The following is a 72,089-nucleotide window of genomic DNA, read 5'->3' as shown; positions in this document are numbered from 1 at the left end:
GGACACACACCCCTCACAAACCGGAGCAACTCACTAGAAGGCTCGTGGTTCCGAGAGGGAACAATGCATGTTTGATGACGAACGGGAGATAGCTTCCTCTTACGGCCTTCAAATTTTTTTCTATGTCTAACGTGCACTACTACAACTGTAATGTGAATTTTTTTTAAAATTCTAGGGGTCATTTGACCTTTTAAAGACATTTAAGTGATTTTCTAGCCATTTAATGACCGTAATTCAAATTTGAACTACATCTACATGCAACGCGTAACCGAAACGGTTTGAAAAATCATATTTGTATACTTGTGTGCGAGTTTGTAGCGATCCGACCTCAAACGGTCAAATCTCTGTGTATAAGTGTCATCCCTGGATCGGTAATGCTGACACACACAGTACTTGAAGGATTTATAACAGAGTGCAATCACACACTAATTACATCGAATGTCTCAAAAGAGAACTTATTACAATAATATGGCTGAAGGCCATCTAAATAAGATAACTGCGGAAGCATCGAAGGTAAATGAGTCCATCAACTCCAGCGGCATAGCTGAGTGCACGACAATGACCTAGCGCACCTTACTCTTCGTCTGAAAAGTCTGCAACATAATACGTTGCAGCCCGAAACGGGTCAGCACATGGAATATGCTGGCATAATAACACTGTAGAGCAATGAACAAGATAACAGCTATATCTACATGCATATATGGCTGGTGGAGGCTCTATGGTTATTATTTTTGCGTAAAGCCAATTTTTTCCTACTGCAAAGGAATATATTTTATTTAACTACAAAGTTTGTTGAAAACATTGAGAATGGAAACCCCATCTCAATCCGAAAATTAATAATCAATAACCCAAAAAATTAATTAAGAGTGATGAGATCATCATAATAATTCAAGCACCAGATACTCAAGATGTCCATAACCAGGGACACGGCTAACCATGATTAGTTCGTACACTCTGTAGAGGTTTGCGCACTTTTCCCCACAAGACTCGATCTCCTCCGTTGGATTTCTCGCACTACATGGTGTTTGAGAAACGGATGACCGAGACACAGTCTTTCAGAAGCATTTACTCTTTCGACGGGTAAACCGTACCACCTACATCCCCTACATCTGCTAGTTTACCACTGAAAGAGGTCACACAACATATTCAACTATGCCAGAGCCCATAATGGCTTGTGGCTGCAGACGGAAGTTTCTAGCATGAGTAATCTTATGATCCCTTTGAGCCTGGGTGGCGAACCATAGGATGATCACACGGATTCCCCGGGATCTCCTTGGACAACACTCGATTCCCCAGGTGCCCACAAACAATCCAACCAGATGTGTATTAAAGTAGCCACCTTAAGTAAACCCTTAGTTCAAATCAATCTCTCACATCTGTCATGAATCACTCAAACCAAACCACGTCTACGAGCATAGCATAGCAGTATAGGCATAACGTAGAAGTAACTCCCAGGGTTTGAATAAGGACAATAGGTTCTACCTCATCATCCACATGTTAAACAGTTCCTACTCATGCAATGTTTGAGGGTTGAAACTAATGCATAAAAACTGGGTAATAAGGGATATGATCAAAGTGTTACTTGCCTTGCTGACGTTCTGAAAACCCTAGTGACTCGTAGTAGCACGCTTCACACTCCAGAAATTCTATCGCAAACAAACAATACCATACATAAGCAATCAGGCATAGATGCAAGGGTAAAACTCAAATAAAAAGATCCAAACTGAAAGTTCAACTGAAGAGCTTCAATTTGCAAAAAGAATCAATCAAATCGGAGCTACGAAACTCAAACTACGATCAAAAGAAGTTCAAATTCAATTCTGCTTGCAACCAAATTTTAATTTGTCAAAACCATGTTCAAGTTGATTACTCCCTCCATTTTTGTATACAAGGCCACTATGAAAAATATATTCTGCATCTATACAAGGCCACCAACAGTAATCGAGGCAAATATTAATGATGTTTCCTCGTACTAGTAACCCATGGCTTAATTGCTAGCATGCATGTAGTGGATGATAATGACACACTCACCTACTTCCTCTCTCACGGCCACTCAGTTTTCTCTAATGTGCATGCAGCCTATTAATTAACCCGGTAAACAAGAAAACAAATTGGCTTGTAAAGCACACGTTAATTTTTATCTTGGTACCTGTAATTTGAGTTCCAGGCCTTGTATATAAAAATGGAGGGAGTAACTGGAAAGAGGGGTTCGAGACGAAGATTTTGGCGTTGGTTTCACTGGATTTGGACGAATGGTTAAAAAGTTGCGAGGGTTTGAAGATCAGGGCTAATCTGCGATAAAAATAATCGCGGATAGGTCCCTAGCCAAAAAATAAAATAAAAAGAAAAACTCTATCGAACGAACGTTCGCTAACAGAGACAAACGAACGAAAACGTTCGCGAACAGAGATATTCGCGTGAACGTTCGCTAAATAGATCCGATCGGAAAAACCCGAGAAAACCCTAACCCTAAAATAAAACCGATCTAGATCGAAAACCGAAAGAAAACCGGCGGCGGTTTTTACCGGTTCACGACGAAAACCGGCGGTCGGCGGCGGCGGAATTCGGCGAACGGCGCGGTGGGGCGGTGGCGTCGGCGGCACGCGGCGGCGGTGGCGCGCAGCAGCGGCGGCGCTGGCTGCAGTGAGCGGCGGCTGCGGCGGAGGTGGCGGGGTGGAGGCGGCGGTGGGGCGCGCTATTTAAGGGCCCGGGGGGCGGCTTGCGCGAGGAGCCGGCGCGGGGGCGGAGTCCGGCTCGGACTCCCCCTCGGTGTCCGTACGGCGCACGGCGGCGGGGAAGGAAGGCGCGGCGCTGCGGGCTTCGGCTCGGCTCGGCTGGGCCTTTGGCCCAGTCGGGCAGAAACTTTTTTTTAAATAAGATTCCGCCGAAGAAAAATCCTAGTAAAATATAAAAAAAATCTAAAAATGCAAAAAACAATTTTCACTGTCTAAATAAAATATTTAGAACAAAGTGAACATTTTTCTGGCCTAAGATGCAATTTTCAAAAATGCAAAAAAAATTCTAATTCAAATAAAATAGCAATAAAATCCAAATAAAACATATATTTGATTTTAAAAAAATTCCTCCAATATTCCTCTCTTTTTTAAGAAGTCATATTATCTTCTCTCTTTTATTTTTTTTAATATTAGAAATATTCGGAGAGAAAAATATTAAAACCAAATTGATCCTCTTTTCAAATTTGAGAAAATTCAAATATGAAAATAAATGAAATCCCCAACTCTCTCCTTGGGTCCTTGAGTTGCTTAAGATTTCTAGGATCACAACCAAAATGCAGATAAAATATGATATGCATATGATGACCTATGTATAACATCCAAATTGAAAATTGGGATGTTACAGAGTTAATTCCATGTGCAGTAAACTAGAAGGAATTTTCAAACATATTTGTATCACGACATGGACACATATTATCTTCTCTCTTTCATTTACATGGCATTTTAATTCCAAAAAAATCAGAAACACATGAAACCTTGGTTGATGTAATGTCATGCCACCAAGATGACGTGGTAAAGAAATTGGCATGTTTGACGAAAGTTTGGACACACACCCCTCACAAACCGGAGCAACTCGCTAGAAGGTTCGTGGTTCCAAGAGGGAACAATCCATGTTTGATGACGAACGGGAGATAGCTTCCTCTTACGGCCTTGAAGTTTTTTTCTACGTCTAACGTGCACTACCACAATTGTAATGTGAAATTTCGGAAAATTCTAGGGGTCATTTGACCTTTCAAAGACATTTAAGTGATTTTCTAACCATTTAATGACTGTAATTCAAATTTGAACTACATCTACATGCAACGCCTAACCAAAATGGTTTGAAAAATCATATCTGTATACTTGTGTGCGAGTTAATTCCATGTGCAGTAAATTAGAAGGAATTTCCAAACATATTGGTCTCACGACATGGACACATGCATACGTATGCATGGAGTGACATGGCATTTTAATTCAAAAAATAGAAAAATAATCAGAAACACATGAAACCTTGGTTGATGTAATGTCATGCCACCAAGATGATGTGGTAAAGAAATTGGCATATTTGACGAACGTTTGGACACACACACCTCACAAACTGGAGCAACTCGCTAGAAGGTTCGTGGTTCCGAGAGGGAACAATGCATGTTTGATGACGAACGGGAGATAGCTTCCTCTTACGGCCTTCAAATTTTTTCCAACATTTAACGTGCACTAATACAACTTTCTTGTATATTTCGTCCAAGGCTTCATGCACTCATTATGGTGGCTTCAAAGTCCTGAAATCATCACTTGAAACTCTGTTCTTGTCTCCCTTGCGCATGCCATCAACTCCATGCTTGTTCTTGCTCCAATGCTCATCCTTCTCCAAGCTAGGCCCTTCATTTGTAAGCAAAACAAATATATCCAATTTAGGCAGCATCATATTCTCATGAACATTAGAATCATTACAGACAAACGAAAGTACCTGGTAATTTAATTGGCGTGCGCGAGCTCTAGTAATCGGTTCAGTATGTGTAGTAGCAGGGGTTGTGGGTGTAACAATGGTATTGATGTCCTCATCATCCTCCCCTTCTTGAAATGAAGTCGTCCTCGACGGAAGCTCATCTTCCTCACCCAAATAAGGCTTCAAATCTGCAATGTTAAAAGTGGGACTAACCCCAAAATCTGCAGGCAGCTCAAGTTTATATGCATTATCATTTATTTTCTCTAACACCTTGAAAGGACCATCAGCATGTGGCATTAGCTTTGATTTGCGCAAATTAGGAAACCTATCCTTACGCAAATGTAACCAAACAAGATCTCCAGGTGCAAAGACAACATGTTTTCTACCCTTATCTCCAGCAAGTTTATATTTAGCATTCATACGCTCAATGTTTTCCTTAGTTAACTCATGCATTTTTAAGATCAATTCAGCACGTTGTTTAGCATCAAAATTAACCTTCTCCAAAGATGGAAGAGGCAACAAATCACTGGGTGCATGAGGTAGGAAACCATACACAATTTCAAAAGGGCACATCTTAGTAGTAGAATGCAACGAACGATTATAAGCAAATTCAATATGAGGCAAGCATTGTTCCCACATTTTCTTATTATTCTTCAAAACAGCCCTAAGCATAGTAGACAATGTTCTATTGACTACTTTAGTTTGACCATCAGTTTGGGGGTGACAAGTAGTACTAAAAAGTTGTTTAGTCCCCAACTTAGCCCATAAACATCTCCAAAAGTGACCAAGAAATTTAGTATCACGATCTGAAACAATAGTATTTGGCACACCATGCAAGCGAATAATTTCACGAAAGAACAAATCAGCAACATTAACAGCATCATCGCTTTTATGACATGGTATAAAGTGTGCCATTTTCGAGAACCTATCCACGACAACAAATATGCTATCCCTCCCCTTCTTTGTTCGAGGTAAACCTAAAACAAAGTCCATAGATATATCCTCCCAAGGAACACTAGGTACAGGCAAAGGCATATATAAACCATGAGGATTGAGTCGTGACTTAGCTTTTTGACATGTAGTGCAGCGAGCAACAAAACGCTCAACATCCCGTCTCATCTTTGGCCAAAAGAAATGTGTAGCAAGTATATCCTCCGTCTTCTTCACGCCAAATTGTCCCATTAGTCCTCCTCCATGCGCCTCCTGCAACAACAAAAGACGAACGGAGCTAGCTGGAATGCATAGCTTGTTAGCACGAAACACAAATCCATCGTTAACGACGAACTTGTTCCATGTTCTACCTTCTTTACAATTCTGCAATATATCTTTAAATTCAGCATCATGCACATATTGATCTTTGATGGTCTCCAAACCAAATATTTTAAAGTCAAGTTGTGAAAGCATAGTATAACGACGAGACAATGCATCAGCAATAACATTTTCTTTACCCTTCTTGTGTTTAATGACATAAGGGAAAGTCTCAATGAATTCAACCCATTTAGCATGTCTACGGTTCAGTTTAGCTTGACTTTTAATGTGTTTCAAAGATTCATGATCAGAATGTATAACAAATTCTTTGGGCCACAAATAATGTTGCCATGTTTCTAAGGTCCGAACAAGAGCATATAATTCTTTATCATAAGTAGAATAGTTCAGACTAGGCCCACTCAATTTTTCAGAAAAGTATGCAACAGGTTTGCCATCTTGTAATGACACACCTCCTAATCCAATTCCACTAGCATCACATTCAAGCTCAAAAGTCTTATTAAAATCAAAAAGTTGGAGTAAAGGAGCATGTGTCAACTTATCTTTCAATATCATGAAGGCTTCTTCCTATGCGGTACCCCAAACAAAAGGCACATCCTTCTTTGTAAGCTCATTGAGAGATGCAGCAATGGTGCTAAAATCTCGCACAAAACGCCTATAGAAACCAGCGAGTCTAAGAAAACTCCTCACTTGTGTGACCGTTTTGGGCTGCGGCCAACTCTCAATAGCTTCAATCTTGGATTTATCAACTTCAATTCCCCGTGGAGTAACAACATAGCCAAGAAAAGATACTCGGTCGGTGCAAAAGGTGCACTTCCCAAGGTTACCAAACAAACGTGCATCACGTAGAGCAATAAAAACAGCACGTAAATGTTCCAAATGTTCTTCCAAAGATTTGCTATAAATCAGTATATCATCAAAATAGACTACCACAAATCGTCCAATGAAAGCACGTAAAACTTCGTTCATTAGTCTCATGAAAGTACTAGGTGCAATAGTTAACCCAAAAGGCATGACTAACCACTCATATAAACCAAACTTAGTTTTAAAAGCTGTTTTCCATTCATCTCCCAATTTCATACGAATTTGGTGGTATCCACTACGCAAATCAACTTTGGAGAATATTGTAGAGCCACTCAATTCATCAAGCATATCATCTAGCCTAGGAATAGGATGACGATAACGAATAGTAATATTATTAATGCCTCTACAATCAACACACATACGCGACGTACCATCCTTTTTTGGCACTAGAATAATAGGAACGGCACAAGGACTAAGGGATTCGCGAATATAACCTTTGTCGAGTAGCTCCTGTACTTGACGCATAATCTCCTTCGTCTCCTCTGGATTGGTACGGTATGGTGCACGGTTGGGTAGCGATGCACCGGGAATTAAGTCAATTTGATGCTCAATCCCTCGAATAGGTGGTAATCCCGGTGGCACGTCTTGTGGGAAGACGTCAGCGAACTCCTGCAAAATGTTAGTGACTGCAGGGGGCAAAGAGAAAGGCACGTCCTCGAATGAAAATAATGCCTCTTTGCACACTAAAGCATAGCAAACAGATTTGCTAAAAACTAGCTCATCAATATCAGATTTTGTGGCAAGTAAACATGCACTTTTCAATTTAATTTCAGAAGCAACACTAGATGGTTTATTATTAGGCTTCATTTGTTGCTCAAATTCTTTTGCCACAATCTAATTTTCACTCTTATTTTTCTCCTGTTTTGCTTTATTAGCTCTATGAATATCATCTTTCAAAATGGAATCAGGAGTCATAGGAAGCAAAGTAATATTTGTATCCTTATGAACAAGAGTATACTGATTGTTTCTACCATGGTGTACAGAATTTTTATCAAATTGCCATGGTCTACCAAGTAATAAGGAACATGCTTGCATAGGTACCACATCACAATCAGCATAATCAGCATATGTAGAGATACTAAAATGCACCCGAACAGTACGTGTTACCTTAACCTTGCCGTTGTTGTTGAACCATTGGATGTAGTAAGGATGTAGATGTGGTCTTGTGGTGAGAGATAGCTTCTCCACCATCTCCATGCTAGCCAAGTTGTTGCAGCTCCCTCCATCTATGATGACGCGAATATAACGTTCCTTCACAACTCCCTTTGTATGGAACAAATTATGCCTCTGATTTTGCTCAGCTTGTGTAACCTGCACACTCAAAACACGTTGAGCAACTAAACATTCATACCTGTCAGCATCTTCAGCAGCCATGTATTGCGTCTCATGATCAGAATCATCTCCACCGTGTTCTTCATGTATAATAAGAGCCAAAGTCTCCTCATCATAGTCACTAGCGGACTCATACCCACCATCCTCAGTAGCAATCATCACATGCTGAGATTTGCATTCTCTCGCAAAATGTCCTCTTCCCTTACAACGACGACAAATAATATCACTTGTGTGCCCTGTTGACGCCATGGAAGAAGAAGAGCTCTGTGCAGGCCCGGCAGGTGTGCTCTTGGCAGATAGTGAAGGTTGTGCCTGCTTTCTTGTATCACGGTTGGAGGTGGCACCTGAAGGAGGTGATGGTGCAGTGGAAGTAGATGATGCACGTGGTGTCCATGATGAAGGTCGACCTGCAGAAAAGTTAGTTCGCGCCAATGCATGTCGATCCTGCACTTCACGTTCAGCTTTACAAGCAAGATGGAATAAACGAGTGATATTAATCCTTATACTCTAGAATGGTCTGAATCTCTCTATTTAATCCACCCATAAAACGTGCAAGCATAGCTTCATTCTCCTCAACAATACCACATCTAATCAAGCCAGTTTGTAATTCCTGATAATATTCTTCTACAGAATTTTTTTCCTTGTCTTAAGCGCTGCAATTTTTGAAGTAATTCACGTTGATAATATGGTGGAACCCAACGAGTACGCATAGCAGTTTTCAAAGCAGCCCAAGTAGCTGGAACAGGATATAATCTACAATGTTCAGACCACCAAACACATGCAAAGCTAGTGAAAGCACAAACAGCAGCAGGAACACGTCTCTCCTCAGGATATTGTAAACATGTAAATCGTTGTTTAGTTTCTAACTCCCAAGTAAGATATATATCAGGAACATATCTACCCTCAAATGGTGGAATATTCAATTTCAGTTTAGGGAGATGGTCATGATCTCGTACCTGAGGGGGAGCCCTAACATTGCCATTATTTGCATGTGGACGGCCTGGTGGTTGTGGTGCTGGTGGTTGCACGTAGTTCTGATTTTGATCAACCTCATCCTCGTAATCTCCCGCATAATCATCCTCCTCCACATCAGCAGCAGGAGCCACAAAAGTATCAACAGCAACACCAGCAGTTTGGCCAGGCTGAAGAGGGACACGACTCGCTCGGCGGAGGGCTGTTTCCCGACATGGAGGTAGTCGTTGTTGCTGCTGTTGTTGTTGTTGCTGCAGAGGTGCGGCAGGTGCAGCCGGTGGTGGAAGACGCGCAAGCAGTTCATTAAATTTGTTATCGAGCTTTGTTTCGAACATCTTCTCAAGGCCAGTGATCTTCTCCATGGCCTCTTCAAAATTGTTCAGCACACCTTGCACCTGTTCAGTCATCATTTGCTGAAACTTATCATGAAGCTCCTTGTTCGTTAAGTTCTCCCAGTCAATCTCGTCGGCTTGTGATCCTGGCATGGTTAGCAGCAATAGAAACACACAAGAATATGATCCTATAGACTACTAACAAGTGGTGGTGGTGGGTGTCACAAATCCGTCAAGCAAATCTCAAATTCTTACCAGTTCTTACCCAGCAGCAGGCGGTGATCGGCAACCGATGTAGTCAAAACTCTCAAAGCTTGGATAGAGAAATTACCAGGGAGAGTCAAACGCACGATGTAGATGTATGTGGAGCTGGGAAGGCTTATAATATGGTAGCAAAAAGGGTCAGCAATAATCAATTCAGAGATGCAAAGTTGAATAAACGCTCAACGACGGTACTATGCTAGTCCTAGGCTAGACTGTACTAGAGACGCGAGCCTAGAACACTAACAAAATCACGGCGCTGCACGTAAACAAGGGAGGAGCACACTCTGAATTTTTTTTTCTTTTTTTCACTTTTTTTTTCACTTTTTTTCCTCTCTTTTTTTCCTCCGCAACAAATTTTTTTCGAAAAAGTCTACAAATGTCCTAAAAACTGCCTAGCCAGAATTTTCCAGACTTAGCTTTTTTTTAAACTGGAACTATTTTTCTTCTGCGAATGGCTCGGAAGTTGGGGAGTCCTACTCTGTCACGACTTGGAGTATCGCATGATCTGGAAATCGAGAACAAAGCAATAATTACTGGACTCGGACTAGGACTGGTGGCGGAGATGAATATGGTGGAAACTCGGACTGGTGGCGGATATTTGCAGGGCGATGGAACACGGACTGGTGGCGAATCTGTGATGGAGGTGGACTCGGATTAGCATGATGGCGGTGGATATGTGGTATATGGTTGCGGTGATGACGATGGTGGTATATGGCAGCGGTGATGACGATGGTGGTATATGGCAGCGGTGATGATGATGGTGGTATATGGCAACGGTGATGACAATGGTGGTATATGGCAACGGTGATGACGATGGTGCGGCGGCGGCATGACAACTTGTGAACAGAACTCGAAACTCTAAAGTACTGGATGCTAGGACCAGCAACTTGACACGACGATGCAACCGCAAATTCAACAAAGCAAATACAGAAAAGATTATGCAAAGGCTCAGATTGGTTCGGATAAGATGAACTAACCCTAATATTTTTTTGGCTTTTTCGTGGACTATAGGTATGAAGAACAGACTCGATCTAAACTACGAAAAACTGTAAAATCTCACTGAGCAACCTGGAAATCTGATACCACTTGATAGAGGCAAAGGTGTCCCGATGTTTCGATGAGATAGCAATCGTTTTCTGTGGGAGTTGACTTTGACGATCCGACTACGAACGTGTGAAGACGTCGCGCCTTAGCAATCGCTACACCAACTTCCGAGGGGTTATTGACCACGCCGGAGCACGATCAACCTGACCACGAGGGTCTATTTCCTGCGAGCAAACGAAGAACAAGCAAGAAACTAAGATTGCAATCTGGATATTGCGAATAAAAGAGGAAAGCTTTATTAATGAAGGTGGGGTTCTGTGACGCCTTTGTCTGGTCGTTGAACACAAACGAAGTACGCGAAGTTGCAGCTATGGCAAACTTTTAATCTAAACAAAACCCCCAAAAGTCTAAACGATGCCCTAGGGGCTGTATATATGGAGGAAGAGGGGGGGATTTCGTGGCCCTTGGAGGAGGGGTCCGAAACCCACCCTAACTCTTGTTTCCCCACACATACGGACTCTAAAAACAGCCTATATTGAAGTATTTCGAACTTACATGGGCCTGGCCCAAAAATAAGGTGACGCAGCACCTAGAATAGCCTCTGGACGAAAATTATGAAGTGGCATCTTGTATATTTCGTCCAAGGCTTCATGCACTCATTATGGTGGCTTCAAAGTCCTGAAATCATCACTTGAAACTCTGTTCTTGTCTCCCTTGCGCATGCCATCAACTCCATGCTTGTTCTTGCTCCAATGTTCATCCTTCTCCAAGCTAGGCCCTTCATTTGTAAGCAAAACAAATGTATCCAATTTAGGCAGCATCATATTCTCATGAACATTAGAATCATTACAGAGAAACGAAAGTACCTGGTAATTTAATTGGCGTGCGCGAGCTCTAGTAATCGGTCCAGTATGTATAGTAGTAGGGGTTGTGGGTGTAACAATGGTATTGATGTCCTCATCAAAACGTTTTATACATTTCTGACGGTTTTCATACACCACCGTTTGCGATTATGGCATCGCACACAGTTTCTCGAAGGGTCTCTGATTGTAGTGTCGCGTTAGCAGCATCCTACAGTAGTGTTGTATGGAGCTACTCTAGCTAATTGCTCCCACTTTCAATATGTATCCAGATTGAGACTCAGAGTCTTCCGAATCGGCATCAAAGCTTGCATCGACGTAACCCTTTACGACGAACTCTTTATTACCTTCATAATCGAGAAATATCTCCTTAGTCCTCTTAGGTAACAAAGGATAATTTTGACCGCTATCCAGTGATCTACTCCTGGATCACTATTGTACCCCCTTGCCAAACTCATGGCAAGGTACACAACAGGTTTGGTACACAGCATGGCATACTTTATAGAACCTATGGCTGAGGCATAGGGAATGACTTTCATTCTCTCTCTATCTTCTGCCACGGTCGGGTCTTGAATCTTACTCAACTTCACACCTTGCAACACAGGCAAGAACCCTTTTTTGACTGATCCATTTTGAACTTCTTCAAAATCTTGTCAAGGTATGTGCTTTGTGAAAGTCCTATTAAGCGTCTCGATCTATCACTATAGATCTTGATGCCCAATATATAAGTAGCTTCACCGAGGTATTTTATTGAAAAATTCTTATTCAAGTATCCTTTTTATGCTATTCAGAAATTCTATATCATTTCCAATCAATAATATGTCATCCAGATATAATATCAGAAATGCTACAGAGATCCCACTCACTTTCTTGTAAATACAGGCTTCACCATAAGTCTGTATAAAACCATATGCTTTGATCACCTCATCAAAGCGTATATTCCAACTCCAAGATGCTGTACCAGTCCATAGATGGATCGCTGGAGCTTGCACACTTTGTTAGCACCTTTAGGATCGACAAAAACTTCTGATTGCATCATATACAACTCTTCTTTAATATCCATTAAGGAATGCAGTTTTTGACATCCATTTGCTATATTTCATAATTATAAAATGCGGCAATTGCTAACATGATTCGGACGGACTTAAGCATCGCTACGGGTGAGAAAGTCTCATTGTAGTCAACCCCTTGAACTTGTCGAAAACACTTTTGTGACAAGTCGAGCTTTGGAGATAGTGATATTACCATCAGCGTCTGTCTTCCTCTTGAAAATACATTTATTCTCAATGGCTTGCCGATCATTGGGCAATCCACCAAAGTCCACACTTTGTTCTCATACATGGATCATATCTCAGATTTCATGGCCACAAGCCACTTATCGGAATCTGAGCTCATCATAGCTGCTTCATAGTTCGTAGGTTCGCCATGGTCTAATAACATGACTTCCAGGACAGGATTACCATACCACTCTGGTGCGGAACGTGCTCTGTTCGACCTACGAAGTCCAGTAGTAACTTAATCCGAAGTTTCATGATCATCATCACTAGCTTCCTCTTTAGTTGGTGTAGGCATCATGGGAATGGATTTCTCTGATGTGCTACTCTCCAATTTGAGAGAAGGTACAATTACCTCATCAAGTTCTACTTTCCTCCTACTCACTACTTTCGAGAGAAACTCCTCTAGAAATGTTCCATTCTTGGCAACAAAGATCTTGCCTTCGGATTTGTGGTAGAAGGTGTACCCAATTGTTTCCTTAGGGTATCCTATGAAGACGCACTTCTTCGATTTGGGTTTGAGCTTATAGGCTGAAGCCTTTTGACATAAGTGTCGCAACCCCAAACTTTAAGAAACGACAGCTTAGGTTTCTTGCCAAACCACAGTTCATACGATGTCATCTCAACGGATTTAGATGGTGCCCTATTTAGCGTGAATGCGGCTGTCTCTAATGCATAACCCCAAAACGATATTGGTAAATAGGTAAGAGACATCATAGATCACACCATACCTAATAAAGTACGGTTAGGACGCTCGGACACACTATTACACTGTGGTGTTCCAGGTGGCGTGAGTTGTGAAACAATTCCACATTGTTTTAAATGAAGGCCAAACTCGTAACTCAAATATTCGTCTCCGCGATCAGATCGTAGAAACTTTATTTTCTTCTTACGATGATTCTCCACTTCACTCTGAAATTCTTTGAACTTTTCAAATGTTTCAGACTTGTGTTTCATCAAGTAGATATATCCATACCTTCTCAAATCATCTGTGAAGGTCAGAAAATAACGATACCCGCCGCGTGCCTCAACACTCGTCAGACCGCATACATCGGTATGTATTATTTTCAATAAGTCATTAGCTCGCTCCATTGTTCCGGAGAACGGAGTTTTAGTCATCTTGCCCATTAGGCATGGTTCGCAAGTATCAAATGATTCATAATCAAGTGATTCCAAAAGTCCATCCGCATGGAGTTTCTTCATGCGCTTTACACCAATATGACCTAAACGGCGGTGCCACAAGTATGTTGCACTATCATTATCAACTTTGCATCTTTTGGCATCATTATTATGAATATGTGTATCACTACGATCGAGATTCAATAAACCATTCACATTGGGTGTATGACCATAAAAGGTTTTTATTCATGTAAACAGAACAACAATTATTCTCTGACTTAAATGAATAAATGTATTGCAATAAACATGATCTAATCATATTCATGCTCAACGCAAACACCAAATAACATTTATTTAGGTTCAACACTAATCACGAAGGTAGAGGCAGTGTGCAATGGTGATCATATGAACCTTGGAATCATTTCCAACACACATCGTCACCTCGCTTTTAACTAGTCTCTGCAACTCCTGTTTCGAGTTACTAATCTTAGCAACTGAACCAGTATCAAATACCTAGGGGTTACTACGAACAATAGTAAAATACACATCAATAACATGTGTATCAAATATACCTTTGTTCACTTTGTCATCCTTCTTATCCGCCAAGTATTTGGGGCAGTTTCGCTTCTAGTGACCATTTCCTTCGCAGTAGAAGCACTCAGTTTCAAGCTTGGGTCCAGCTTTGGGCTTCTTCACGGGAGTGGCAACTTGCTTGCCATTCTTCTTGAAGTTCCCTTTCTTTCCCTCGCCCTTTTTCTTGAAACTAGTGGTCTTGTTAACCATCAACACTTGATGCTCTTTCTTGATTTCTACCTTCGCCGATTTCAGTATCGCGAAGAGCTTGGGAATCGTTTTTGTCATCCCTTGCATATTATAGTTTATCACGAAGTTCTATTAGCTTGGTGATAGTCAATAGAGAACTTTGTCAATCACTATCTTATCTGGAAGATTAACTCCCACTTGATTCAAGCAATTGTAGTACCCAGACATTCTGAGCCCATGCTCACTGGTTGAGCTATTCTCCTCCATCTTGTAGGCAAAGTATTTGTCAAAGGTCTCATACCTCTCAACACGGGCATGAATCTGAAATACCAATTTTCAGCTCTTGGAACATCTCATATGCTCCATGGCGTTCAAAAACGTTTTTGAAGTCCCGGTTCTAAGCCGTAAAGCATGGCGCACTAAACTATCAAGTAGTCATCATATCGAGCTTGCAAAACGTTCTTAACGTCTGCATATGCTCCTGCAACAGGTTTGTCACCTAGCGGTGCATCAAGAACATAATTTTTTTATGCAGCAATGAGGATAATCCTCAGAGCACGGACCCAGTCCGCATCATTGCTACTATCATCTTTCAACTTGGTTTTCTCTAGGAACATATCAAAAAAATATAGGAGCTATATCGCGAGCTATTGACCTACAATATAGATATGCAAAACTATCAAGACCAAGTTCATGATAAATAAAGTTCAATTAATCAAATTACTAAAGAACTCCTACTTAAATAGACATCCCTCAAGTCATCTAAGTGATACGTGATCCAAATCAACTAACCCATGTCCGATCATCACATGAGATGGGGTAGTCATCAATGGTGAACATCTCTATGTTGATCATATCTACTATATGGTTCACGTTCGACTTTTCGTCTCCAGTGTTCAGAGACCATGTCTGTACATGCTAGGCTCGTCAAGTTTAACCCAAGTATTCTGCATGTGTAAAATTGTCTTACACCCGTTGTATGTGAACGTAGAGTCTATCACACCCGATCATCACGTGGTGTCTCGAAACGACAAACTGTAGCAACGGTACATACTCAGGAAGAACACTTTTATCTTGAAATTAAGTGAAGGGGTCATCTTATAGTGCTACCGCCATTCTAAGCAAAATAAGATGCATAAAAGATAAACATCACATGCAATCAAAATATGTGACATGATATGGCCATCATCTTGTGCTTTTGATCTCCATCTCCAAAGCATCGTCATGACCTCCATCATCACCGTCTTGACACCTTGATCTCCATCGTAGTGTCGTTGCGTCGAGGTCGTCACACCAACTATTGCTTCTACAACTATCGCTAACGCATAGTGATAAAGTAAAGCAATTACATGGCGCTTGCACTTCATACAATAAAGAGACAAACCTAAGGCTCCTGCCGGTTGTCGATATTACAAAACATGATCATCTCATACATCAACATATATCACATCATATCTTGACCATATCACATCACAACATGCCCTGCAAAAACAAGTTAGACGTTCTCTACTTTGTTGTTGCAAGTTTTACGTGGCTGCTACGGGCTTCTAGCAAGAATCGTTCTTACCTACGCAAAAACCACAACGGTGTTTCATCAAGTTTGATGTTTTAACCTTCTTCAAGGGCCGGCCGTAGTCAAATTCGATTCAACTAAAGTAGGAGAAACAGACACCCGCCAGCCACCTTTATGCAAAACTAGTTGCATGTCTGTCGATGGAACCGGTCTCATGTGCGTGGACATGTAAGGTTGGTCCGGGCCGCTTCATCCCACAATACCGCCAAATGAAAATAAGACGTTGGTGGTAAGCAATATGACTATCACCGTCCACAACTCTTTGTGTTCTACTCGTGCATATCATATACGCATAGACCTAGCTCATGATGCCACTGTTGGAAATCGTTGCATGGAAAACAAAAAAAAATCTACGCACACGCAATGATCTATCCATGGAGATGCATAGCAACGAGAGAGGGAGAGTGTGTCTACGTACCCTCGTAGACCGTAAGCGAAAGAGTTTCACAACGCGGTTGATGTAGTCGAACTTTCTTCGCGCTCCAACTGATCTAGCGCACGGCACCTCCATGTTCTGCACACGTTCAGCTCGGTGCCGACCTTCGCCTTCTTGATCCAGCAAGACGGCAAGGTAGTAGATGAGTTCCGGCAGCACGACGGTGATGGTGAAGTGATCTCCGCAGGGCTTCGCCTAAGCACTACGAAAATATGACCGGGGGTGTAAACGGTGGAGGGGGACACCGCACACGGCTAGGCAATTGTCTGTTGTGTGCTAGGCGCCCCCCTCCCACATATATATAGGTGGGAGGGAGGGAGGAGCAGCAAAAGGAGGTGCCCAAGTAGGAGGAATCCTACTTGGGGTCCCTCCCAAGCCCCGCTCCTCCTTTCCTTATTTGGAGTGCGGGGAAAGGCAGGAGAGGGTGCCCCCCCCTTTCCTTTCTCCCATGAGAGGGAAAGGCAGGAGGGGCTAGCCCTCCCCCTTTTCCTTCCCTAGGGCTGGCCAAACAAGGGAGGGGGCGCACCAGCCCCCTTGTGGGCTGGTATGTCCCCTCCTTTGGCCCATAAGGCCCATATCTTGTCGGGGGGTGCCCGGAACCCCTTCCAGTGACCCGATTCCTTCCTCGTACGTCTCGAAACACTTCCGGTGTCCAAATATCATCGTCCTATATAACAATCTTTACCTCTCGACCATTTCGAGAGTCCTCGTCATGTCCGTGATTTCACCCGGGACTCCGAACAACATTCGGTCACCAAAACATATAACTCATATAACACTATATCGTCAATGAACGTTAAGCGTGCGGACCCTACGGGTTCGAGAACTATGTAGACATGACCAAGACACCTCTCCGGTCAATAACCAATAGCGGAATCTGGATGCCCATATTGGCTCCTACATATTCTACGAAGATCTTTATCGGTCGAAGCGTTATGACAATATATGTAATTCCCTTTGTCCATCGGTATGTTACTTGCCCGAGATTCGATCGTCGCTATCTTCATACCCAGTTCAATCTCATTACCGGCAAGTCTCTTTACTCGTTTCGTAATACATCACCTTGTGACTAACTCCTTAGTCATTTGCTTGCAAGCTTATGATGTGTATTTACCGAGAGGGCCTAGAGATACCTCTCTGATACTCAGAGTGACAAATCCTAATCTCGATCTATGCCAACTCAACAAACACCTTCGGAGACACCTGTAAAGCATCTTTATGATCACCCAGTTACGTTGTGACGTTTGATAGCACACAAGGTATTCCTCCGGTATCCGGGAGTTGCATAATCTCATAGTCGAAGGAATATGTATTTGACATTAAGAATGCAATAGCAATAAACAGAACGATCATTATGCTAAGCTAACAGATGGGTCTTGTCCATCACATCATTCTCCTAATGATGTGATCCCGTTATCAAATGACAACACATGTCTATGGTTAGGAAACCTTAACCATCTTTGATCAACGAACTAGTCTAGTAGAGGCTTACTAGGGACACGGTATTTGTTTATGTATTCACACATGTATTTAAGTTTCTGAACAATACAATTCTAGCATGAATAATAAACCTTTATCATCAATAAGGAAATATGATATAAAATAACAACATTATTATTGCCTCTAGGGCTTATTTCCTTCAGAAAATTGTGAACTTCTCGACCCCTGGGAGAGATCACCAAGATCAACACCACCGTGCGCTGGCCTCACGGTGGGCGCCAACTTTCGTGGTTTTGTCACGGCAGATGCCCTAGTGTGAGGACTTAATCGTGAGGCCAATGCATTTAAGTGGTAGCTTGAACGGGGCTGAGCGGGACGAGAGACGCGAGATTTTACCCAGGTTCGGCCCCTCACGGTGGAGGTAAAAGCCTACATCCTGCTTGATTGATATTGATGGTGACGATGATCTCGGTTACAAGAGCAGAGTTTCGCTACCTCTATCTCGAGAGCATCTACTCTGATTTTGTCTAAGTCTTGTTTGACTTAGACCTGTCTGTCAAGGCCCTGACTATCTTAACCTGTGAAAACCTGACCCTCTAGAAACTTGACCTTCTTGGGGTGACCTGCCCCTCCTTATATAAGTTGAAGGGGTGGCTTACGTGTAGAGTCCAAGTCGGATTAAGACTTAACCTATTCTGACTTCCCATCGCGGGATTCTTATCATGGGCTTCTCACCGTGGGCTTCTTAACACCTGGGCTTCTAATCTCCTGTCGGCTCATTTTCATGGCTAAGTACTCGCCGGGTTAGAATCCGTGTGCCGGGTTACAATCTTCCGAGCGGCTTACACCCGGGCGGCTTACCTTCAGGGCTTATCTTCAGGACTTATCTTCAGGGCTTATCTTCAGGGCTTATCTTCAGGACTTATCTTCAGGATTTATCTTCAAGACTCATCTCCGGGACTCGTCATGGCGGATTAAAATGGCTAGTTAAGATGGCGGGTTAAGATGGATGTTTAAGTCCAGAGAGGACTTAACATGTCCGCTTAAACCCAGAGATGACTTAACGTCAGGGCGACTTAAGCCCAGAGATGACTTAACATCAGGGCTACTTAAACCCATAGGTGACTTAACGGCAGGGCGACTTAAGCCCAGAGATGACTTAACGTTAGGGTGACTTAAGCCCAGAGATGACTTAACATCAGGGCGACTTAAGCCCAGAGATGACTTAACGTCACGGCGACTTAAACCCAAAGATGACTTAACGTCATGAGCCGGGTTATACCGCGGGTAATTCCCCCGACACCACCTTTTCTTAAGCAAAAGTGCATTTGCTAAGCTTTGTTACAAGCTGATGTTCTCTCAATTTCTCAAATACTAGTTTGAGAAGTTCCAAGCGCCAAGGATTTTCTGAAAATAAGGATATCATCAAAGAAGACTAGCACAAATCTTCTTAAATAAGGACGAAGAACAGAGTTCATTAAGAGTTGGAAAGTGGCTGGTGCATTGGTCAATCCAAATGCCATAACTAAGTACTAATAGTGTCCCAGGTGAGTACTAAAAGCAGTCTTGTGGATGTCCTCTTCTTTCATCCTGGTTTGGTAATATCCACTTTTAAGGTCAATCTTGCTAAAGATTTTAGCTCCATTTAATTCATCAAGTAAATCCTCTATGACATGTATGGGGTACTTGTTTTTGATTGTGTGTGAGTTGACCTTCCTGAAATCATTGCACAACCTCCAAGTATTGTCCTTTTTCTTAACTAAGATAGCAGGGGAGCTGTAAGGACTGGAGTTGTTCCTTATAATACTTTTTTGTAGCATATCTTGGACAATTTCTGCCATAGCATTTTTCTGATGAAGAGGAATTCTATAGCACCTTTGGTTCACAATAGGAGATCCTTTTTTCCATAGGGATGGCATGATCACAACTTCTTTTTGGGGGTAGGGTTGTAGGTTCAGAGAAAAGATCAGGGAACTTGTCAATTAACTGTTGCACCTTAGATGGATGTTGTAGTGCCAAAACTTCCTCTATGGGAATAGGTTGGACCCATAGGAGTGCTCCACAGACTGTGTCTTCCATTTGTTCCAACTGCTCGGAGGTTGTAAGTTCAGGAGGAGTAGAGGGCAAGCTGTTATCATAAAAAGTTGCTATTCTACCATCATCTAGTTTAGCACTCATGAGCATTTTTGGTAGGTCAAATGTAAGAGGGCTATGTCTGTACATCCAGTCGGCACCCAAAATAACATCATATTCCCCGAGGTTAAGAATTCTGGAGTCAAATGTGAACTGTTCTCCCTGAATTTTATAAGAGGTGTTGTTGCAACTGAACTCAGTACGCAACTTTTCTCCATTAGCAACATTAACTTGCAACTTCTTAACCGAGGAAATGTTGCATTGTGCTTTCTTGGCCATCTCCACAGAAATGAAAGTGGGTGCTACCACTGTCAACAAGAGCAGTTGCCATACAATTGTTGATCGACAAGCTGATAGTGAAGTTGTACTTGTGTTTGGTTTCCTTTTCCCCTTTCATAGACATGCAAACTTATGTGGAGTTGTTCACTATCATTGTTTGCCTCTTGGTTGACCTGGTCCTCATTGTCAGAAGTGATATAGATGAGTCAGGCTCATCATTAGCCTGAGCTTGAAGGGCTTGTATTTGCACTTTGTTTGCCAATTTGCAAACTTGTTTATGGCCTGGAAACCATGATTCCCTACACTTGTAGCAGATGCCTTGAAGCCTAGCTTGTTGTATGATGTTGGTTGGGTTGTTTGAGGACACTGGAGGAGCAGTGACTTGTTTGGGGAAATCAAATTGCACTTGTCTTCTTGCTTGGGGAAAGTAAGATTTAGGTTGTTGAACAGGACGACAAGCAGGTTCCATTCTCCTAGCATACTAGATGGCTTGCTGCATGTTGGCTGGTTTTTGGACTTCCACATGGCTTTGCAGATAGAGGGTAAGCCCGGCAATGAAGCTACTGACAAAATAGTCATCAGGAAGTGTAGTGTCATCTCTTCTCATCAAGTTCATATTGCTCTCAAACTGGGTGATGTAGGCATTGACAGTGGAAGTCTGTCTCAAGGAATGTGGAGGTATGAAACCCAGATCCTCTCCACCATTGCACTACAGGCCCTTTCAAGTAAGAGACATCAATTTCCGTTCTTTGATCCAGGGGAGTCCTGGCAGAATCAAAATATTGCTCAATATTTTGTATCCAGGAGTCAGCATCAACCCCTTCAAACTCTGCTATATTCAGCTTTGCTGGCTTGACAGTTAAGGAGTTCTTTCTGAATTCAGGGGTGTTGGGCCTGCCTTCTCTTCCTTTGGATGTTCCTCTTGGATGAACATCATCATTTTCATCATCCTGCGGGTCCTGAATTTGTAGGATTTGGATCTGGTCTTGCTTGTTGGCTGCATGGTTGGGGTGTCTGTAGGGCATTTTAGTTGAGCTGTCCAAGTTCTTCTCTTTTCCATTGCTGTCATGCAGCACACCAGAGCACCCTGTAACACTACTTGGTCTATCAACTGTGCTAGGAGTTTGCAATTGTTTGGAGCGACCAGGTGGGGTTTCAGTGAGCTGAACACGATGACCACCACTAGTTTGAGCTGAAGCTTCAGCCTGATCAGCGTCGGTGTCAGGGATGCGAAATGGCAAGTAGTTTTCTGAAGTTGTCTTGGATCTTGTTGAAGTTTGACTGAATGCAAGTAAAGTTTTTGTTGCACGTGGCTGTGAAGTCTTGGAATTCTTTGCGACCTTCCTCACGATTTTGCTACAATGTTTTGATGTCTCCAGATCAAGATCTGCAGTGTCTTCTAAATTCATGGGCTTTGTCATCGAGGCAATATAAGACTGGCGAACTACAACAAGTAGTTCACCTTACCACTACGAGCTAGCCGGGAGGGAGAAGGGAGGGATTACCATCATGAATGGCAACCAGTCGATCTGCTTCAGGCTCTACTGCCGCCAGCACCGCCGACGAGAGATGCGCCGAAGTGGTTGGGTGGGTGCGATTTGACACTGAAGGGGAAGTTCTTCAGAAACCACACCCAGACCTCTTCTGCACCCGAGCAGTCTAACGCCTCCAATTCGCCTTCGGTCACCACACCGCCGCCGGAACCCGTGCTCCAAGAAGGATTTTACGGCACACCAACTTCGCCGAGCACAAGCTCAAACACCGCCGAGGAGCACTAGCTACTGATACCAATTGACAGGCTCCAAGCTATGATCTAAGAAATATTCAGAGTTGGGACTCAATTTCACATTGATTAGCTCACTTCCAGAGGAAGGATTTCTGGATCTGGGATTACAAAAGCTAAGGTTTTTCGCCAGCCGGAACACGGCGGCCTTGGGGACAACCCCTTACACAAGAGATGGATCCACCGATCCCAAAATGGGGCTTTAATAGACAAATAAAGTAGCTAAAGCAAGTAAAGTGAAATAAAGTAAAGTATTTCTTTGTCGGAAAGGCAACAACCACAGCGGAGCTCACGATGACTGTTGGATGGAAGATCCGCGGCCCTGGGGAGCTACCCGTTGCAAATCGATACAAAGCTAGGACAGCCACTTGATGCAGATCGGACGTCCACGGTTGCATCCGGCAGTGACAATAGATGAGCGTAGATATCTTGGACTGCAGCTTTCGATCAAACAACTTACGAGAGCGGAATGGCAGCCAGTTGTGGATCAAGTGCTCAACTTCCTACCGGGCTGGCAAAGGGGGATGGTGACGAGGCCAGGCAGACTCATCCTGGTGAATAATGTGGTTCGTGCCAGGCCTATGCATCACTTACTGATCGCAGAGGCTCCCAAGTGGGCTCTGAATCAAGTGGATAAAGCCTGCCGTGCTTTCTTCTGGGCGGGATCGGAGCAAATTCATGGAGGTAAATGCTTGGTGGCCTGGCAGAGAGTTTGCCGTCCCAAACATCTCGGAGGGCTCGAAATACTTGACCTCAATAGGCAGGGGCTCGCCCTTAGACTGCGCTGGGAATGGCTAAAGCGCACTAACCAGGGAAGGCCATGGCAGGGCCTCTCGCTCGCGATGGACAAGCAGACACAGGCAACTTTCACAAGCCTTGTGCAATGGAATGTGGGAGGTGGGCAGCGTATCTTTTTCTGGAAGGACAGATGGCTCAATGGCTCCACCACTGCCGAGATCGCGTCGCTGGTTCGTGCACGTGTGCGCACGCAAGTGGCTAACAGGAGGACGGTCTCGGATGCTCTACACTTACATCACTGGGCCAATGATGTGATTGGGGATTTGTCGGCTGAGGTTTTGGTGCAACTCGTTCGACTTTGGGAGATCATGATTACCATTCAACTTGATCCAGCACAGGCAGATCCCCAATTTGGAAATGGAACAACCTAGGAGTGTACTCCTCGGCATCTACTTACACGGTGCTTTGGAAAGGGAGTGTTGGCTTCGCCCCGGCAAGGGCAATCTGGAAGTGCTGGGCTCCTCTCTCTTGCAAACTGTTCATGTGGCTAGCCACGCAATATCGTCTCTGGACGGCCGATCGTGGATTTAGACATGGGCTTCAGGATCATCGATCACCATGCTACATATGCGCCCAGGAAGAAGATACGGTGGATCATATCCTGGTCCAATGTGTATTCGCTCGTCAAGTTTGGCATAAGTGCTTCCAACAAGCCCGGCTGGATATCTCACTGGTCCCGACCATGAACTACTCCTTGGAAGCCTGGTGGATGGCTAGCCGCGCACAAATACCAACTGATCATAGAAAGGGTTTTGACTCGCTGGTCATGTTGTTCTCTTGGCAGCTTTGGAAGCATAGAAATGGAATTGTCTTTGGTCCGAGAACTTCGATTGACACGGTACGGCATTTTACCCTGCAGACTTCGAGATTCTACGCACTTGGGCGTTGGCAGGAGGCCGTGGAGTTAGCATATTTTGTGAGTAGCAGTGTTTAGTGTAGGAGTGGAGCTGGGGTCTCTGGCAACATCGGTTTTGTCGTGTGCTAGATCATACCTCCCACTTGTAATAACTTCTTCTACATATTTCTGCCTTAAGTTAAGGTACGCGATTGCGTACTCTAAAAAAAAATGACAATAGATGAGCTACAGGATAGGTGTTCATTTCTTCAGTGTCGTTGGTGTAGGGCCTGACAGACTAGCTCTTCAAATTTTGGATGTAACCATTGAAGTTATGTGTTTTCGTTCATATCATGTTTACATGTTGCTTTCTGTATTAGATTAATTTTGATTTGAAGTGGCATGCCAGGATGTAGACATAGTTTTGCCTATCTGAAAATAGTTTGCATATGCTCCACGGACAGTTCTTGTAGCTCTTACAGCACAAAAGAAAAATATCAATTAACCGTTTTTCTGTTGCCATAATATCAACTAACCGCTTGATTCCATGATTATGTACAGCTTTGTTTTCCTTAACATGTACAGTTATGGGATTTCAATCAGTCTAGTCTACTCAATGGTAGATACCTTAAGTTACATACAAAGATACTCAAGAAAATCAAGCAATGGAAATCATCCTTGGTGGTGCTAGTAACGCAAAGATTCAACTTTTATGTAACCTTGGCTGAATTTTGATCATTTGATGTTGCTGTGAACTTTTGTTGTATTGCAAAGATTGAACTTTTTACAAAGTCTCATGTTAAAGTTATCCTTTTGTTTTAATTAATGTGTACCGGGCATGGTTCAGCGAACATTGCTGTAAGTATGAATAGTTGAGGTTCAATGCTATATTCTTGCTCATTTTGGTGCTGGTAAGGATTTCACCTCAAAATCCTAGCACCAGCCAAACATGAAATTTGGATTTGGAATCTGGATTCAGCCAAATGAAATGTTGGTAGAGACAGAAATGAAATGAAATCAGGGAGCCAAACGAGCTGTAAAAGATATTAATTACAGAAATTGTAGACACTATCTAACAAGCATCTCCATCTAACGAACATTAGAATTAATGCTCCATCTGCCTACATAACTCATGTTAGCTGCAATACGACAATTGTTACATCTCACTATGTTGTCAGGCATTGGAAGTGTTCACCCACAGAATTACCATTTGTTGATGATCAGAGATACTGTCAAAATGTAACATGCTATTCTTATGGTGTTCTCTAACAACAAAATGTATTAACAATGCTCATCTACTGGTCATCAATTGCATATGAACTTTCCATCTTCTCTAGTGACAAGGGGGCAGAGAAATTTAAAGGTGAGAACATGTCATCATAATTGGACTTGGGAGCAGGCTTAAACTCGTAAGGGCCAGCCTTGGTTCCCCAAACCTGAGCATAAGTGGGCAATGCATCAAAATAATATTCTTTTCTTTTTTCACAGGCATAGCAAGTCAAAACGTAGGAAGCCTACCTGGCTTCCATTGTCGTCAAAACCCTTGTCCCAAATGTGTGTTTCACCATTCTTGTGAATGGACAGATCAGATGTACAATATGCTGCACCACCCTGTCAAAAGATTAATCTTCAGATGGAATCAACATAGCTAATCATTGCATAAGAGGATAATCCCTAGGTGTGAATTGATATTGAAATAAAAAGGGCAATTTCAAATTATTCTTGGTCAGGAAGAAGAATAGGCATGTAGATTCAGAATGGAGAATAAGTAGCTCACCCAACTGTTGGGAAAACCTCCCAGTGGGGTTGATCCTTCATATAAGCAGCGTTTTCCGCGTTCACATCGTGATAAGTGTATGGTGGTCAAATGCTCTGCGATATCCTGAACACGAAATACTTGAGTGCAAGGACAGTTGTATATGCCACAAGCTGGGATCACCGTCAGAAAAAACACCGTAAAAAAACAAGCTGGGATGTGTGACCACATTGTCAGAACATGAGCCTGGCAAACTGTCATGTTTCTTCAGTTAACTGTATCGCTTCCGAAAACGCTTCGTGGAATCGGATGGCTAGCTGCTCGGGTTAAACCTCGCTTGACGGCGGAGATCATTTAAGACAAGTTACTGTTTACTTTCATATTCTTAACCTATATAACAGCCGGGTTGTGACTGAGCTGGGCATTGAGAATTATTCCCCTTTTATTCCGGCCATGTGACAATGAACACATACTTCATATACGTTTCAATATAGATGTGAAGGCTTCCCAAAGCCCTATAAATAGAGGTCCTCACCTCTAGTTTGTAGGCAGACTATGTACCCCACTACCTATAGTAGAACTTGGCGTTGTTATCTAAGATCTTGGACTAGATCTTGTGCTCCAGGAATTTTGGATTTAACTCTTGCTGCCATATCGACCCTATCTCCGCCTCTAGAGCAATATCTAGCACAGCACATCGAAATGGTTCCTTCAACACTTGTGTTGTACACATTGTAGCAGCAAGGTGTAGTTGCTCCTCCACAACCTTGTGCTGCTTCAGGTGGCTAGTTCTTGTTGTTCTCTTTGATAGTGGAGCTGCAGCAAGCAATGAAGCAATTGGAGAAGAGATGAATGCTGCCAATGAAGAAAATTCATCAAGGATGAAGATGTTCACAGGGAAGAAGAGGAGGTAATCTTGGAGCAAGATTACTGACTACCACAAAAATGTGCAGTTCAGTGTGCTTCAAGAAGGCCAATTTATGTTGAAGCCTTTGAAGGTGAAGAATATGATGATGCCCTTGAACCTAATCTCTATGCATATCAGAGAGTACCCAACCCTACATATGCAAGGGATAAAGACAAGGTGAAAGCTGAGATCCCAACTTTTAATGGAAATGTTGATATTGAAGGGTGCCTTGATTGGTTATATGAAGTGGAGACTTTCTTTGAGGTCATGGAGATTCCGGAAGATCGTAAAGTTTCTTTGGTCGCCTACAAGTTGAAAGGAGGAGCCAGTGCATGCTGGCATCGCCTTCAAGAAGAACACAGCTGAGAGGAGAACCTCGTGTGAGAACTTGGAGGCGAATGAAGAGTCTTTTGAATGGGAGATTGCTAATTATGAGAAGATCATGTTTATTCAGTTTCAAAATTGCGCCCAAACAAATAGGACTGTTTCAGATTACATGGAGGAGTTTTTAAGGCTACAAGTGAGGTGCAACCTTGCCGAAACTAAAGATCAACAAGTTGCAAGGTATATCAATGGTCTCACTGAGCTATTCAAGATCGATTGATGATGCAGAAAATCTGATCCATTGTCAAGCACAAGCTCTAGCCTTAAAGGCCAAGAGGTTTATGAGGACAAGAAAGACAACTAAGGCTACATATCCTCGTACCGAAGGCTCGTCTAGGAGTCACACTAATAGAGTGGAAGAAAAGACCGCTCCACCAAAGGCAAAACAACCCATCCCGAAGCAAACTAGACTATAAATGTGGTGAAGAGGGATACATATCCAGCGGTTGCCCACTAAGGAAATTTGTTAACACAGCTATCCATGATGGTGAAGACGATGAGGAGGAATACAAATTTGAAGATGTAGAGGGATAAGAGTTTTATCAAGAAGAAGGTGAAGGGGTGGTATGTGTGATTCAGCGTCTCCTATGTTCCACACCACAACCTGACGACACAAAACGGAAGGAAATATTTGAGAGCAAATGCACTATGAATGGCAAGGTATGCAGATTAGTAACTGATAGTTGCAGCTGCGAGAATCTTATCTCACAGAATTTGGTGAACCATTTAAAGCTTGAAACTCATGATCATCCAAATCGCTACACTATTGGGTGGATCAAGGAGTGAATATAAGGATCTTAGAGTAGATCTTGTGCTCTAGGAATTTTGGATTGAACTCCTGCTGCCACATTAGCCTGTTTCCGCCTCTAGAACGATATCTAGCGCAGCACATAGAAGTAGTTCCATCAACACTTGCGTTGTATATTTTGTAAGTTGTTCCTCCACGACCTTGTGCTGCTTTAGTACACCACTTTGGCGGCAGCGCAGTTCGACAACGAGATCTGGTGTGGGAGATCCAGTTGCTGGACTAGTTCCGATGTGAAATTCTCTCTCCTGAAGGCCAGATCCAGATGAGGAGGAGCAAGATGGGAAATGATGACGGGGAACTAAAAGATCTCCTGGCCATGCGATCCGAGGTCTTTGAGAACCAGAAGGAAACACAGTCTGTCAGATCGGACATAACAACACTGCAAGCAGAGGTACGAGCTATATGTGCTAAGCAAACCATAAGCTCATGATGAAGTTGCTAGAATTTGGTTTCAGAATACAATACAAGAAAGGCGCCCTTAACAGAGTAGCTGGTGCTTTATCAAGGAAATATTGTTCATTAATGGCAATTTCTCAAATCATTCCTGTGACGGTCACAGGAAGTGGCAGCAAGCTATACTTCAGATACAACCTTCAGACCAATATTGGAGAAACTGTTACTGAAGGACTCCAACCTTTCCTCCGAAATTCGCCAGCGATGCGAGTGCGACGACCATTGGACGCCCAAAGAGGGTTGGCCGCTAGACGGCACGTCACCGCCCAGGGAGGCTCCATCATTCACGTCGGAACACTTCAGTCTCCGTGCAGATGAGGACATGGTCGATGAAGATGATCTGGAACCTTTGCCCCCTACCTGGCGCGCCAAGTGTCAAGGATGGACATCAGGGATCGTGGGAATCACCTTTTTTCGTTCGGCCAGAGGCTAAAAAACACTCCAGAAATCCTTGAGGCAGGATACGGCTTTTTTACCCAAGTTCAGGCCACCGAGATGGTGTAACACACTCCAGAAATCTTGGTCGATGAAGATGATCTGGAACCTTTGCCCCCTACCTGGCGCGCCAAGTGTCAAGGATGGACATCAGGGATCGTGGGAATCGCCAAAAACACTCCAGAAATCTTTGAGGCAGGATACGGCTTTTTTACCCAAGTTGAGGCCACCGAGATGGTGTAACACACTCCAGAAATCTTTGAGTACAGGACTCTCTTAGAGAGCTAGTTTTCTTTACCCAACTACTTTCTACTAGATGATATTCTTCCAGGTTGCGAACTTTTTGCACGGCCTTGGTCCTCCTACCTGGCGCGCCAAGTGTCAAGATAGGGCCTGGGGGGCACCACAGTAGCCTGTTACAAACCAAGCCACAATCGATCTTGGGCGACCTAGCCTGTGCAGCCCACGCGGGTCCGTTAGAGGATAGAGCAGTGGGAGTAGGTCATGTTGACAAGTCAAACCTCTCCAACCGTACACAGCTCGCCAGGTCCAACTTGCCAGCGGGAGACAGCCGAAGAGACACGCTACATCCAGCATGTTGATAGTACAAAAAAACGACCTGCGCTCCCGATAAGCGGCAGGCCATATCACCTCGGTTAGGAGCAAACCGACTTACTGTTCAGAATCAACATAACTTATGAACCGTAGGTTACATAGACATGCAGGCATAGCTATTAATGTGCTTGTCGGCCTCGGGTCTCACGGAAAGCCCGGAGAGAAGTGACCAAGCATGTGTGCTTGATCTTTTGCCAACTTGTGGGCCCCTTAAACGATCCGTAGGCGAGGATCGGTTGCTCGGGGGAGGGTAGTTGATCGGGAGGATCCCGACCAACTCTATAGATTCCCTGTGATTGCCAGTGTCTTCATGCTTGGGAGGCCCCGGGTATGGTTTTCTCTCTTTCTTTAAGTATTAGAACATAAAGCTAGGCCCATCTCCAGTAGGCATGGGCGACCCCGTTTCCCATGTTGCTGACAAATTCGCAATCCAATGAAATAGTTTGTCTAAGCTCAACAACAAAGAACGCTAATATGACATAATGACACTACAAACTAGGTTGATGAACACAAATTGGAAGAGAATCTAGCAGTCCCAATTCCCATCTTGGGAAACAAATCTATATGTCAAATAAAATAAATAGAGGGTAAAGTAGTCTCAAGAGTGCCAATGAGTATTGCAGATTATAAAATATTTTGACTTACAAACACCAAGCTAGTTCATCCACTATGTCACTACATTAGAACCCACCATGACATGGATTCATGGGCAAGATGAATTAAAATTCCACATCAGAAATTAAAGTAAAGGGGATGTCCCATAAGTGGGTGTCCTGAAAAGTATGGTTTCATCGGAAACAAGACATACCGCAATTACTTCTTCTGGCTGCGGCCTCTGATCTTTTTGTCGGTCACAGAAATTCTTATACTCTTCAACATCTCTAATTGCATAAGAACTCAACTGTCCAATGGGGATAATTCAAAACGTTATCTCAACAAAGCATGGTTGAATTAAAGTACTTCAATTGCCATTGTACTGCTTTTATTGAAACCAAACATTCAAATTTGTTGGGCAAATGTCATCCAAGATTCAAATTACAGTTATTAAATGGCCAAAAGCAAGTATTGTTGGCTTGTATCAAATCACAGTACTACTATGTTTTAAACTATTTTACCACCATTCATAAAAAAGAAAAACGGGTTGGCAAATTTGGTAGGGCGAAGTTGTGCGCAGCCGGTGATTACCAGAACGATTGATTATATTACGATCACCAATGAGCAGGGCTAGGAGTTTTGCGGCAGCCAGTAACTAGATTACCAGAATCATTAATTATATTACGAGCAGCAGCGAGGCAAGGAGTTGGGCAGAAGGCAGACTAATTATATTACAAGCAGAAGCGGGGCAAGGAGTTGGGCAGCAGGTAGCAACTAGATTACCGAAATGATTAATTATATTACGAGCAGCAACGGGGCGAGGAGTTGTACGGGGGCGTAACTAGATTACCAGGGCACTTAGTTATCTTAAGGTGGGGCAGGATTAGTCGAGCGGCTCACACAGCGGGCAGAGCCCACGATTAGACAGCATTGATAGACACGATTTTACCATGTGTATGTTACATCCTACAACCGGGTGTAGTTACACCCACGTCTCATATATTACCATGTAGTAGTATATATACTATTTATCATTTTTACTATGTTCATATACTATATCTAAGAATAAGATGCTCCAAAGTGAGCTACATGGAAAATTGCAAGCGAGCCCATTGTTTTTACTATATTTGTGAAATACATAAACATTTGCATTTTTGTACGTAAAAATTGTATACTGCATAAACTAAGGGCTTCGATGATATCTTTTCGTGTAACTTGTATTTAGGCATCCTATATACATAAGAGAGTGATCCCCACTAATTTATTTACCTCAACATGCAAGCATGCCACCTCACCATGAATGGAATGAGGCCCACCTCAACATGCAATCATGCATAGAGAAAGACCCACCACAACATTCAACCATGCATGAAAAAATATTTTCCATTCAATTATTCTACTTATGTTCAATGTATATTTTGCAACTCTACATAATCAAATATATTAAGTCATATGTTAGCAACCCAAATTTTCATAAACCGATTCCTGCAGCAACAACCCAAATTTTCCTCATTTTTTTTCCTACAACCGGTGGTAGTGCACTCACGTGAGTTTTGTATGTTGTATGTAGAAGGTATTTTTTAAATATGCAAAAAAAACTATGGACTCACATGCAAATTTTTCATATAGCTCGATTAGGAAAATCTTAGACATAATATATGAAGATACTTAAAATGATAAAGTAGTATATATACTACCACATGATAATATGAGACGTGGATGTAACTACCACCAGTTGTAGGATGTATTTTTCATATGTGTGTGTGTGTGTGTATAGACTCCAATAACCAACGATTGTTCCGATATGTTCCTCTCCAACCCATGTGCACCTTCCCCTTTTCTTGTTACTAATATATGCATGCGTGCAAAAAAGACAACTGATGATGTCATCCTATATTCTCTCCAATTCTAAAAATTCAAAATGTTTTATAGTTCAAACCGTCGGTCCGATTCAAAATCTGCTTTCACTATTAAATCTATCATGGCGAGATCTTTGAGGGTGTGTTTGGTTTGTGCCCCAACTAGCCCAGCCAAAAAATTGGCATGACCGAAGTGAGGCCATGACCAAAATTTTGGTAAGTTATCATTGTTTGGATTGTAGCCAATGTACTTGCCCAAATTTTGGTAAATCACTAAGACTTCATCTGGTTTGCCACTAGCAGAGTTGCCAAATGTTTTATACAAGTAACTTGGATTGATTAGTGCTTGATCTGATTGTAATTTGGATGTACCTTGAGCCAACAAAGAAAGAGACATTAAAAATAAGTTTTTTGTAATATAAAAAATAATTAAATATAATATGCCAAAAGATAAACATGCAAGAGAAGAGTATTAGTAGTGGTTTTGGGGACATTTGTCCAATAGTAAAAGTTTTTTCTTCTGATCCAAGGAAGTCCAGTAGTAAAACGTATGTTAGGCTGGAGCTTACACTGGACTGATCCATCCAAACTACCCGTCAATGAAAAAATCCATCCAAACAGCTGTTCGGTTGCCCTAAGAAAAACTGTTCGGTCATCACGCAGCTGCCCACGTGATTAATCCGCCGTATTATTTGGCGAGACCTCCGTAAAAGCACCGGAAGAGACCACCGTGTAAAAGCAAAAACAAAACGAGACCCACGTAAAGAGTGGGCAAGAGCAGGATGCCAATTATTTGGCGAGCGTTTTCCACGCCCTCGCTGCGCCCACGAATTGGCGAGAATAACACGCGGGCATCACGGGCCGGCTGCGCGAGCCAATTTTTTGGTGCCAGTCCAAACGGTGGCCAAATCCCATGGGCGAGCCGATTTTTTTGGTAAGGCTGGTGTTGGTGGTAAACCAAACGTACCCAAAAACTATATCCCATTTTGGTATGGTCCGACAACTTTTTTTTCGAGTCCAAAGGTACCACGCTTGGGCTACATAAGTTATCACGATTGCACTGCGTAAGCTATCATGTTGTTTACACTGAAACTACCAGGGCTATAAAAAATGGTTCCCCCAACCTTTTCCCTACATATGCATGCACTCGAAGACAAAAGCTGATAACTACGTACAAAACACCGCGGTAATTTTGACCCAAGAGCAACAGAAGTTTGGCCAACTCTTGGCCGGACATCCGGCCCCAGCCCCGGACGTTCGGCACCCGCGAGTGCCTAACCGGGCCAGAGGCCCATGTATCCCCTCTTTCCCCCTCTCATCTCGTGGAACACTATATATAGACCCTCTCCTCCTCCTAGCTAGGGTTAGCAAAGGTTTAGCTCATTTGAGATTGAGTTTTGCTCATCCACTTACCTCTCCCATGGAGATCAAGGCCCCATGCGAGAAGATCCCCCAAGTGGATTCAAGACCCCTTCTTAGGGAAGATCCTGTTGGATTCAAGACCTCTCTCCTTCAAGGATTGGGATGAACTAGTACCCCTATTACCCTCTTGTTTTGGATTTGGACCCTTGTATCCCTATATGTGTATGTGGATTTAGCATATGTGTGATTGGATCTTTGTCTATTGAGTGTTCTTCTTGTGTTCCTCTCTTGATTTGCTCCCTTTTCCCCCTCCAAGTGTGAAAAGATCATGAACTAGGGTTCCACCCTACATCATTACAGGGGTAAGTTTCACCAACCTTTTTCATGAGTCGAAGTTACCACTGTATTTGTACGTAAGTTATCAGGTCTACGGTTCGTATATTACCAAGTTACTGTGGGTATGTTTTTAAACAACATTTTTTCCACTGTTCAAAAGTTACTGCAGTGTTTTATATATGTAAGTTATCAGGTCACCATGCTATTTACACAGAAGTTACCACGGTGTTCTAGCTGGTTGTAGGATCTAATCTTTGATGTTTAAGTCAACTCACACCTCTAGTGTATTTTGGTAATATACCTCTAGTATTTTTCTAGGTAAAAAAATATACAAAAGAAATGACAGCAGAAGAACATTGCGATCAGATCTGCAATACGTAGCTTACCTCAACATGAAGGTATAAAAATTATCTAACATGTATATAATCACAACAAAGAGCCTTCCTAGGTGATTGCTGGGTGGACTTCTAATAGTACTTGAGCCACCAGGTCTCAGGTTCGACTCTCTACTTCGCACTTTTTTTACTGAGATTAAAAAAGAAGGCAACCCAAGCGAAAGAGGCAGCCCAGGCGGGGATCGCGAGAGGTGCGGCAATCGCCCGAAAAACAGGAGCTGCTGGATCAGGACGTGCTCCATCGTTCGATTCGAATCCAGCGGTACTCAAAGCATTCGAATTGTAGCTAAAATTCAATGGTTCGCTGGTTAACTTCTTTGCGTGCGTGCGTGCATGCATGCGTGTGTGTGTGTGTGTGTGTGTGTGTAATGCTAAAGTAAATGTGCATGTAGAATAACTTATTCTACGTAGACCCCTAGTAAAAAGTGCGTAAACTATAGTAACATAGTATGCAAAATATAGTAACTTTTGGAAGAATGTAGTAAATTGCAGACTTGGATAGTGAAAAATTATTTTGGAATTACTACATTTTGTACACTGTATTACTAGATTTTGTATGAAGTGCTACTAGGGGTGTAGAATAAGCATTTTGCGCTCACGCTTAAGATAATGCTACCGTAGTATGATTATTATGTCTTTGCCACCAGGCCTCCCGCTTTTGTCTAATCTGGCTTTGAGATCCATGTAGCATCTTTTAGGTTTGTCATCAATTAGTCTTTCATTTATCCAATTGCATTAAGACTAGTTCATTACCACCTGACACCTTTGTACTGCACACTACACTTAAAGTTAGACTAGTCATGAGTGGTAACAGAATTAGATGTTGATAGTATGTATACACGCATCCATTTTGTGGAATCTTTTTTGAGTTCATGGGGCATTTTTTAGGGAATCTTCATCTTACTCACCAACCAGCATCTTTAGTATTATAGAAAGTTAGGAAGCTATAGCATTTTCATACATATGGGATTGAATTAGAAGGTTTACTATTCATGATCTGACATTTTGATACCCCTGGTCTGACACATGCTCTGCTGGCAATCGTATTAGTGCGATCAATAGCATGCATCATTAACATTTAACTGAATCCCGATATACGGAAGACTATAGGATAGTGTGCACACAGATCACAAGGCATGCATAGCAACCGGGATAGCACGGGGTGGTATAGCCACCAGGGGGTAGCATTAGCATAGCAACCGAGAGGCAAAAAATCCGCCTTAATACATCCTACTATCAGGTGTAGTTACACCCATGTCTCATATACTACCATGTGATGGTATACATACTACTTTATCATTTTTATTATGTTCATATACTATATCTAAGATACTCCAAAGTGAGTTATATGAAGAAAAAAAAAATGCAAGTGGGCCATAGGTTTTATTATATTTGTAAAATACGTACATATATGTACGTAAAAAGGAGTATGCTCACAATATGGTACATACTGCCAAAAAAGTAGTATATATACTACCTAAACATTCTTATATACTACATACTACGCTTATATATACTCCAGTATGATAGATACTACCTAGAACATACGGAACAAAAGTGGGAGTAACTACACCCGGTCATAGGAAATATATATATATATATATATATATATATATATATATATATATATATATATATATATATATACTAATAAAGCACGCATTGCTTCCGTCGGGTTCACCGTCATCCTTTTTTTTTCACTTCTTCCGTACGTGGTCTCTTTGGCCGGTTCCTACGAGGTGGTACTATTCCCCTGCCTCCTCCAAGATTTGAGAAAAAGTCCGTCGTTAGCTTTTTGGTTTCGCCCGTCGTGCTCCCATGGGCCACACAGGCGGACATCTGAGGAAAACCTAAAAAAAGGCAAGGCGATGAAAGAATTCGAACTCGTGACTAGCTCAACCTAAGATGGAACTCCGACCACGCTAGCCAGATGAATCTACTAGCTGATCTGCATTAAATAAAGTTATTCCCTACCAATAGACTAAAGCCAGGCGTGGAGGTTGTGGGCTAGCTGAACACGCACGTAGCCATAATAAGAATCCTAATTCAACTTTGCTTCATATATATACATGAGTCTGAATCCTACTTAGCTACACGTACAAGTCTGTAGAAAAGGTTCGTTTCTTCGTACGTACTTCTTACAAGCTACGTCGTTTCTCAACTGGGCCTTGCTGCCTAGGCGTGTTGCTAGGTCTTCTCCATTTGGCTGTCAGCAACAAGAATAGGCTCTGCTAGAACTCACAAAAAAGAAGCGCCAAAAAAGGGATCGAGCTTATAACCTCCTGTCCAGTCTAAGCTAAAGTACATTAGTCCCACCTTGCTCCCTTAAACTTATTCACATCAATTTATATATGTTTGTAGTGTGTTGTCTGGCGTGAGCTAAGAACCGAGATCCATGAGACATACATGTTGGATTTAATGGGACAGAGGGAGAGAAACTATCAGATTATATGTTGGCTAAATTAAACAGAGTTTGTGAGGCATTTGTGGCGGAATTAAAGGGAACAGAAGAGAGAGACCATCAGATTATATGTTGGCTAATTATATGATGGGATTCATGAGACATGGGAGAGAATAGGGCATTTGTGGCGGAATTAAAGGAAGAGAAGAGAGAGACCATCATACACCTTGAATTGTTATTTTTCCTGACTGAAGAGTATCATGTTCAACAGCAGCGTTTGACACGTTAGTGTTAGCCTCAGTATTCTTATATACTACTCCCCTTGTCTCAAATTAGTTGTCTTACATTTGTATATATACAGATATTATATATGCAACAGAGATCTTTTTTACAACACAAACTTTATTGTGTTATGCCGAGTGTTAATAGTTTGATTTTGATTAACATATCATTACTTCAAAATTGATGCCTAGGATTTTCACTATTAGACTACAAAAGATATGTCAGCTATGGGCACCATGTCATTAGGATTCAATCAACATACATACATAAATTTAAACGGCTTCTTTGCATTTGTTATACAAAGGGGTATAATACTGTATTATTCTACAAAGTAGTAGTTCTGCTGCAGCACTGCTGGCAAACATGGTCGCTCTCTCAGTCGATGGTGTGTTCGTGGAAGCTGACATCCCAGCAACGGCCGGAATGGTGTTTCGGAAGCAGGATGACTCAGTGATATTCGCTGTATATCGATAGTTATTCCATTGCAACGAATCTCTCGAAGCAGAGATACATGCGATAATAATTTGCATGGGGCTACATATAAAATATTCTGACATGCCTATCATTGTGCAATCGGATTCAGCGATGGCGTTGTCCATTCTTTCTGGTAATAGCTTGGATTGCTCCGCCTACGGAGATTATTCCTCATAAAATTCATAGAGATCAGAATAGAGGTTGCAGATTGCTTAGCACGACGGTGTGGTTTGATCAAGGACCTCCATCTATAGAGAAAATCTTACCTCTGAGTTATAACCATGTTACTATGGAATAAAACTCCCATTAAACCCGCGAAAAAAGCCAAGTACTTTTGCTGCCCCTTAATGTTTATATCCACATGAATGGTCGTGGTCATGTATATTCTACAAGATGTGATTTATCAGCCACATCATTCTTTCTTTCTTTTGGTGGCGAGCCACATCATTCTTAGCTTTTGCTGCATCATATTTCCGAAGATCGAATAAAATTACATACCTTCTAGACTAATTCCTCAATAACTTTTGTTCCACTCTATTTATACAGTGGAAAATTAATCATCGATAGTGGTTTTCGCAGGTAAAGGTGCTCGCATTTTTCTATTTTTACCCGTTGCAACGCACGGGCTTTTTTGCTAGTTATATATATAGACACACACACAATAAAAGGTCTAAGACATGTTTATTAACGGTAAATAAGTATCCAGCTTACCTCAACGTCGCATTTCATCTCCTTTGGACATGGCTTTACCATGTAGAATCTCTGCAAGCACCAGCAACTTGCAATTGTTACTTACATATATGCAAGAACAACAGACTAAAGAACTGTAGTCAAACTTCATTGTTAAATCATCCAAATAACACGCTACAAATGGGTATATGAAGTTCTACTGTCTGACAATAACACCCTTGTTCTGTTTTCAAAATGTATTATTCAGTTTGCGTTGCATCATATTATGTCAAATGAATTAAAAATATCAGTTATAAAAGTATTCAGGTGGCAGAGTATGCAAAATTTTCTGCACTACCTACAAACTGACAAGTAACATCTACAACGCGAAACAAAATAGACAGGTATACCAAGAGCAAAGTACGCACAAAAACCTTATGTTGCCATAAAGATGTGTATTAGCAGAAACATGAAATGGACAAATATTTTATGGGTGTGCTTTGGATGCTCATCGAAAGAGTGGAACATGAAAAATATTTCCCTTGATCAGATATCACAGAATACAAAAGAAGAGGATAATGATGAACTGACATGATATGGTACACTAAAAAGCACGGACACGGCAGGAATTGCCGATTGGTCGTGTCGACACGGCGGGATATGGCGACACGGCGGGATACGGCTGGATACGCGTATCCCCCAGTATCCCCTGATTTTTGATTAAAAAAAAGAAAAAAAAAAGCCCAGGGACACGGCGGGACACGGACGGGATACGGCCCGGCCCAAAAACAGCCCAAAAACAGCCATGGCCCAAAACAAAACCCTATTTTTGCAGGAATCGCACGCAGCTCTCCACACATGCAACAACGAGGAACTCCCAGTCCCAGGTCCCAGTCTCTTCTGGATCGAAGCCGCCACCTCCTGGAACGAAGCCGCCGCCGCCGCCGCCGGCGAAGCTTGGATCCGACCGGCCACCACTACCCCCACACCAGGAGGCAGCAGCCTCTTCTCCTGACGGCAGGTAACCCTCCCCAATCCCTGAACTAACAGCCTCTCCTCCACTTCTTGACCTGTTTTATTCAGATTTGATCTTCCATTCAGCTGCTGGATGTTGTGCTTGCTGCTTGCTAGCTGCTGCTCTTTGAATGCCTGTAGATTGTAGTAGTAGTGTACTAGACTACTAGTGTAGTACTGCTTGTCTGCTTCAGTGCTTCTTTTTGCTAGCTTAATATCATCCTGCTCTTGAATGCTTGTAGAGCATGGCATCTGGGAGTAGCACAGCCGGTAGCCAATCGTCCGTGGGTGAGAGTGAAGGGCAGTCTGGTCCTGGTGTTTTGCAAGATGCAACTTGCAATGACATGGTGGGACAAGGATCAATCAAGCACTTGATAAAAGAGACACCGAATGGGGCAGTATCTCTATTCTAATCTTTTTCTCCTTTATTTTCTGTATTAACTCTATATTACATGACATATTTTTATTTTATTTTACATACGCTCACCGTATCCCCGAATGGCTGTTTTTGGAAAATGCCGTATCCCGTATCCCCGTATGCGTATCCCCGACTTTCCGTCCCCGTGTCCATGCTTTTTAGATGGTAAATAGAATATGTTTATACACGTATGGTTGCAGATGATAGCCTAAGCTTATTTAACATGTATTTGATATGAGGAATTTAAGTTGGTACAGGAACACTTCAAGAATTGATGGCCAGGTACCATATATGTTTGCACATGAAGTACAATCTTTGATTTGAAAGAGTGAGACTGTTTAGGTTTTCTTTAGATGGGACTTTTTTAGACCATGACCAAAGAAGATCTTTAGATCAGTTTAGAAGTTACCATACTTGTCGGAAAGGTTTTTCTGGAGCTCTCCAAAATGCCTGCAAAAGGAAGTATGACACTGAAGTTCCTGGAAGAGACCCGCAAAAAAAAAATCCTGGAAGAGGCTACAAATTTGAAGGATTTATTACAAGAGCAATTGGCATACTTGCTCAAAGTAGAGCACTCCAGAACCATCCACCATCTCAGTTGCAGGGCAAGTGAGCATTCTAGAAGAATGGAAGGCCAAGTTATACACAAGATGTTTAGGTGACAGAAGGTAGATTAGCATAGTAAGTATTTAAACTTATGCCAAAGGAAGTAAGTGCAGAATAGTTACATTAACTCAACCACGTGACATTTAATGGGATACTAATTTATTTTTATTTTCAAAACGTATTTTGGTATCACGTTTAGAAAACTATATTTCCATCCAATGCATCTGGTAGAACTTTGAGTAAACAAGGTACCATAAGAAAAGAAGTACCCTGATATCCTCTTATGGTTTAACAGTGGTTATTTGGACCACACATAGATTGAGAATCACTTTTGAGAAAACTGTTTTTCAAGACTTATAGGAGACCAGCTTTTAACTTGCTACTCTATTAAGATGAGTCAATAAATATGTTGTTTGCATGAGTACAACAGAACTATTTTCTCTAGGGTTTTGCTAACGTTGTGGTTCGTTAAGATCAGAACAGAACACATTTTATCATTAGTATTGCAGCCTAGGGGTGTTATTCGACTCTTGCTCTCGGCCAAGAAAGACATGATGCTATGACAATGCTCTACAGCTGCCACTTCAAGTTATGTTAGAAATTTATCGTCGTAATGTAATTTTACACAACATTTATGTGGAGTTGTGGACAGCAGCCAGAACCCGGCAACATTGCTGGATTCCCCAATCATTTTGGCACTACCCAAGAAAAAATAAAACTAAGGCAACCACCACCATAAGGTGATGAATCAAAAATCTACAACAATGCTCAACACACATGTATTCATATAATCAACGTGAATTGTACCAATACAATAGGAATGAAAACTGGTTATGCATATCCCCATTATTAGGAAAGCACAAGTTTAGCAAATTCATAACAAAGTAGTAACAGCCAACAAGTAACAACCCAGGAACACCTCAAGCCGCTTCCACAACTACCCAAAAGAAAGTCGCATCTTTCGATTGGCAAATAGCATCGTCGGAAGACAAGAACCCAAACCAAACGAACATCCCAACAACTAATGTGCAAACGGAATGCTTATGGGAAGCATAATTTTCACCTAAGGTTGAAATAGTTTCCAGGATCCTGCCTCGCCTGCTCCCTCGAGAACTGCACATAGAACCAATCATGGCAATATAAACCAAGAAACGTATCAAAGCACATAATTGTTATTTTCCTTAGCTCAAAATTGCAAAATTTTAGACGAATTCTCAGGGGCAGAGGGGCAGCCACTCTAAACGGAGGCTACAATTCTAGCGGCGGGGGGGGGGGGGGGGGGGGGGGGGGGGGGGGGGGGGCTCACCTTTTCACCGGAGAGGGCGTCGGCGACGGCGCGGGCGTGGTCCCACCGGGTGGTGGAGCGGCGCAGCCGCCGGATGAGAATAACGCCGCCGAAGACGACGAGCGCCTTCAGCAGCGCACCCCGGACTATCCCGCCGACTCCTCCACCGGTTCCTTCGGGGGTGTCCTCGCCGGAGCCCATGGGGTGTTCCACGGCGAACTCGCGAGGACCGACACGAGGTACGGAGGCGGAAGAGGATCAATCAAGAAAGAAAGAGAAAGGGAAAGTATTTCTGTGGACCGCGATACTGCGTTCATTATTTCCAGTCAAAAAGATACTGCGTTCGTTATCTTGGGAAATCTAATGAGCGTGTATAAATAATTTTGTCCAGAACTAAAATGACTTGTTTTTTTGCGTGGGGGACTAAGGCTCGTCGTAAATGGAAGTATCATATCTTTATCTTTACGTTTTTTTACGTATAAAACTTTACTAGCAAAAAATGCCTGTGCGTTGCAACGGAAGAATAAAAATAGCATACGTCTGTAGCACAATAATACACAAACAAAATGAAGTACATGGTTAGTTCTCTTCAGACATGAAGGTTATATATAAAAAATAACAAAAGAGTGAGAAGAAAAACAGAATAAATTACATATGATGTAAAGATTTAATCATTTAGATCAGTCACTTTGTTCATGCATGTCTTCCTCGTACTGCTCCTCTGCCGAAGAAGGGACCGACAAACGCCTTGTTTATTTATCATCACGTTTTCAGTTCAAATTTGGCGACCTTGATCTAGTTTGGGGGCTTCTAGACGATGGTCGATCATGTTTTGAATTCTCAATTTCTAAACATCTAAAAAAGAGGCGCTTTTGTATAGCCTCGAAGACGTGATGGCTTACCGGACACCAAACAGTGATGGTTAACGAGGAACCAAGGCCAACCATGGATGACCATGAGCCCGCGAGCTGACGAACATGGTCTCCTCCATCTGCAATCAAAGAACATGAACTTAAGTAGGTCTGCTTATCTTGCTCTGTTCATGTAAATCAGATTCAGAGGAAAGACATGTAATTTAAAGAATGTCGGCAGTGAAAAAAAAGGTGAGAGTAAGCTACCATTCAGATCAAATTGATGACTACATCAAATTCAAAAAATGATCGACCATATTGTCGATGAGTAAATACATGATTTATATAATAATAAAGAGAATGGCTGCAAATCAGTATTACTTCTAACAAATTGTAACCACAAATATAACCATGAGTACTTCGATCTCCATCAAGTAAAGTAATGGCCTAACATACATGATCCGGTTCTTGCCACAACCATCTAATTGGTAAACTCTGCAGACTCGGTCGCTGCCCAATGTCGGCCTGGCCAGTGCGTCACTGCGGATGCAGTCCACAGCGGGTCCATCTCGGTGTCTTGCAGGCGCAATGGCGTGCAGACGCCAGACTCCCGGTTGCAACCCCGTCTGTCCCACATTCCGGGCTGATACATTGATGGATATCCTGAATCCTGATTACTAACTGACCTGAAATAGAGCTGCAGTACAATAGCTAGCTTGGTGACCTGGTTTGTTGAAAACCATCAGGATGCAATTCAGAAAGCATGTTCCTTAGCTATTATCAATCATTGCACTTACCTGAATTTTCAGGTACGGATGCACAAAAGTCAAACTAATCAGTTCATTCACGTTGGTCTGCATCAGATCCATCAACACACACATCACGCTAGCATCAGAACCAGACATTGGAGAGAGGAGATGAGACAGCAAGGCCATCGCGCGGGGATGCAGTGTTGTTGCAGCTAGAGGCCGAAGGCCGCGGTCGCCAGCAGGAGCCGGAGGGCGGTGGTGCTGCTTTGGCCTCACGGCAAAACGACGTCGATGCCCGATGCAGGCAGTGGCGGGGTTGTAGTTGTGGTAAGGATGTGATGTGGCAGTCTATAGGAGCGCGGTGGCCGGGCATTGCATGCCATGGTTCCCGGCGGCTGGTGGAGGCGGTTGGATGCGTCGTAGCCATCTCCGCCGCCGCGTCCTCCGCCATCTCCGCCGCTGAAAAGGGCGCCAACCCTCACCCAAGCACGCGCCTTGGCTAGGCGTCCTCCATCCTCCGGCACGAGCACGGCGGCCGCCTTCTCATCCTCCGTCGCGGCAGAAGCCATCTCTGTCGCCGGCAAGGACGCCACCCCTCAGCCGACCACGCGCCCCAGCGAGGCGTCCTCCATCCTCCCGCACGAGCACGACGGCCGCAACGTATAACCGCGTGGCATAGGTTGTTGATAGTTCCAATCGGGCTTCAATTTTTATATTGAGTTGACCGGGAACAGGCTTGGAGTAGTACAGACCAAATCGGCAACGTGTTGGAATTGGATTGGAGTTTTATTGAGGGACCGGGTGAAAGTACAACTCATCTAGCGTCAAAACACAGGACTATACTACCACGTACGAAAAATTGGTATTGACGGACGGACGGACGCGGTTACATGAATAGTACCACCTCGGATGTAGAAAATAATATAGGTGGAAAAAACTGAAAGCGTAAATTCACGGGAAGAAGCGTATTGTGACGGTGAACCCACGGAGTCAATCCGTGCTTTATTATTAGGGATAGATTTCTCAAATAATAGCGAGATTGTTTACAATAAGATGAGAAATAAAGTCCGGGATTGAGCACTCACAAACCTCTGAAAGTCTACTAGAAAGAGAGCATTTGGCTATAACATCAGCTACTTCATTTGCTTCACGTAGACATGTAATGATCTCGTACTGAGCAAAGTCCAGTCCCAATTCTTTTCCTTCTATCACAATAGCTGAGTCCTGCCCCGAGTAATCTTCTAGGTTAAAAGCTTGAACCGCATTAGAACAATCGGATTCAATTTGTAAGGTAGTGCAACCAATCCTTGAAGCAAGATAAAAACCCATTGCGAATGGCCATCATCTTCGCTGACTCTGCGGATGCCACATGCGGTATAAACCAGCCAGCAGCAGTAAAATCTCCACGCTCATCCCGCGCTATAGCTCCCATACCTCCAGTCATATTTTCACAGCAAAAGGAAGCATCCACATTGATCTTCACCACTCCCCTTCTCGGTTGCTGCCACATGTGATCACGTTTTCTCATTGGTTGATTTGCGGCAAGAGAGCGAAAAAAAATTGTAGCAAGGACTCGGATTGAAACTGTTGTTCGGTCTGGTGCTGGAATATGCTTCTCCTTCACTATCTGTCTCCTTTGCCACCATATATACCAGTTAGCCACTGCCATTAACTCTGTCGTCGGTAAACCCTCCTTGATTTCATGATTGTACGATGCTGAAAACAATCACTTCTATCCACACCTACAGTTGTAGGAAGACCAAGGTATTTGTCAGAGAGAGCTTCTGTTAATATGTCGAGGTTTCTGCACACCTATTCCCTCACGGCTACACTTGTGTTGGGTCTGAAAAAACACTTGATTTTGCCGTGCTTACAAGTTGTCCCGAGCTTGCACAATATACATCTAAAACCCTCTTCAAAGCATTAGCATTCTGCATATTTGCCTTCATAAGTATGAGAGAATCATCTGCAAAAAGAAGATAAGAGATGGATGGTGCATTACGACACACTCTAATACCTTCCAGTCCATCCACCTCTTCCTCATGCGCCAACATGCTTGATAATACTTCTGAGCATAACAGAAATAAATAAAGGGACAAGGGGTCTCCTTGTCTCAAACCTCTAGTGGGTAATATATCTTCAGTTTATGTACCATTAAACCTTATCTTATAACTTACTGAAGAGACACATTCCATGATCATCTCTATCCAACCTGGATCAAATCCAAGTTTTAGCATCATTTTCCTCAAAAAGCCCCACTCCACACGATCATACGCCTTCATCATGTCCAATTTGACTGCACAGTACCCATTAGAGCCATGGGTTTTTTTTCTTTATTGCATGGAAGCATTCATATGCAATTAGCACATTATATGTTATAAGTCTCCCTGGCACAAAAGCACTTTGTGTGGGGGATATAATCTTAGGGACATTTTGGAAATAATTTTATATATCACATTGCAAAGACTTATACGCCTGAACTATGTGATTACTTGTGGACTATCTACCTTTGGTATTAGCACAATATTTGTGTGGTTCCATCCTTCTGGTATCTTTCTCATGTGTATTGCTTCCAAGACCTCATCAGTGAGCTCTGTTGGGGAACGTAGCAGAAATTCAAAATTTTCTACGCATCACCAAGATCAATCTATGGAGTCATCTAGCAACGAGAGAGAGGAGTGCATCTACATACCCTTGTAGATCGCGAGCGGAAGCGTTCAAGAGAACGGGGTTGATGGAGTCGTACTCGTCGTGATCCAAATCACCGATGATCCTAGTGTCGAACGGACGGCACCTCCGCGTTCAACACACGTACGGAGCAGCGATGTCTCCTCCTTCTTGATCCAGCAAGGGGGGGAGGAGAGGTTGATGGAGATCCAGCAGCACGACGGCGTGGTGGTGGAAGTAGCGGGATCCCGGCAGGGCTTCGCCAAGCACAAGCGGGGAGGAGGGAGATGTGTCACGGGAGGGAGAGGGAGGCACCAGGGCTTGGGGTTTTGCTGCCCTCCCTCCCCCCCACTATATATAGGGCCAAGGGAGAGGGGGCGCAGCCTTGGCCCTTCCTCCAAGGAAGGGTGCGGCCAGGGAGGAGTCCATCCTCCCCAAGGCACCTCGGAGGTGCCTTCCCCCTTTAGGACTCTCCCTTTATCTTATCTCTTGGCGCATGGGCCTCTTGGGGCTGGTTCCCTTGGCCCATATAGGCCAAGGCGCACACCCCTACAGCCCATGTGGCCCCCCGGGACTGGTGGACCCCCGGACCCCTTTTGGCACTCCCGGTACAATACCGATAATGCGCGAAACTTTTCCGGCGACCAAAATAAGACTTCCCATATATAAATCTTTACCTCCGGACCATTCCGGAACTCCTCGTGATGTCCGGGATCTCATCCGGGACTCCGAACAACTTTCGGGTTACCGCATACTAATATCTCTACAACCCTAGCGTCACCGAACCTTAAGTGTGTAGACCCTACGGGTTCGGGAGACACGCAGACATGACCGAGACGACTCTCCGGTCAATAACCAACAGCGGGATCTGGATACCCATGTTGGCTCCCACATGCTCCTCGATGATCTCATCGGATGAACCACGATGTTGAGGATTCAATCAATCCCGTATACAATTCCCTTTGTCAATCGGTATGTTACTTGCCCGAGATTCGATCGTCGGTATCCCGATACTTTGTTCAATCTCGTTACCGGCAAGTCTCTTTACTCATTCCGTAACACATCATCCCGTGATCAACTCCTTGGTCACATTGTGCACATTATGATGATGTCCTACCGAGTGGGCCCAGAGATACCTCTCCGTTTACACGGAGTGACAAATCCCAGTCTCGATTCGTGCCAACCCAACAGACACTTTCGGAGATACCTGTAGTGCACCTTTATAGCCACCCAGTTACGTTGTGACGTTTGGTACACCCAAAGCATTCCTACGGTATCCGGGAGTTGCACAATCTCATGGTCTAAGGAAATGATACTTGACATTAGAAAAGCTCTTAGCAAACGAACTACACGATCTTGTGCTAGGCTTAGGATTGGGTCTTGTCCATCACATCATTCTCCTAATGATGTGATCCTGTTATCACCGACATCCAATGTCCATGGTCAGGAAACCGTAACCATCTATTGATCAACGAGCTAGTCAACTAGAGGCTTACTAGGGACATGGTGTTGTCTATGTATCCACACATGTATCTGAGTTTCCTATCAATACAATTCTAGCATGGATAATAAACGATTATCATGAACAAGGAAATATAATAATAACCAATTTATTATTGCCTCTAGGGCATATTTCCAACAGTCTCCCACTTGCACTAGAGTCAATAATCTAGTTCACATCACCATGTGATTAACACTCACAGGTCACATCACCATGTGACCAACATCCAAAGAGTTTACTAGAGTCAACAATCTAGTTCACATCACTATGTGATTAACACTCAATGAGTTCTGGTTTGATCATGTTATGCTTGTGAGAGAGGTTATTAGTCAACGGGTCTGAACCTTTCAGATCCGTGTGTGCTTTACGAATATCTATGTCATCTTGTGGATGCTACCACACGCTACTTGCAGCCGTTTCAAATAACTGCTCTACTATACGAATCCGGTTCACTACTCAGAGTCATCCGGATTAGTGTCAAAGTTCGCATCGACGTAACCCTTTACGACGAACTCCTTTTCACCTCCATAATCGAGAAAATTCCTTAGTCCACTAGATACTAAGGATAAGTTCGACCGCTGTCATGTGATCCATTCCCGGATCACTATTGTACCCCTTGACCAACTCATGGCAAGGCACACTTCATGTGCGGTACACAGCATAGCATACTGTAGAGCCTACGTCTAAAGCATAGGGGACGACCTTCGTCCTTTCTCTCTCTTCTGCTGTGGTCAGGTCTTGAGTCTTACTCAATGCTCACACCTTGTAACACAACCAAGAACTCCTTCTTTGCTGTCCTATTTTGAACTCTTTCAAAATCATGTCAAGGTGTGCGTTCTTTGAAAGTATCATCAGGCGTCTTGATCTATCTCTATAGATCTTGATGCCCAATATGTAAGCAGCTTTATCCAGGTCTTCCTTTTAAAAACTCCTTTCAAACAACCCTTTATGCTTTCCATAAATTTTACATCATTTCGGATCAACAATATGTCATTCACATATACTTATCAGAAATGTTGTAGCGCTCCCACTCACTTTATTGTAAATACAAGTTTCTAACAAACTTTGTATAAACCCAAAAACTTTGATCACTCCATCAAAGCGTATATTCTGACTCCGAGATGCTTGCTCTAGTCCATGGAAGGATCGCTGGAGCTAGCATACCTTTTAGCATCCTTAGGATCGACAAAACCTTTCTGATTGTATCACATACAACCTTTCCTTACGAAAACTGGTAAGGAAACTTGTTTTGACATCCATCTGCTAGATTTCATAAATGCAGCTAATGCTACATGAATCCGACGGACTTAAGCATCGCTACGGATGAGAAAATCTCATCGTAGTCAACTCCTTGAACTTGTGAAAACACTCTTTGCCACAAGTCGAGCTTCATAGACGGTAACCTTACCGTCCACGTCCGTCTTCTTCTTAAAGATCCATTTATCTCAATGGCTTGCCGATCATCGGGCAAGTTCACCAAAGTCCATGCTTTGTTCTGATACATGGATCCTATCTCGGATTTCGTGGCTTCTAACCATTTGTCGGAATATGGGCCCACCATCGCTTCTCCATAGCTCGTAGGTTCATTGTTGTCTAGCAACATGACTTCCAAGACAGGATCACGCATTACTCCGAAGTAGTACGCATCCTCGTCGTCCTACGAGGTTTGGTAGTGACTTGATCCGAAGTTTCATGATCACTATCATAAGCTTCCACTTCAATTGGTGTAGGTGCCACAGGAACAACTTCCTGTGCCTTGCTACACACTAGTTGAAGTTATGGTTCAATAACCTTATCAAGTCTCCACCATCCTCCCACTCAATTCTTTCGAGAGAAACTTTTCCTCGAGAAAGGACCCGTTTCTAGAAGCAATTACTTTTGCTTCCAGATCTGAAATAGGAGGTATACCCAACTGTTTTGGGTATTCTATGAAGATGCATTTATCCGCTTTGGGTTCTAGCTTATCAGCCTGAAACTTTTTCACATAAGCATCGCAGCCCCAAACTTTTAAGAAACGACAACTTAGGTTTGTCTAAACGGTGTCGTCTCAACGGAATTGCGTGGTGCCCCTTTTAAAGTGAATGCGGTTATCTCTAATGCCTAACCCATAAACTATAGTGGTAATTCGATAAGAGACATCATGGCATGCACCATATCCAATAGGGTGCAGTTATGATGTTCGGACACACCATCACACTGTGTTGTTCCAGGCGGTATTAATTGTGAAACACTTTCCACAATGTCTTAATTGTGTGCCAAACTCGTAACTCAGATACTCATCTCTATGATCATATCACAGACATTTTATCCTCTTGTCACGACGATCTTCAACTTCACTCTGAAATTACTTGAACCTTTCAATAATTCAGACTTGTGTTTCATCAAGTAAATACACTCAACATCTACTCAAATCATCTGTGAAGTAAGAACATAACGATATCCACTGCATGCCTCAGCACTCATTGGACTGCATACATCAAAATGTATTACTTCCAATAAGTTGCTCTCTTGTTCCATCTTACTGAAAACGAGGCCTTTCAGTCATCTTGCCCATGTGGTATGATTTGCATGTCTCAAGTGATTCAAAATCAAGTGAGTCCAAACGATCCATCTGCATGGAGTTTCTTCATGCATACCAATAGACATGGTTCGCATGTCTCAATCTTTTCAAAAACGACTGAGTCCAAAGATCCATCTACATGGAGCTTCTTCATGCGTTCTATACCAATATGACTCAAATGGCAGTGCCACAAGTATGTGGTACTATCATTACTATTTTATATCTTTTGGCACGAACATGTGTATCACTGCGATCGAGATTCATTTTAGGTGCAAGACCATTGAAGGTATTATTCAAATAAACAGAGTAACCATTATTCTCCTTAAATGAATAACCATATTGCGATAAACATAATCCAATCATGCTCAACGCAAACACCAAATCTCGATGGTAGAGGGAGCATGCGCTGCTTGATCACATCAACCTTGGAAACACTTCCAACACATATCGTCATCTCACCTTTAGCTAGTCTCCGTTTATTCCGCAGCTTTTATTTCGAGTTACTAACACTTAGCAACCGAACCGGTATCTAATACCCTGGTGCTGCTAGGAGTACTAGTAAAGTACACATTCATATAATGTATATCCAATATACTTCTGTCGACCTTGCCTGCCTTCTCATCTACCAAGTATCTAGGGTAGTTCTGCTTCAGTGACCGTTCCCCTCATTACAGAAGCACTTAGTCTCGGGTTTGGGTTCAACCTTGGGATTCTTCACTAGAGCAGCAAATGATTTGCTGTTTCATGAAGTATCCCTTTTGCCCTTGCCCTTCTAGAAACTAGTGGTTTTACTAACCATCAACAATTGATGCTCCTTCTTGATTTCTACTTTCGCGGTGTCAAACATCGCGAGTTGCTCAAGGATCATCATATCTATCCCTGATATGTTATAGTTCATCACGAAGCTCTAATAGCTTGGTTGCAGTGACTATGGAGAATCATCACTATCTCATCTGGAAGATTAACTCCCACTTGATTCAAGTGATTGTAGTACTCAGACAATCTGAGCACATGCTCAACGATTGAGCTTTTCTCCCTTAGTTTGCAGGCTTAAGAAACTTGTCAGGGGTCTCATACCTCTTGACGTGGGCACTAGTCTGAAATCCCAATTTCAGTCTTCGGAACATCTCACATGTTCTGCGACGTTTCAAAACATCTTTGGTGCCACAATTCTAAACCGTTAGCATTACGCACTGAACTATCATGTAGTCATCAAAACGTGTATGTCAGATGTTTCGCAACATCTACAGACGACGCTGAGGTTCAGCACACCGAGCGGTGCATTAAGGACATAAGCCTTCTGTGCAGCAATGAGGACAATCCTCAGTTCACGGACCCAGTCCGCATAATTGCTACTATCAACTTTCAACTAAAATTTCTCCAGGAACATATCTTAAACAGTAGAACTAAAGCGCAAGCTATGACATAATTTGCAAAGACTTTTTGACTATGTTCATGATAATGAAGTTCATCTGATTATTTAATGAACTCCCACTCAGATAGACATCCCTCTAGTCATCTAAGTGATACATGATCCGAGTCAAACTAGGCCGTGTCCGATCATCACGTGAGACGGACTAGTCATCATCGGTGAACATCTCCATGTTGATCGTATCTACTATACGACTCATGTTCGACCTTTCGGTCTCTTGTGTTCCGAGGCCATGTCTGTACATGCTAGGCTCGTCAAGTCAACCTAAGTGTTTTGCATGTGTTCCGAGGCCATGTCTGTACATGCTAGGCTCGTCAACACCCGTTGTATTCGAACGTTAGAATCTATCACACCCGATCATCACGTGATGCTTCGAAACAACGAACCTTCGCAACGGTGCACAGTTAGGGGGAACACGTCTCTTGAAATTTTAGTGAGGGATCATCTTATTTAAGCTACCGTCGTTCTAAGCAAATAAGATGTAAACATGATAAACATCACATGCAAATCATAAAGTGACGTGATATGGCCAATATCATCCTGCGCCTTTGATCTCCATCTTCGAGGCGCGGCATGATCACCTTCGTCACCGGCATGACACCATGATCTCCATCATTGTGTCTTCATGAAGTTGTATCGCCAACTATTACTTCTACTACTATGGCTAACGGTTAGCAATAAAGTAAAGTAATTACATGGCGTTTTCATTGACACGCAGGTCATACAATAAATTAAGACAACTCCTATGGCTCCTGCCGGTTGTCATACTCATCGACATGCAAGTCGTGATTCCTATACAAGAACATGATCAATCTCATACATCACATATATCATTCATCACATCCTTTTGGCCATATCACATCACATAGCATACCCTGCAAAAACAAGTTAGACGTCCTCTAATTGTTGTTGCATGTTTTACGTGGCTGCTATGGGTTTCTAGCAAGAACGTTTCTTACCTACGCAAAAGCCACAACGTGATATGCCAATTTCTATTTACCCTTCATAAGGACCCTTTTCATCGAATCCGATCCGACTAAAGTGGGAGAGACAGACACCCGCTAGCCACCTTATGCAACTAGTGCATGTCAGTCGGTGGAACCTGTCTCACGTAAGAGTACGTGTAAGGTCGGTCCGGGCCGCTTCATCCCACGATGCCGCCGAATCAAGATAAGACTAGTAACGACAAGTAAATTGACAAAATCGACGCCCACAACTACTTTGTGTTCTACTCGTGCATAGAAACTACGCATAAACCTAGCTCATGATGCCACTTTTGGGGAACGTAGCAGAAATTCAAAATTTTCTACGCATCACCAAGATCAATCTATGGAGTCATCTAGCAACGAGAGAGAGGAGTGCATCTACATACCCTTGTAGATCGCGAGCGGAAGCGTTCAAGAGAACGGGGTTGATGGACTCGTACTCGTCGTGATCCAAATCGTGGATGATCCTAGCGCCGAACGGACGGCACCTCCGCGTTCAACACACGTACGGAGCAGCGACGTCTCCTCCTTATTGATCCAGCAAGGGGGGAGGAGAGGTTGATGGAGATCCAGCAGCACGACGGCGTGGTGGTGGAAGTAGCGGGATCCCGGCAGGGCTTCGCCAAGCGCAAGCGGGGAGGAGGGAGATGTGTCACGGGAGGGAGAGGGAGGCACCAGGGCTTGGGGTTTTGCTGCCCTCCCTCCCCCCACTATATATAGGGCCAAGGGAGAGGGGGAGGGCGCAGCCTTGGCCCTTCCTCCAAGGAAGGGTGCGGCCAGGGAGGAGTCCATCCTCCCCAAGGCACCTCGGAGGTGCCTTCCCCCTTTAGGACTCTCCCTTTATCTTATCTCTTGGCGCATGGGCCTCTTGGGGCTGGTTCCCTTGGCCCATATAGGCCAAGGCGCACACCCCTACAGCCCATGCGCCCCCCCGGGGCTGGTGGACCCCCGGACCCCTTTCGGCACTCCCGGTACAATACCGATAATGCGCGAAACTTTTCTGGCGACCAAAATAAGACTTCCCATATATAAATCTTTACCTCCGGACCATTCCGGAACTCCTCGTGACGTCCGGGATCTCATCCGGGACTCCGAACAACTTTCGGGTTACCGCATACTAATATCTCTATAACCCTAGCGTCACCGAACCTTAAGTGTGTAGACCCTACGGGTTCGGGAGACACGCAGACATGACCGAGACGACTCTCCGGTCAATAACCAACAGCGGGATCTGGATACCCATGTTGGCTCCCACATGCTCCTCGATGATCTCATCGGATGAACCACGATGTCGAGGATTCAATCAATCCCGTATACAATTCCCTTTGTCAATCGGTATGTTACTTGCCCGAGATTCGATCGTCGGTATCCCGATACCTTGTTCAATCTCGTTACCGGCAAGTCTCTTTACTCATTCCGTAACACATCATCCCGTGATCAACTCCTTGGTCACATTGTGCACATTATGATGATGTCCTACCGAGTGGGCCCAGAGATACCTCTCCGTTTACACGGAGTGACAAATCCCAGTCTCGATTCGTGCCAACCCAACAGACACTTTCGGAGATACCTGTAGTGCACCTTTATAGCCACCCAGTTACGTTGTGACGTTTGGTACACCCAAAGCATTCCTACGGTATCCGGGAGTTGCACAATCTCATGGTCTAAGGAAATGATACTTGACATTAGAAAAGCTCTTAGCAAACGAACTACACGATCTTGTGCTAGGCTTAGGATTGGGTCTTGTCCATCACATCATTCTCCTAATGATGTGATCCTGTTATCAACGACATCCAATGTCCATGGTCAGGAAACCGTAACCATCTATTGATCAACGAGCTAGTCAACTAGAGGCTTACTAGGGACATGGTGTTGTCTATGTATCCACACATGTATCTGAGTTTCCTATCAATACAATTCTAGCATGGATAATAAACGATTATCATGAACAAGGAAATATAATAATAACCAATTTATTATTGCCTCTAGGGCATATTTCCAACAAGCTCCTCCCCCAAGATGTGCCAAAATCTCTTATAAAAGACTGCATGTAGCCCATCCGGCCTAGGTGCTTTCATGTACCCGATTTGGAATAGGGCCTTACGGACCTCTTCTCGGGTATATGTTGCTGTTAGCAAGCTATTCATCTCACGTGTAACACGTGGTTTCACTGCCTGCAACAATTGTTGATCACATTCTACACCATCCGAATGAAATAGTCCATCAAAGTAATCACGAATCAGTGGACTAAGGTTATCATTACCCTCGGTCCACCCATTATTATTATTACAAAGCCTTTTAATCATATTTCCCCTCCTTCTCGCTGAGGCAAATTGGTTAAAATACTGTGTATTACGATCGCCTTTCCGTAGCCATCTAACTCTACCTCGTTGGGCCCAAAAAAATTCTTCTTGGTCCAACAAATTTTCTATGAGGACCGAGAGTTCTTTTTGCTTTGCCCTGACCTCCTCCGTATATGGTGCCTGCATGAGTGTCTCCAGCTCCTTCTGAGCTTTATTAAGTCGGGCTCGAGGCCCTTTCAGTGTTTTTCTGTCCCAGTCATGCAGATCGAGATGAATTGAATCAATTTTCCCATTCACAGTTGGGTGTAAGCCTTGGCGCACGGCCTTCTGCCAGGCTGTCCTTACGACCTCTTCAACAGTTTCCTCTTCTAGCCATCTAGCCTCAAAATGTCGCTTGAACTTGGGCCTATTCTCTGCTACACCAGAGAGATATTCCGTATCTAACAGGATGGGTCGATGATCAGATTTTCCCATCTCCAGGTTACACAAGCCTGCATACGGGTGCATGCCCATCCATTCAGCATTTGTAACAACTCTGTCCAAACGTTCCTTCAGTCCACCTCTAAACCAAGTGAATTTATGGCCAACATACCCCATATCCTTCAAGAGCCCACCCTTTTCTTCCATCCATGCTTGGTGCAACTATTCTTTCATCCATGCCAAGCTTCCTCATTAGTGCTTTTGCCTTATCATCATCCAAGTGTGTTTCAGATAGAAAAAACACATCGGGTTTATGCCGCCTCTGGATCTCCAGAAGCGACTGAACTGTCGGGGCACCTAAGATGCCCCGACAGTTCCAGCTTATAATCTTCATTGGCCCTAGCGATCACCCTCGAGGGGTGTCGCCGATTCATCGGTTGGTAGGCTAGCTGCAACTGAGGTCGCCCTCAGCCTCTTAGGATCGTGAATCTTTTCAGGTGTACTCATCTTGCTCTTGTCCACTATTGCATTTTTCCCAGCTTCGAGCAGACCAACTTTCTCATTGACAAATCCTGGTGGTGGAGTTAAGCCATCCCTCCCACCATGTTGTATCACTACTCCATCTTGACCAATAAGCCTTTTCTTTGCCACGGGACAACAGCCCCCTGGTTACTCGACCTCCCATGGTCTAGCTCCATATCATTATTTTCTTCAGAAATTGGGTCACCCGGATTACCTCTTCCTCTTCCTAGATCTCCATCCCTCTCCCTAGGTCTTCCCACGTTCGTCCTTCCTCTACCACTGCCAGATCCACCAGAGGGACTATCAAAGTTCACCAGAAGCCAGTCCCCCCACTCGCAATCCTCTGCCTTGTGCATGCCATCCCCGCATTCAGTTACCAGATGTCCGATAAGGCCACAAAAATCACAGAAATCAGGCAGCTTTTCATATTCAACAGGATACCTTTTACTCTCCTTCAACGTCGGCGGAACAAATCGAACAATGGGGGTGTCCAGCATTATGTGCACCCGGGCTCTCAAGTATTTTGCTGGATTGATACGGCCCTCATCGACAACAACTTTGATAGGGGGATGCCCACCTTTCTAGCTATTTTCTCAGCAATCTCTGTTTTCTTCATGAGACCATCCGGTATGCCAATAATGCGTGCCCAGACCGCAATCCGATCTAGTTTGTACTCCTCTACATTCGTCAATCCATCATATTCTTCCAGCACCACAGCGGCGTTTCTGAACAGCCATGGGCCGTCATTCATGACACGATTCCAATCGCCCAAGCACATGAATTGGGCAAGGAAGATGTTTGGTTTCTTATCCTTAAATATCACTCCCTGCGCCGACGACCAGGCGTTCCTCATCGCCTTATACAAAGCGACATGACTGAAGGGTTTGTACGTATAAACCCTAAAAATTGCGATCCAACGTGTTTCTTCTATTAATCCTTCAATCTCTCCCGACAGATCCAGATCACGCGTCACCCGGCGGCGCCTTTCCACTCCCTCTTCCCGCCATGCAATATCTTTATCTTTACGTACTAATAAAGCACACATTACTTTTGTTAGGTTGACCGTCACGCACTTTTTGCAGAGAAATCCTTGTGGTTTCTGATAATTAAACCCGCAGTCCCTATTTGAAGTGGCTACTCCGAAATAACATTTTGTTTTTGCACAAAGGACCTCGTAGTTTGGTATATTAAATCCACGACCCTTTTCAAAGTGGCTAATTCAGAATACGCACGGGTTCCTTCGTGCTCTCCTCGATCTGTACCGGCATGCGCCGCTGTCGCTGGCCCATCTTCTTCTGCGGCCATCTACCCCTAGTCTTCTCTAGCGCTGCTGGCAGTCCCCTCAATCTCCAACCTCTTGCTCCCATGTCGTGCTCCTTCGATGTGTACTCTCCGATTTGGATTGAAGTTGGGGGGGTAGCGGGCTGTTCCGGCGGCGGGCAGCGAGAGAAGAAGGGGACACGGTGGGGGAGGATCTCACCCTGGTGGAGGTGCGCCGGATCCGCCAGTCCATCCCCCGCTTCCCATCCGCCCCCGGCCTCCAGCGAAAGCGTTGGAGAGGGTGGAGGCACACAGGTGTTGCTCGGCTGCCACTTGGCCAAAATTAATGGAGATGGGGGAGGATGGTGAGCATGTGGAATGGGGCGGCGCAGTGTAACAAGGGGCGGGAGGCACATCAAACGTAGCGCCCCCAAAGCTTCCGGGAGAATTTCCTTCCCCACCACGGGATGCCGCCTGATCCCCTCTGTGCCGCTACTCCAGATGGACGCAGAGTACTCCCACGGGATCCGAAGGGCCATGGGCCTGGACGTTGGGGAGTGGCTGCAGAGGACGGGTGAGCATTGAGGTGGGCGCTGGTTGGCTCTGCCTGGCTTTGTCGTTGCTAATTTTGATGTTCTGCTATGCTACTATTGCGTATATAGAGAGGTCTGATGCTGCAAGGTGGAGGAGGATCTCCAGCATAGATGCCCGGGAGGAGGAGACGTCGTGATGCTTGGTGCACGTGCTGCTAATGGGGGTTCACGAGGACAAGCATCGGGAACGGCTGAGCAGGGGGTGGCTAGGATTACGACGAGGGCGAGACATCGAAGCCGGCGTCAGCAATTGTGACCGCGACCGCAACCTTGACATCGACAGTGTCCCGTGGGAGCGAGGCGTCGGCAAACTTGACATCAAACGTGTTGTCCCCTTGCGTTTCTGACCTGCCGCACTCCAGTTCCGACAGCTGTTGTTCCAGTTGATCCCCTCCAGGAGCCTTCAGGTGAGCGACCAACTTCCACTCCACCGAAGCAGACATCCAGAGGTTCGACTGCTTGGGCGAAAGCTTTGCTGGATTGACATGCATATGCATTTTTCATCCTCCCTTAATGCAGGCCATGAAAATAGGTCTCTTTCAGTTACCACATATTTTAGATTTTTCTGCTTATTGTCATCTCTACTTTCTTGCCAGATTAAGCAACTAATAAATGAATATGTGCACAGTCCTAGCATCTTTGCACTCAGTTATGGGGCCATATATATGTTAAATCAACAGTATGCATGCTCGGCTATTCTGCAACTTAAATCAAGAATGCAATCTCATGCATGTGATCATTTCATCACTGATGTTGTTTTTCTCCCTCTAGATCGCTAATGATACTATGATTACATGAGTCCATGAAGCAAGCAATAATCTATCTCAAAAATTTGTGTCCAAGCATATAATTGTTCAATAACTTTCGAGTTCTGACTATGGCTATGTAGCACGCTGACAAGACAAGAGAATAATGCCTCTAAGGTTCTGACTATGAGCTTCATGAATTAGCAAAGTTTTGTTCTCATGGATGATTGCGAATATTAGAAGTTTTTACAGTTTTTTTTACTAATGCACACATTTGTCCGAGCTATGCCGCCTCCCGTCAAACTCGAGCTTGGCGCTCTGTCTGCACTCAAGCACAACTGTCGGCCATCAGCTTGCTCGAGCAAACATGTTGGCCATCCGCGCACAATCTCCTCCCAGCATTCGACATGTTATTCTCACATGCAAGGTTAAGCTATCTCCACCGGCTCCTTTTTCTATCCGAGCTCCTTCCTACCCTGGCAAAACCAAATGCTACCATCTCCTTTTTTGGCATGCTAAAACCTATGTCAGTTCGTTGTCATGGATAGATTAGTGAGAATGAGATTAGAATCTCTACACTAGAGAGGATGAGAACTATATGGGCTTTCGACAAGTTTAAGGAGTTGACTACGATGAGACCTTCTCACCCGTAGCGATGCTTAAGTCTGTCTGAATCATGTTAGAAATTGCCGCATTTTATGATTATGAAATTTGGCAAATGGATGTCAAAACTGCATTCCTTAATGGATTTCTTAAAGAAGAGTTGTATATGATGCAACCAGAAGGTTTTTTTTGATCCTAAAGGTGCTAACAAAGTGCGCAAGCTCCAACGATCCATTTATGGACTGGTGCAAGCCTCTCAGAGTTGGAATATACGCTTTGATAGTGTGATCAAAGCATATGGTTTTATACAGACTTTTGGAGAAGCCTGTATTTACAAGAAAGTGAGTGGGAGCTCTGTAGCATTCCTAATATTATATGTGGATGACATACTGTTGATTGGAAATGATATAGAATTTTTGCATAGCATAAAAGGATACTTGAATAAGAATTTTTCAATGAAAGACCTCGGTGAAGCTGCTTATATATTGGGCATCAAGATCTATAGAGATAGATCAAGACACTTAATTGGACTTTCACAAAGCACATACCTTGATAAAGTTTTGAAGAAGTTCAAAATGGATCAGTCAAAGAAAGGGTTCTTGCCTGTGTTACAAGGTGTGAAGCTGAGTCAGACTCAATACCCGACCACTGCAGAAGATAGAGAGAAAATGAAAGTCATTCCCTATGCCTCAGCCATAGGTTCTATCATGTATGCAATGCTGTGTACCAAACCTGATGTGTGCCTTGCTATAAGTTTAGCAGGGAAGTACCAAAGTAATCCAGGAGTGGATCACTAGACAGCGGTCAAGAACATCCTGAAATGCCTGAAAAGGACTAAGGATATGTTTCTCGTTTATGGAGGTGACAAAGAGCTCGTCATAAATAGTTACGTCGATGCTAGCTTTGACACTGATCCCGATGACTCTAAGTCGCAACCCGAATACTGATACGTCTCCAACATATCTATAATTTATGATCGTTCCATGCTATTATATTATCTGTTTTGGATGTTTAATGGCCTTTAATATGCTCTTTTATATTATTTTTGGGACTAACCTATTAACCGGAGGCCCAGTGCCACTTGATTTTTTTGCCTATTTCAGTGTTTCGCAGAAAAGGAATATCAAACGGAATCCAAACGGAACGAAACCTCGAGGATCTTTCTTGGAACAAACGCAATCCAGGAGACATGGAGTGGAAGTCAGAGACGCAACGAGGCGGCCACGAGGCAGGAGGGCGCACCCCCCACCCTCGTGGGGCCCTCATAGCCCCACCAACCTACTTCTTTCGCCTATATATACTCTTATACCCTGAAAACATTCAGGAGAGCCACGAAACCACTTTTCCACCACCGCAACCTTCTGTACCCATGAGAACCCATCTTGGGGCCTTTTTCGGCGCTCCGCCGGAGGGGGAATCGATCATGGAGAGCTTTTACATCAACACCATAGCCTCTCCGATGATGTGTGAGTAGTTTACCACAGACATTCGGGTCCATAGTTATTAGGTAGATGGCTTCTTCTCTCTCTTTGGTTCTCAATACAAAGTTCTCCTCGATGTTCTTGGAGATCTATTTGATGTAATACTTTTTGCGGTGTGTTTGCCGAGATCCGATGAATTGTGGGTTTATGATCAAGATTATCTATGAACAATATTTGATTCTTCTTTGAATTCTTTTATGCATGATTTGATATCTTTGCAAGTCTCTTCGAATTATCGGTTTAGTTTGGCCTACTAGATTGATCTTTCTTGCAATGGGAGAAGTGCTTAGCTTTGGGTTCAATCTTGCGGTGTCCTTTTCCAGTGACAGCAGGAGTAGCAAGGCACGTATTGTATTGTTGCCATCGAGGATAAAAAGATGGGGTTTATATCATATTGCTTGAGTTTATCCCTCTACATCATGTCATCTTGCCTAATGCGTTACTCTGTTCTTATGAACTTAATACTCTAGATGCATGCTGGATAGCGGTCGATGTGTGGAGTAATAGTAGTAGATGCATAATCGTTTCGGTCTACTTGACACGGACGTGATGCCTATGTTCATGATCATGCCTAGATATTTTCATAACTATGCGCTTTTCTATCAATTGCTCGACGGTAATTTGTTCACCCACCGTAATATATGCTATCATGAGAGAAGCCACTAGTGAAACCTATGGCCCCCGGGTCTATTTTACATCATATTAGTTCCCCGTCAACTTGCCAATTTCTGTCGCCATTTATTTTGCAATCTTTACTTTCCAATCTATACAACAAAAATACCAAAAATATTTATATTATTATCTTTATCAGATCTCAATTTTGCAAGTGGCCGTGAAGGATTGACAACCCCTTTATCGCGTTGGTTGCAAGGTTCTTGATTGTTTGTGCAGGTACTAGGCGATTTGCGTGTAGTCTCCTACTGGATTGATACCTTGGTTCTCAAAAACTGAGGGAAATACTTACGCTACTTTGCTGCATCACCCTTTCCTCTTCAAGGGAAAACCAACGCATGCTCAAGAGGTAGCAAGAAGGATTTCTGGCGCCGTTGCCGGGAAGATCTACTCTCAAGTCAAGACATAACAAGTACCCATCATAAACTCTTCTCCCTCGCATTACATTATTTGCCATTCGCCTCTCGTTTTCCTCTCCCCCACTTCTAAAACGATTTTCGAAAACCTTTGCCTTTTCTTCGCCTTCTTCCCGTATGTCTTTTTGTTTGTGTTTCCATGTGCCTTCTATTTGCTTGCATCTTTTCTTGCTAAAAATCTATTGATATGGATCCACTTAAAGTGTTCTACTTGGATCATCTTCGATCTATATGTGCTCGTGCTGAAACCCCAACTAGTTTAGTTGAGGAAAAATCTTTAGATGAGCATGCTCATTTTGTGCGTCATCGTTTGTCTGAAAAAGGGAAGCTCTTATGGTATCAAATAAATAGTTTGCTATGCTATGCTTAGAATCTTTGTGAAATTTATGATTTTACTTGTTGCTCTAATAACCCTAAAAAACACCTTCCCTACCTATGTGAGTTTAATGATAATGAAATCCTATCTTCTTATGAAAAGGGTGTTTATAGTTACTATGATATCGAACAAATTGAAGAATTTGTCGTTTTTAAGGGTGCTCGTGAAGTAGCTTATTTGATTGAAAAGTATGATATTACTCTCTACAAATCTGAAAATTCCGACATACTTAAATATTGCTATGAAAACTATGCTCATAATGCCTATGTTAAGGAATTTATTGAGAGAATGACTGTTGCTTTGGAAGAAAATAATGATATGCATGAATCTATAGATAATTATGATTCCGATGATTTGATTGAAATATCCCTTGATGAACACGATGCTTGCTATTCTTATGGCCTTCATGCCAATGTTTATGGAGATGAATTTTCTATAGTTCCTTATGTTAAACATGAGATTATTGCTATTGCACCCGTACTTGATAGTTCCTTGAATCAAAAGCATGATTGCAATGATGTTATTATAAATTCTATTAGTGTGAGTTGTGTTAATGATATGCAAAACCCTAAGCTTGGGGATGCTAGTTTTGCTATGTCCACTACTTGTTGCAATGATCATGATTGGGGTGATTCTTCTTATAATCTTGAAATTTTATTTAAGCCCCATGATGAATATGAGATTGATAATAATGTTTGCAATAATATTGAAAGTGGGTTTGGAAGAGTGTGAACTTTAGATCCCACATATTTGGATAATTTTCAATCTTATGAAGTTTTTGATAAAAGTGGGTTTGGAGAGGTCATGACTTTAGGTAATGATATTCCCACTATTTTGGAAGAGTGTCAACTTTGCATGCATGTGGATCATCTAGAGAATATGTTATGTGATAGCTATATTGTTGAATTTGAGTATGATCCCACATGCAATTATTATGGGAGAGGAAAATATGGTTGTAGAATTTTTCATGTTACTAAATTACCTCTCTTCATGTTGAGATTGTCTATGTTTATTCTTCTTCCTTGCATATGCTAGCTTTTGCTTGTCTTCATAATTTGTTTGCCTATAAAATGCCTATGCATAGGAAGTATGTTAGACTTAGATGTGTTTGTCACGTGTTTTATGATGCTCTCTTTGTGCTTAAATTCTTCTCTTTTATGTGAGCATCATGAAATTTATCAATGCGTAGCTAAAAAGGCTTTAAACGATAGCGCTCGTTGGGAGGCAACCCAATTTTATTTTTGTTCTTGCTTTTTGTTCCTGTTTAGTAATAAATAATTCATCTAGCCTCTGTTTAGATGTGGTTTTATGTTTTAGTTAGTGTTTGTGCCAAGTAGAACCTTTGGGAAGACTTGGGTGAAGTCTTTGCAATCTTGCTGTAAAAAACAGAAACTTAAGCGCTCACGAGCTAAGATGCCATTTTTACTGGAATGTGCTTTTAGGTTGATTCTTTTTGCAGATGATTAATAGTCAAATTCCTCTCGTCCACCAATTTATTTCATAATTTTTGGAGTTACAGAAGTATTTATTTGATACAGATTACTACAGACTGTTCTGTTTTTGACATATTCTGTTTTCTGTGTGTTGTTTGCTTATTTTGATGAATCTATGGCTAGTATCGGGGGGTATGAACCATAGAGAAGTTGGAATACAGTAGGTTTAACACCAATATAAATAAAGAATGAGTTCATTACAGTACCTTAAAGTGGTGGTTTGTTTTCTTATACTAACGGAGCTCATGAGATTTTCTGTTTAAGTTTTGTGTTGTGAAGTTTTCAAGTTTTTGGGTAAAGATTTGATGGATTTTGGCATAAGGAGTGGCAAGAGCCTAAGCTTGGGGATGCCCAAGGCACCCCAAGGTAAAATTCAAGGACAACCAAAAGCCTAAGCTTGGGGATGCCCCGGAAGGCATCCCCTCTTTCGTCTTCGTCTATCGGTAACTTTACTTGAGGCTATATTTTTATTCACCACATGATATGTGTTTGCTTGGAGCGTCTTGTATGATTTGATTCTTTGATTTTTAGTTTACCACAATCATCCTTGCTGTACACACCTTTTGGAGAGACACACATGAATCGGAATTTATTAGAATACTCTATGTGCTTCACTTATATCTTTTGAGCTAGATAATTTGGCTCTAGTGCTTCACTCATATCTTTTTAGAGCACGGTGGTGGTTTTATTTTATAGAAATTATTGATCTCTCATGCTTCACTTATATTATTTTGAGAGTCTTTTAGAACATCATGGTAATTTTCTTTGGCTATAAAATTAGTCCTAATATGATAGGCATCCAAGATGGGTATAATAAAAAAACTTTCATATAGAGTGCATTGAATACTATGAGAAGTTTGATACTTGATGATTGTTTTGAGATATGAAGGTGGTGATATTAGAGTCGTGCTAGTTGAGTAATTGTGAAATTGTGAAATACTTGTGTTGAGGTTTGCAAGTCCCGTAGCATGCACGTATGGTAACCGTTGTGTGACAAATTTGAAGCATGAGGTGTTCTTTGATTGCCTTCCTTATGAGTGGCGGTCGGGGCGAGCGATGGTCTTTTCCTACCAATCTATCCCCCTAGGAGCATGCGTGTAGTGCTTGGTTTTGATGACTTGTAGATTTTTGCAATAAATATGTGAGTTCTTTATGACTAATGTTGAGTCCATGGATTATACACACTCTCAACCATCCATCATTGCTAGCCTCTTTGCTACCATGCATTGTCCTTTCTCACCTCGAGAGTTAGTGCAAACTTCGCCGGTGCATCCAAACCCCGTGATATGATATGCTCTATCACACATAAGCCTCTTTATATCTTCCTCAAAACAGCCACCATACCTACCTATTATGGCATTTCCATAGCCATCCCGAGATATATTGCCATGCAACTTTCCACTGTTCCATTTATTATGACACGCTTCATCATTGTCATATTGCCTTGCATGATCATGTACTTGACATCGTATTTGTGGCAAGGCCACCATGCATATTTTTTCATACATGTCACTCTTAATTCATTGCACATCCTGGTACACCGCCAGAGGCACTCATATAGAGTCATATTTTGTTCTAGTATCGAGTTGTAATCCTTGAGTTGTAAATAAATAGAAGTGTGATGATCATCATTACTAGAGCATTGTCCCGTGTGTGGAAAAAAAAGAGAAAGGCCAAAAAAAGAGAGAAATGCCAAAAAAAAAGAAGGCCCAAAAAATGAGAGAAAAAGAGAGAAGGGGCAATGTTACTATCCTTTTCCACACTTGTGCTTCAAAGTAGCACCATGATCTTCATGATAGAGAGTCTCTTATTTTGTCACTTTCATATACTAGCGGGAATTTTTCATTATAGAACTTGGCTTGTATATTCCAACAATGGGCTTCCTCAAATGCCCTATGTCTTCGTGAGCAAGCAAGTTGGATGCACACCCACTTAGTTTCTTTTGTTGAGCTTTCATACATTTATAGCTCTAGTGCATCCGTTGCATGGCAATCCCTACTCCTCGCGTTGACATCAATTGATGGGCATCTCCATAGCCCGTTGATTAGCCGCGTCGATGTGAGACTTTCTCCCTTTTTGTCTTCTCCACACAACCTCCATCATCATATTCTAGTCCACCCATAGTGCTATTGATACGTCTCCGTCGTATCTACTTTTCCAAACACTTTTGCCCCTTGTTTTGGACTCTAACTTGCATGATTTGAATGGAACTAACCCGGACTGATGTTGTTTTCAGCAGACTTTCCATGGTGTTATTTATGTGCAGAAACAAAAGTTCTCGGAATGACCTGAAACTCCACGGAACGTATTTTTGGAAAATATTAAAAATACTGGAAGAAGAATCCACGTCAGGGGGCCCACACCCTGTCCACGAGGGTGGGGGCGCGCCCCCTGCCTCGTGGGCCCCCTGACGCTCCACCGACCTCAACTCCAACTCCATATATTCACTTTCGGGGAGGAAAAAAATCAGAGAGAAGGATTCATCGCGTTTTACGATACAGAGCCGCCGCCAAGCCCTAAAACCTCTCAGGAGGGCTGATCTGGAGTCCGTTCGGGGCTCCGGAGAGGGGAATCCGTCGCCATCGTCATCATCAACCATCCTCCATCACCAATTTCATGATGCTCACCGCCGTGCGTGAGTAATTCCATCGTAGGCTTGCTGGACGGTGATGGGTTGGATGAGATCTATCATGTAATCGAGTTAGTTTTGTTAGGGTTTGATCCCTAGTATCCACTATGTTCTGAGATTGATGTTGCTATGACTTTGCTATACTTAATGCTTGTCACTAGGGCCCGAGTGCCATGATTTCAGATCTGAACCTATTATGTTTTCATGAATATATGTGAGTTCTTGATCCTATCTTGCAAGTCTATAGTCACCTACTATGTGTTATGATCCGGCAACCCCGAAGTGACAATAATCGGGACCACTCCCGGTGATGACCATAGTTTGAGGAGTTCATGTATTCACTATGCGTTAATGCTATGGTCCGGTACTCTATTAAAAGGAGGCCTTAATATCCCTGAGTTTCCGTTAGGACCCTGCTGCCACGGGAGGGTAGGACAAAAGATGTCATGCAAGTTCTTTTCCATAAGCACGTATGACTATATTCGGAATACATGCCTACATTACATTGATGAATTGGAGCTAGTTCTGTGTCACCCTATGTTATGATTGTTACATGATGAACCGCATCCGGCATAATTCTCCATCACCGATCCAATGCCTACGAGCTTTTCACATATTGTTCTTCGCATATTTACTTTTCCGTTGCTACCGTTACAATCACTACAAAACCCAAAATATTACTTTTGCTACCGTTACCGTTACTTCCATATTACTTTGCTACTAAATACTTTGTTGCAGATACTAAGTTATCCAGGTGTGGTTGAATTGACAACTCAACTGCTAATACTTGAGAATACTCTTTGGCTCCCCTTGTGTCGAATCAATAAATTTGGGTTGAATACTCTACCCTCGAAAACTATTGCGATCCCCTATACTTGTGGGTTATCAAGACTATTTTCTGGCGCCGTTGCCGGGGAGCATAGCTCTATTCTTTGAGTCATTTGGGATTTATATCTGCCGGTCACTATGAAGAACTTGAAAGACGCAAAAACAACAATTTATCCCTCAACTACGAGGGGAGGTAAGGAACTGCCATCTAGCTCTGCACTTGATTCACCTTCTGTTTTGAGTAAGCTTGCGACACCTGAACCTGCTTCTGCTATTCATTATGATATGTCGCATGTTATTGATGATGCCACTTCTGCTATGCATGATACTTATGATGAAACTACTTCTTTGCTTGATACTACTGTGCCACTTGGTGAATTTCTTGATGAACAACTTGCTAGGGCTAGAGAGAATGAAATTATTGAAACTGATAATATTGAAGATAGTGATGATGAAGACTCTCCCCCTAATAACTATGAATTGCCTGTTGTTCCCGAGGGTTATGTTCTGGAAGAAGGAGCTGCTAGAGCTATTTTAGCTTGCAATGATAGATATGATCTAAAGAGGTTATTAGCTAAATGGAAGCAGCGTTCTCTTAATGCTAGAATGAAACCTGACCCTGCTTTTGCTACTTCACCTATCTGTGTTACTGATAAGGATTATGAATTCTCTGTTGATCCTGATATAATTACTTCGGTTGAATCTGATCCTTTTCATGGCTATGAATCTGAAACTGTTGTGGCACATCTTACTAAATTAAATGATATAGCCACCCTGTTCACTAACGATGAGAGAACCCGCTACTTTTATATCCTCAAAATATTTCCGTTCTCATTAAAGGGTGATGCTAAGATATGGTTTAATTCTCTTGATCCTGGTTGTGTGTGTAGTCCCTAGGATATGATTTATTACTTCTCTGCTAAATATTTTCCTGCTCATAAGAAACAAGTTGCTTTAAGGGATATATATAGTTTTGTGCAAATTGAAGAAGAGAGTCTCCCACAAGCTTGGGGGAGGCTTATCCAATTACTTAATGCTTTGCCTGATCATCCTCTCAAGAAAAATGAAATACTTGATATCTTTTATAATGGACTAACCGATGCTTCCAGAGATTACCTGGATAGTTGTGCTGGTTCTGTTTTCAGGGAAAGAACACCGGATGAAGCTAAAATTCTATTGAATAATATGTTGACAAATGAAAATAATTGGACACTTCCTGAGCCAGCTCCTGAGCCTATTCCTAAACCAACTCCGAAGAAGAGGGGTGTTCTATTTCTCAGTCCTGAAGATATGCAAGAGGCAAAGAAATCTATGAAAGAAAAAGGTATTAAAGCTGAAGATATTAAGAATTTACCTCCTATTGAAGAAATACATGGTCTTGATTTACCGCCTGTTGAAGAAACATATGATCCTAATCCTTCACCTATTAAAGAAACACATGGTCTTGATAACCCGACACAGGTAGTAAAGGTAAATTCTCTCTATAGATTTGACGAAGGTGATATTCCTCACTATAAGTCTGCTAGACAGTGCTTAGAAGAGTTTGATAATTTTATTGTCAAGCAAGAAAATTTCAATGCTTATTTTGGCAGACAATTGAAATACAATTCTGACATGCTTGAACACTTGGGTGATTATATGTCTAATGTTAAAGGTGAACTTAAACTCATTAGTAAACATGCTTCTATGGTTACCGCTCAAGTAGAACAAGTACTTAAAGCTCAAAATGATTTGCTCAATGAATTGAATAGTAAGAAAAATGATTATGCTGTCAGAGTGGCTACTAGAACCGGTAAAATGACTCAGGAACCTTTGTATCCTGAAGGCCACCCTAAGAGAATTGAACAAGATTCTCAGGGAAATAATATTGAGGCACCTAGTCCTTCTAAAAGGAAAAAAAAGAAAAATGATAGGACTTTGCATGCTTCTAGTGAACCTATTGCTGAACCACCTGAGAATCCAAATGATATCTCTATTTCTGATGCTGAAACACAATCTGGTAATGAACATGAACCTAGTGATAATGTTAATGATGATGTTCATGTTGATGCTCAACCTAGTAATGATAACGATGTAGAAATTGAACCCGCTGTTGATCTTGATAACCCACAATCAAAGAATCAACGTTATGATAAGAGAGATTTTGCTGCTAGGAAACACGGTAAAGAAAGAGAACCATGGGTTCAGAAACCCATGCCTTTTCCTCCCAAACCATCCAAGAAAAAGGATGATGAGGATTTTGAGCGCTTTGCTGAAATGATTAGACCTATCTTTTTGCGTATGCGATTAACTGATATGCTCAAAATGAATCCTTATGCTAAGTACATGAAAGATATTGTTACTAATAAAAGAAAGATACTGGAAGCTGAAATTTCCACCATGCTTGCTAACTACACTTTCAAGGGTGGAATACCTAAGAAACTAGGAGATCCAGGAGTACCAACTATACCATGCTCCATTAAAAGAAACTATGTTAAAACTGCTTTATGTGATCTTGGAGCCGTTGTTAGTGTTATGCCTCTCTCTTTATATCGTAGACTTGATTTGAATAAGTTGACACCTACTGAAATATCTTTGCAAATGGTTGATAAATCAACTGCTATACCTGTCGGTATTTGTGAGGATGTGCCTGTTGTGGTTGCAAACGTTACTATTTTAACGGACTTTGTTATTCTTGATATTCTCGAGGACGATAGTATGTCTATTATTCTTGGAAGACCCTTTTTGAATACTGCAGGGGCTGTTATTGATTGCAACAAAGGCAATGTCACTTTTCATGTTAATGGTAATGAGCATACGGTACACTTTCCGAGGAAACAACCTCAAGTTCATAGTATCAACTCTATTGAAAAAATTCCATCGATTATTTTTGGAGGTTTTGAATTTCCTCTTCCTACTGTCAAGAAGAAATACAATATTCTTATTATTGGGGATGTGCGTATCCCCGTTGAGGTAACATAGTGTTATTCGAAATTTCTCCGGTTCCATGTTATTCGGAAAGAGTTTGTTAACAAGACTTGATCAACCTTCTTAGTGGATTCCTTTTGATGAGCATGAGATGGATGAAACTAGAAAGCACAACCTTCTGTACCCTCTCTCTACTTTCTGTTATTTAGTTGAAATAAAATAAAAATAGTATTTTTATGTCTGTTTTCTGATTTATCCGTGCAATATAAAAATACCCCGAAAATAAAAGTTTGCCAAATTCCCTGAAAATGGAATATGATTTTTTCTGGGATATTTGAGAATATCTGGCACTGAGAACATAGCAGGGGGAGCAAGCACCTAACCACGAGGGTCCAGGGCGCGCCCCTGCCTCGTGGGCCCATGATGGCTCCCCTCCACTTATGCCAGCCACCACACACTTCTTCTTCCTCCCAAAAAAATCACCATCCAGCTCAAGCACGAGTTCTAGCTCATTTTGCTGCGATTTTCGATCTCCTTGCTCAAAGCACCTCTCACAAAACTGCTTGGGAGGATTGTTCCTTGGTATGTGACTCCTCCATTGGTCCAATTAGTTTTTGTTCTAGTGCTCTATTCATTGCAAATTTGTGCTGCCTAGGTGACCATGTTCTTGAGCTTGCATGTCAAATTTATATGGTTCCAAGTAGTTCTAATGCATGATATAGTCTCTAGTCACTTGTAGGAGTAGTCGCTATCAATTTTGTTGAGTTTGGTTCACTTTTGTTTGAAGTTACTAAAAATTTCAGAATTTTTCAGAAAATAATGAAGAGATTTTTGAGGGGCTCGTCGAGCCGAAGCTCGAAGGAAAAGCAAAGTGAAGAAGCACAGAGGCCCAAATATAATCTGCCTCGCACCGCGGAGGTTCGGCCGTGTGAATGGCCTTTCGATGATTTCTTGAGAGAAGCCGGGATTTATGATGATTTTTATGAATTGGCTGAGAATGCAGGCCTCACCGACTTCCTCCGCGACCAACGCGAACAGTATCTCTTACTCACCAATACTTTTGTGCAAAACTTCTACTATTATCCTAAGGAAACACCTCCTTTAGTAGAGTTTCATTTATATGATGTGGCTAAGAAGATGCCACTAGATGAATTTTGCAAGATTTGCAAAATACCTTTCGAGGGTAGCTTAGAGGAACCACATCGTAAAGATGTGGACGGGTTCATTGATACTATCACTGTAGGGGAAACTAGGAAGGTTTCCGATGCAAGAATCACTAGTATACATTTTCGTGTTTTACGCTACTTTGCCATATTTGCTAGTCGTTGCTTAATTGGTCGCGGAAACTGTGGAAACCTTAGTTCCTGATATTATCATTTTGTTCCATGGTTTATTCTGCGATAACACTGTTAGTATGGGCGGTATTATTGCTAAACGGTTAAGTTTGAACCGTACAAAGGGCCCCATCTTTGGAGGTATTTGCACATTATAACATACCTATTAGGCACTATGAAAAAGAAGAAAAATTGCTGCCCAATGCTTATTTAGATTACAAGAGTATGGTAGCGCATGACTTTATTGTTAAGAATAGGGAAGGGGCGCTTAAATACAAATTGTTCTTTGATAAACATCACCCTGAGACTATTACCTTGCCTGCTCCTTCCTTGTTTGATTTAACTGCAGGCCAGTATCTCGTTCCGCTGGCGGCCATTCACACCTACCGGAACCCTACACCAGCCACGGAGCCGGAACCACAATTTGAACCTCCATGACAGTCTAATTACCAGTGGGATCCGGAGATGATTTCCAACCAGTGGCAGTCAGAGTCTTCTTCATCTCAGTACGACCCCGGCTACAATTATGGATATCTGCCAGGCCATCCGTGGCAATAAACCAACTTAGGCCAAAAGCCTAAGCTTGGGGGAGTACGTATTTCCCACCGACATTACATTTATGTTTACACACTCATTGCTAGATGTCGGTGCTCGTACTTTTTCACTGTAATATCCATGCTAGTTTATTTTCCTTTTTATGCTTTCTTCTTGTGTGTCTGATAAACCTTAAGAAAAACCAAAAAAAATAGTAATAGCTTTAGCTAGTTTACCTTTCTTGCTGTAGTAGTAATAATTAAAAAGAAAACCCAAAAAGATTTCCCGTTCTTCTTTTGCTTGTTGGGAGCCTTCCCGTGTAAATAGTTTTATTTCTTTTCTTTTCTTTGGGGGTCGATAGGAGAAGACCATAATTAAATTGTTGAAGTGGCTCTTATATGCATTATTGTTGATTTAACCAAGAGCCCATATTGCCTTGTCTTCTCCTGTTTATTGAATGCTCGCAGATTCCAGCTTAGTCCAATGCATGTGCACTCTTATTATTATTCACATCGTTCGGTCGTGCAAGTGAAAGGCAATTATGACGATATATGATGAACTGACCGAGATGAGAGAAGCTGGTATGAACTCGACCTCTCTTGTTTTTGTAAATATGATTAGTTCATCGTTCCTGATTCAGCCTATTATGAATAAACATGTTTGCAATGACAATTAGAGATTATAGTTGCTTGTGCCATGCTTGATTAGCTATGAGTTATAATGGTTTACCTTGCGTGCCAACATGCTATTAAAATGGTTGTGATGTGGTATAGTAGATGGGTATCCTCCTTTGAATGATTTAAGTGACTCGACTTGGCACATGTTCACACATGTAGTTGAAACAAATCAACATAGCCTTCACGATATTTATGTTCATGGTGGATTATATCCTACTCATGCTTGTACTCAATGTTTATTAATTTTAATGCATGTTCATGACTGTTGTCGCTCTCTAGTTGGTCGCTTCCCAGTCTTTTTCTAGCCTTCACTTGTACTAAGCGGGAATACTGCTTGTGCATCCAGTCCCTTAAACCTCAAAGTTATTCCATATGAGTCCACTATACCTTCCTATATGCGGTATCTACCTGCCGTTCCAAGTAAATTTGTATGTGTCAAACTCTAAACCTTCAAATGAAATTCTGTTTTGTATGCTCGAATAGCTCATGTATCAACTAGGGATGTCCGTATCTTCCATGCTAGGCGGGTTATTCTCAAGAGGAGTGGACTCCCCTCCTCACTCACGAGAAAATGGCTGGTCACCGGGATGCCCAGTCCCATGCTTTATGCAAACTAAATCAAAATAATTGCAAACAAAACTCCCCCTGGGACTGTTGCTAGTTGGAGGCACTCGTTGTTTCGAGCAAGCC

General features: G+C 42.7%; 1 protein-coding gene and 1 long non-coding RNA gene across 5 annotated transcripts; one reads left to right on the top strand and one right to left on the bottom strand.

The window, feature by feature from the left end:
- Positions 1 to 24,890: 24,890 nt before the first annotated feature.
- LOC109784387 (chromophore lyase CRL, chloroplastic) lies at positions 24,891 to 41,463 on the bottom strand. Of its 3 annotated transcripts, XM_045227804.2 has the most exons (9): positions 40,881 to 41,463; positions 40,638 to 40,687; positions 39,526 to 39,586; positions 39,383 to 39,418; positions 37,579 to 37,629; positions 29,973 to 30,065; positions 25,584 to 25,688; positions 25,325 to 25,417; positions 24,891 to 25,242 (listed from the first exon to the last, which is right to left on the bottom strand). In XM_045227804.2, the coding sequence occupies exons 1-9, from the start codon at positions 41,058 to 41,060 to the stop codon at positions 25,102 to 25,104; spliced, it is 810 nt and encodes a 269-aa protein (XP_045083739.1). In that variant the 5' UTR covers positions 41,061 to 41,463; the 3' UTR covers positions 24,891 to 25,101. The 3 variants fall into 3 exon arrangements, with proteins under 3 accessions (XP_045083739.1, XP_045083740.1, XP_045083741.1); XM_045227805.2 differs by lacking the exon at positions 29,973 to 30,065 and having other exon boundaries at positions 40,881 to 41,202; XM_045227806.2 differs by lacking the exons at positions 39,383 to 39,418; positions 39,526 to 39,586; positions 40,638 to 40,687 and having other exon boundaries at positions 40,881 to 41,176.
- Positions 41,464 to 55,371: 13,908 nt separating this feature from the next.
- Positions 55,372 to 59,723, top strand: LOC141021270 (uncharacterized). Of its 2 annotated transcripts, none has more exons than XR_012181755.1 (2): positions 55,372 to 56,684; positions 56,773 to 59,723. It is a non-coding gene; the product is annotated as an uncharacterized lncRNA (long non-coding RNA). The 2 variants fall into 2 exon arrangements; XR_012181756.1 differs by having other exon boundaries at positions 55,372 to 56,696.
- Positions 59,724 to 72,089: the final 12,366 nt, after the last annotated feature.

This window comes from Aegilops tauschii, chromosome 4 (assembly GCF_002575655.3).
Source record: "Aegilops tauschii subsp. strangulata cultivar AL8/78 chromosome 4, Aet v6.0, whole genome shotgun sequence".
Taxonomy (NCBI): domain Eukaryota; kingdom Viridiplantae; phylum Streptophyta; class Magnoliopsida; order Poales; family Poaceae; genus Aegilops; species Aegilops tauschii.
Note: the sequence above shows the minus strand (reverse complement) of the source record. Positions and strands in the feature narration are given on the sequence as shown.

Excerpts from the sequence above, each read along its gene's own strand:
- LOC109784387 (XM_045227804.2), bottom strand. The coding sequence starts at position 41,060 with ATGGGCTCCGGCGAGGACACCCCCGAAGGAACCGGTGGAGGAGTCGGC. Across the intron at positions 37,630-39,382 it reads CAGAAAAACCTTTCCGACAA|AGATTCTACATGGTAAAGCC; the intron begins GTATGGTAACTT and ends TGGTGCTTGCAG. Across the intron at positions 30,066-37,578 it reads AGATGAAATGCGACGTTGAG|TTGAGTTCTTATGCAATTAG; the intron begins GTAAGCTGGATA and ends CCCATTGGACAG.